At 47.7% G+C, this 64870-nt stretch overlaps 1 protein-coding gene across 3 annotated transcripts; it reads left to right on the plus strand.

Moving 5' to 3' along the window:
* The first annotated feature begins 24147 nt into the window (after positions 1-24147).
* Positions 24148-54696, plus strand: TSKU (tsukushi, small leucine rich proteoglycan). 3 transcript variants are annotated; one of them, XM_081002286.1, is made up of 2 exons: positions 24148-24552; positions 53505-54696. In XM_081002286.1, the coding sequence occupies exon 2, from the start codon at positions 53514-53516 to the stop codon at positions 54573-54575; it is 1062 nt and encodes a 353-aa protein (XP_080858412.1). In that variant the 5' UTR covers positions 24148-24552; positions 53505-53513; the 3' UTR covers positions 54576-54696. The 3 variants fall into 3 exon arrangements, with proteins under 3 accessions (XP_080858412.1, XP_080858413.1, XP_080858411.1); XM_081002287.1 differs by lacking the exon at positions 24148-24552 and adding an exon at positions 24640-24781; XM_081002285.1 differs by lacking the exon at positions 24148-24552 and adding an exon at positions 24950-25176.
* The last annotated feature ends 10174 nt before the right edge of the window (positions 54697-64870 follow it).

A 64870-nucleotide genomic window follows, 5' to 3' on the forward strand; every position in this document is an offset into this window, starting at 1 on the left:
TAAATGTAAAAGCTTACACTTGTCCCTACTGAAATTCATTTTGTTAGCTGTAGACCAAAACAAACAGAGGGCAAACCGAAGGCTGTTGTGTACTTTTATTTGGTTGCTCAGAGTATAAACGGGACAGAATAGAGTGGCTGGGAACTGGAACCAAAGCAATCCATTCTGCAACTGTTTGTTTCAGATGCCCTGCTTGTAGATAACAATTCATGAAGCATTTAATGTGCATGCTAGGTGCCGTTAACAGAATATTTTTTTCAATATGCACAGGATCACAATCTTTTTTTTTTTAAAAAAAAAAAAGCACAAGACCAAAAAAAGGAGAAAGAGAGACCTTCACAAACAGTGGGGAAAGGTAACAGAAAAGGACCGACAATGAACTAGGAAAGGCATTTTTGAAAGCCATCAAGAATGGCAGCGCAAAAAGAGAAAAGGTGTCATTTTCATTTCTGCTGTTGTCCTCCTTCCTTTCAGCGTTTTCCCAAAGTGTTTGCAATTAGGAAAGTGCGTTGCGACAGAAGAGGAAGCTACCCACTGCGGAGAGCTCTCTATACCCCTTCCTGGGTTTTTATTGTCTGAGTCAGCTTCTTCATTCCAGCTGCAAGCTTTTATTATTCCAAGAATTATTGTCCTTTGGCTCAGGCTCCTTGCGGGCTCGGGGGGAACAGAGACTCTGAAGTCTGCCGTGCAGATGGAGTCCAGCCCAGGGGCTTAAGAGCACCGTTTGAACCAGATCTTTATGAATTTAGCTCCGAAGGGTGGGGCGGAAAACAAAAGAGGAGCTGCGCTTCTATTCCGTTTGCAACTCATTGCGTTAAAAGCATGTAAGAGGAAGGCGACTTATGCTGAGTCAGCGGGGGCTGGCAAAGCAGGTCTGACTCAGCATAAGACGCCATCCTCTACATGTTTTTTAGTCAGACTTAAAAAGCAGAGACATCACCTTGCCAGCAAAGGTCCGTATAGTTAAAGCTATGGTTTTCCCAGTAGTGATGTACGGAAGTGAGAGCTGGACCATAAAGAAGGCTGATTGCCGAAGAATTGATGCTTTTGAATTATGGTGCTGGAGGAGACTCTTGAGAGTCCCATGGACTGCAAGAAGATCAAACGCATCCATTCTTAAGGAAATCAGCCCTGAGTGCTCACTGGAAGGACAGATCCTGAAGCTGAGGCTCCAATACTTTGGCCACCTCATGAGAAGAGAAGACTCCCTGGAAAAGACCCTGATGATGAGAAAGACTGAGGGCACAAGGAGAAGGGGATGACAGAGGACGAGATGGTGGGACAGTGTTCTCGAAGCTACCAGCATGAGTTTGACTAAACTGCAGGAGGCAGTGGAAGACGTGAGGGCCTGCTCTGGTCCATGGGGCGTGCTCTCGTCCATGGGGTCACGAAAAGACTAAACACGACTAAACAACAACAACAACTTCGCCAGCCTCTGCCAACCTGCTAGGCCTCTCGGATGTTTGCACAACAACCCTCCATCCATCCCAAGCAGAAGGCATAAATGTGCTGGGCCCGAGGGTAACCCATGAAATGCGGTCCAGGTCTGGTCCAGAATCCAAAGGTTCCGCTGGGAGTCAGTCCGACAGAGCCAAGGCAGGAGACAAGGCAGGAAACCAGGCAAGGACAGGTACAGGATCTCAGGCAGGATCTACCATACAGCAATGTCGCTCCCACAACCTGGGGCAGGGTCTGACAGCCTTTTATCTTTGTCAGGGTAGCAGCCGGTCCTGATCCCCCAGCGACTCACCTCCCTGTTTCGCCCGAAGGCGAGCACTCCTCCTGCGAGTACTCAGGTCTTTCCTTCTCTCAGACCTCAGTCTCTGCAGCTCGGGAGACGTTGGTGGGTTACTAGACCCAGGGGCCGCTTCAGCCTCCCCTGACCCAACCAGTAGTGGAGCAGCTGTAAGTGATGGCCCAGCTGGAGGCAACGAGGTAATCCCCGCATCTGGAGCCAGGGCAGGCTCAGGCCCCAGCTGGTGTTTGTTGCAGGGGAACCTGTGCAGACTGGGACTCTTCAGGATCAGGCCCCAGACTTGGTTCAGGTGGTGCCTGAGGCAAAGGATCCGGTGCGTACTGAGACTTCTCTGGTTCCAAGTGTGAGCCCAAGTCCCAGACCATCACAATAGAGAACTGTTTTCCAAAACATCTGGAGGGCGTCAGGTTGGTGTCAAGTCTGGTCTACATGTCCTGGCAGCAGTTTTCTGGGGCTTCAGGTAAGGAACATCCCCAGTCCTTACCTGGAGATGCCTGGGACTGGACCTGAGATCTTCTGCTTGCAAGAAAGATGCTCGGTCTCTGAGCTACAGCCCTTTGCCAGCATCAGGAGTAAGCCGATTTGTTAGGGGATGCAAAGGGGAAGGAGAGGTGGAAACTCCCATTGTGCTAGCAGGACTCCTTTTGCACCTACTCATTTGGATTGGAGGGGGTTGGACCAGATGATGCTTTGGGTCCTTCCCATGTCTACATATGTGGAAGGAGAGAGAGGGGGGGATTTGCGTCCAAAATCCCCCATTTCTCTGCTACTTAGTGTGGGAATTGTCAGGAGTCCAGGTTCCCAGCTTGATAACACAGTAAGCGTAGGTAATTAAAAAGGAGGATTTATTGCAAAAACAAACAGATAGCTCCGGACAGCTCTAACATAGCCTCCGGCACCATACTCAAGATGACCCTTCTGAAGACTCCTTCCAACGTTGGCAGAAGATATTGAACTTACGACCCTTACGTCTCGTTTTGCTTCCTGTCTAACAGCCGTCCTATTGCTCCAACTCTTAGGACTTAGTGAATCAGCTCCAACCTCTTCTTGTTCAGAGGAGCTGTCTCTGAGTTTGTTCGCGCCATTTTGTGCTTCCTGTGAGCTTTGGCTGTGTTCCAGCCTGCTCTCAGCCACTGCCTTATCAACCCACCCATCAAGGTCAGGAAGAGCCGAAGTCTGCAGCTGCCGGCTCTCCCCTGCCTGACTAACATCTAAGCCTCTCTGTTCCTGGCTGCTTTCTGCCATTGGCTGCAAACCTTTGCTTGGAGCTGGCTCATTCCTGACAGGAATGTTGTAGATATTAGGAGAGGATATATTGATTTAATAGTATCCTTCCTAACTTACGCTTGTGAGTCAGCAGCCGAGCAACACTTTCCAATATATAGCAGGGAGCTAGTTGGTAGATTCGTTTGCATCTCTTTACTTAAGCAATCCAATCTGGCTTTGTTCAGATTGGAGTATATTCCTGGTAAGACCCTTTTTATCCCACCTAAAAAGAATAAAGACGCAAGAAACCTCTTTTAAAAGTAACTAGAAGTTTACTCACATTCAGTTCACAGTTGGATCCCTGAAGGCAGGCTTTAGCTTGTAGTTACAGATACAGTGTGGCTTACATCCTTGCAAGGATGGGCCCACGTGCTGCTGGCAGAGAATAAAAGACATCAAAAGAGGAAGGTGGTTGAGTGACTGGACCTTTTGTGGGGTCTCCCAAGGTCATGCCCACCTACGTTTCCGAGCACAATTCAAAGTGTTGGTGCTGACCTTTAAAGCCCTAAACGGCCTTGGCCCAGTAGACCTGAAGGAGCTTCTCCACCCCCATCGTTCAGCCCGGACGCTGAGGTCCAGCGCCGAGGGCCTTCTGGCAGTTCCCTCAGTGTGAGAAGCCAAGTTACAGGGAACCAGACAGAGGGCCTTCTCGGTGGTGGCGCCCGCCCTGTGGAACGCCCTCCCATCAGATGTCAAGGAGATAAACAACTACCTGACTTTTAGAAGACATCTGAAGGCAGCCCTGTTCAGGGAAGTTTTTAATGTGTGACATTTTAATGTATTTTTAATCTTTGTTGGAAGCCGCCCAGAGTGGCTGGGGAAACCCAGCCAGATGGGTGGGGTACAAATAATAAATTATTATTATTATTACTATTACTACTACTACTATTAATATTATATACCTGGTCACATGCAGGGGGAGGATGCTCCAGACCAGGTGTAACAGGAAGTTCAACTGGCTGGATCAACATGCCCCTGTCTGTGTCCACTCTAGGCAAACGAGGAATGTTGTATTTGACTGCTCCACTGGATTACAACCCATACTTAGTAATCCTGAAATATCTCTGAGGTGCCTGAATGGAATCCACCCTTCCCACCACATGAACACAGTTGGCTGACTTACACAGACGAATACATGAATCTGAGAAGGAGGGAAAAAACTTCCGCACTTGCCGGCTCCACTGTGGCACAGCATGTGTTAAGCACATCCCAAATATTGATTCAGCAGTTGTTGACAAAGGTAAATGTTGAACTTTGCCCTGACGGATGCCTAATATTTACACAGAAGTACTGTTACACAAAATGCATGGTTTTGATAACAATTCGTTACTGTATAATAATGAAGAAGAAGAATGCCCAATTTCTGTGGGTGAAATTTTAGGAATACCCTCTTCTTTCTCTCTAGTGTGGATTTTGCACAGTTCAGATAAATCAGAACCAGCGGCAGTTTCCCATAGGGGAACTGCAGGATACAACAGAAGTAAGCAATATCACAACACGGATTTATCTCAGAAGTATCTTCTCAAAGGAGGAAGGTCTCTGAGCGCCTAAAGCAGGGGTCGGCAACCTAAGGCCCATGGGCCGGAAGCAGCCCACGGACGCCGTTTAACTGGCCCACAAGCTGCCCCCAAACCAAGCCGCCCGCTCAACGAGTCCCCATGCGCTGCGCTAAACCAGCACAGCGCAGCTCGGGGACTCTCTTCCATGGCTCTGGAACTCACTTCTGCGTATGCCCAGACACTGAAAATCGCTTCTGCGCAGGCACAATTTTCGGTATCTGGGCACACGCGGAAGCGAGTTCCGGCACCGCAGACATGCGCAGACGCAATTTCTGTCGTCACGCTGCGCTGGTCCATCCCACGGAGGATCTCCGCAGGAGTGATCCGGCCCATGCCCGGTAAGCCTTGCCGACCCCTGGCTTAAAGGAAACTGAGCTCAGTTCACCTCAGGGGGCTTGGTAATCATAGAATCATAGAGTCACAGAATCATAGAGTTGGAAGGAACCACGAGGGTCATCTAGTCCAACCCCCTGCAATGCAGAAATCTTTTGTCCACCGTAGGGCTCAAACCCACAACACTGAGACTCATGCTCCTTTTATCTTTTTTTTTATTAAAAAAAAATTAAGTTTTCAGTTTTACGTTTTTGAGTATTCATTTAAACAACCTTAAAATATCAACCCCTTCTTTTTTCCCATGGTTCATTTCACATTCCATAAATTCCTGCATCTTTTGCATAAATTAAACCATTCATTATTCCATTATTCCATCCATCAAAACTTATTTTCACCCTTGAATTTATCTTAACTCTGACGTTTTCAAATGTACACTATTTCCCCCATATATTTAAAAAAAACATTTTCCAGTCTTCTTTAAACATATGTTCTTCTTGTTCTCTTATTCTACATGTTAAGTTTGCAAGTTGTGCATATTCCATCAGTTTGAGTTGCCATTCTTCTTTAGTTGGGACTTTGCTCGTTTTCCATTTTTGGGCTAACAAAACATGGGCCGCAGTAGTAGCATACATAAATAATCTTTTTTGACCTCTGGGAATTTCTTTCCCCAGCAAGAAGGACTCTGGGTTTTTTTGAAAAGTACTTTTAAACATTTTCCCCCCTTGTAAATTATCTCCCAATACTGTTTTAGCTTTTTACAGATCCACCACATATGACAGAATGTACCCTCAACCTCAGTACATCTCCAGCATTTATTTACACATACAGTGGTACCTTGGTTCTTAAACTTAGTCCGTTCCAGAAGTCCGTTCCAAACCAAAGCATTCCAAAACCAAGGCGCGCTTTCCCATAGAAAGCAATGCAAAATGGATTAATCCATTCCAGACTTTTAAAAACATCCTCCAAAACAGCAATTTGACATGAATTTTACTATCTAACAAGACCGTTGATAAAATGAAAGCAATAAACAATGTACTGCAGTCGCAAAATCAATCAATCAGTAGTTGGACTGGGTTCCACACAGTCACAAAAACAAAACAAAAAGAGCCGCAAAAACAAAAAGGCAAAATAAAAAGCAAAAACAGACAGACCTCAGGGTAACACTCAAAACAGAAGCGTGGCACTCAAAGTTCACAAACCAGAACACTTACTTCCGGGTTTGCAGTGTTTGGGTTCCAAGTTGTTTGAGTACCAAGGCGTTTGAGAAGGTACCACTGTAAACACAACCTGTGACTTCTCCATTAATCACAGATTTGGATCCAGCACAGGGCAAGCATGTCTCGGTCTCTCCAGTCGCCAGGCTGCTTCCAGCACTGGCTCTTGTTCTCCTACCTAGCAGCTAGGTCCTTCCCACCGGAGCGGGAGAAAACAAGCTTTCTCCATCCTCCATGTGACAGCCCTTCAGATATTTGAAGATGGCTCCCATATCTCCTCTCAGTCTCCTTTTTATCAGGGTAGTCATAGCCCTCCTCTATTAATTTGTAAAGAAGGGCTGTAGCTCAAGTGGCAGAGCACCTGCCTTGCATGCAGAGTGCCCTGGGTTCGAATCCAGACATCTCCAAGGAGGGCTGGGAACATCCCATGGCTGAAACCCTGAGGAACTGCTGCCAGTTAGTGTATACAATGCTGTGCTGGGTGGACCCACTGGTCTGGCTCAATATAAAGCACCTTCCTATGAGAGCCAGTGTGGTGTAGTGGTTCAGAGCGGTAGACTCATAATCTGGTGAACTGGGTTCGCTTCCCCGCTCCTCCACATGCAGCTGCTGGGTGACCTTGGGCCAGTCACACTTCTCTGAAGTCTCTCAGCCCCACTCACCTCACAGAGTGTTTGTTGTGGGGGAGGAAGGGAAAGGAGAATGTTAGCCGCTTTGAGACTCCTTAGGGTAGTGATAAAGCAGGATATCAACTCCAAACTCCTCCTCCTCCTCCTCCTCCTCCTCCTCCTCTTCTTCTTCTTTTAATTTATTTATTTTTATCTATGTTGCCAGTCCTGGGGTACAGTTCAAGGCTCAGAGAGACCCGGATTCTATAATCCGGTCCAGCTAAGGTCCAGCGTTGAGGACCTTCTGGTGGTTTCCTCACTGCAAGAAGCCAAATTACAGGGAAGCAGGCAGAGAGCCTTCTCAGTAGTGGCACCCGCCCTGTGGAACGCCCTCCCATCAAATGTCAAAGAGATAAACAACTACCTCACATTTAGAAGACATCTGAAGGCAGCCCTGTTTAGGGAAGCTTTTAATGTTTGATGCATCGCTGTATTTTAATATTTTGTTGGATGCCGCCCAGAGTGGCTGGGGAAACCCAGCCAGATGGGCGGGGTATAAATATTAAATTATTAATTATTATTAAACCATCTCCTTCCTTCAAGAGCCAACGTTTGTAAAGGCTGCAAAACTGCACAGCAATGGTGGCGAAGGGGGAGGGAAGCTGTCATCCACCTCTCTCACTTTGCAGATTGCGCTTGACAGCCAGAAGTGTATACACAGCAAATACTTTCCTAAAGGTTTTCCCCTTTGCCTGGTCCCTTATGTAATCTTGGTTCATCCATCCTTGGCTCCGAACGATACATAAGGGAAGTCACAGTGACTCAGCCTCGGGGTTTTGCGTTGCCAGATTCTTTTCCTGTTTGCAGCTGGAATTGGAATTGCATATGCCTTATTGTTCATCCAAACCAAACCACTAGCCTGAATGGCAGAAAACCAGCTCGTCTCCCTTTCTGGGCCGGCCGGTATATAATCCTGATCCAGACCTTCTAAATCTAGGCGCAAACAATATCGCGAAGACATGGAGCAGCTGAGATTATGGCTGCTGGCCTCGCCCATGGTGACTATGCATTTGATCAGACCTTCCTGATCCTGCATGCAACCAACCTCTCCTTGGCCTTTTCATGCCTCTTCTGGTTCTGGGAGTGTCAGGGGCTGGTCTGGATCGGAAGATTGGGGAATGCAATCTCAGGGAGATCAGCTCCTAACAGAAAAGGAGGGGAGAAATTGGGAAGGGGGGCCCTGCTTCCAGCTTTTCCAGAAGCAGAGAGACAGGCAGAGACAGAAGCTGCACAGTTGAGAGAGGAGCTGTCCAGCTATTAGATAGTAGCTAAGCAACCAGCAGGGAGGGAGCAGCTGGGCGATACATCAATCAAGAGTGGGAGAGGCACCTCCTCCCTCCTCCTGAATTTGGAGGTCCGAGTGTGTCAGAGAACAGGGAGGAAGGGACTTCCCATTGGCATTCTTCTTGCTGCAGAAGTGAGGAGGAGTCAGAGTCTTCTTCTTTAGCGATCCCTCGTAGCCGAGTAAGATTGCCTTCCATCAACACAGTTTTAACAATGAGTCCGTAAGTGACTGTGGAGGCCAATTCTGGATCCACATGTCCTTCCACAGTGGGGACATTGGTTTCCGGGCTGGAGTCGATCACGGTGTGGATTTGGCAAGCGTGCCTTCCTCCTAGCACGTTTCTCCCTTGCGTCCTGGGTTTGAGTGTCTTCAAAACCCAAACACCTTTGGTAAAGGCTGTTCTCCAACTGGAGCGCTCACAGGCCAGTGTTTCCCAGTTGTCAGTGTTTATACTACCATGTTTATGCCTATTTGTGCTTGCAATGAAGCAAGGGTTTTCTCATAAACAACAGACCAATAGAGTTCAAGGAAAATCATCTTTATTTCATAACTGCAGTTATAGTCCCCAGTCCAGACGGACTGAGGCCATGTGTGCAGCTCAGTCCAGGCTTTTATACATTTCGAAAGGGACACCCACATGATATAATAGCATTTAGAACCATCTCTCTTATGATACCAGATGAGCAACAGGTCAAGAAGGTCATTACAGCATGCAAGCATGTAGTGCCAATTTCTTACATGGCTTTCCATTCTTCCCTTAGATCAGCAGTTCTCAACCTGTGGGTCCCCAGATGTTGTTGGACTACAACTCCCATCATCCCTGAGCTCTGGCCTTGCTAGCTTTGAGGTCCTCTCCCCTAGCATGGAAGACGAAGAGCAGACTCCATTTGAGGATCTCTTCCTCATTACAGTCGATCAGGTATATGAAGACGAGCAGCAAAGTCAGTCCTCAGGGAATGTGCAGGCGACCTTGGAACGGACAGCTCACGGAAGAACCCCGACCAAACCTAAGAGGAGGCGATAGGGGATTCCCTACTGAGGGGAACAGAAGCAGTGATCTGTGGGCCTGACAAGATGTCTCGGGAAGTGTGCTGTCTCCCCGGGGCTAAGATCCAAGATGTAACTGAACGACTGCAAGGAATCATAAAACCCACTGACAAGTACCCCTTCCTCTTGGTTCATGTGGGAACCAATGACACTGCAAGCAATAGCCTCCAGAAGATCAAAAGAGACTACGAGGCTCTGGGCAGGAAATTGAAGCAATTAAATGCACAAATTGTCATCTCATCTGTCCTCCCAGTTGAGCGACGTGGCCCAGGGAGAGAGGGAAAAATAGTGGATGTGAACAGCTGGCTTCGCAAATGGTGTAAACAGGAACGGTTTGGATTCTTAGATCACGGACTGCAGTTTCTTGAAGATGGACTTCAAACCTGGGACGCGGTTGGCGCAGTGGGTTAAACCACAGAGCCTAGGACTTGCTGATCAGAAGGTTGGCTGTTCGAATCCCCATGACAGGGGGCGCTCCCATTGCTCAGTCCCTGCCCCTGCCAACCTAGCAGTTTGAAAGCACGTCAAAGTGCAAGTAGATAAATAGGTACTGCTCCGGTGGGAAGGTAAACGGTGTTTCCATGCACTGCTCTGGTTCACCAGAAGCAGCTTAGTCATGCTAGCCACATGACCCTCGGCCAATAAAGCGAGATGAGCGCCGCAACCCCAGAGTCAGCCATGACTGGACCTAACGGTCAGGGGTCCCTTTACCCTTTACCTTTAACTCTGACCTAGCTTGCATGGATTCAGTCACTCACTGTTCATTCCTTACAAGTTTCTAACCTGGGTCAGCTTTACCTGTTGGCGAACAGCAAATTACTGCAGAGGGAACGTTTCCCTTTGTTTTCAAGCTTAGGTACATCTGTAAACTTGGTTACTTTCTACTCAGTTTTGTGGTTCAAGATAAATTTGATTTGGCTCTTCTTTCAGCAACATAACGCTGTAATAAAAGGACTGCAAATCTACCAAATGCCTGTTAATTCTTATTGGTGAGCTACCAGAAGAGAGAGGGGAATCTCTGTACTTGACAGGGAGACAAGTGGGGAGGGGAGCTTGTCACAGCAGGAGGGGGAGACACCTAGGACTCTTCACCCAACCTGACTCATCTCTTGGCCTCCCTCATCCCACTCTCCTACTTCAGTTTCTGCCTCCGATTCTGGACTTTTCTGTGCCACAGACTCCTGCTGTTGCCAGGGCTGGAGTCAAACGCACATCAGCAAAAAAGGAAGCAGATCTCCATTGTCAGTGAAGTTAACTCTTTATTCAAGGAAACAGGCAGACAACTCGGCTTAGTGGTCTCAGCAATGCTTCCCAGTAAGTGTTGCCCCTGTCAAAAAGATCCCTACATCCTTCAAAACCAAACGACTTCAGATCCAGTTTTCAGGCACACCTTCACACAGGCGCAGCTTCAAACTGTGATGTAGCATAGACCTACAGAATTTCTGCAAAGGGATCTTTTAGGCTCAGATTGAAAGAAGTTAAAATTTCACCGCTCTTGCCTTCGGTATCTGGACAGAGTGCATTATGGGAAACCAATGGCTGCCACCTCTGTGACAAACTAGCCTCACAACTGAAAGTGAAAGAAGTTGTTTGGTATTCGGCAGGATCGGTGATTGAAATTCCACTGAGAAGAACGGAAGGTTTTGATGTGCAAGAAAAGGAACTCTTTCGCTGATGAAAACATCATTTTTTAACAGACAAGAGAAGTTATCGGAACACTTCTTAACAGGCTCTCAATTTTATGGCCTGGGTGGAAGAATTGCAGTGTCAGGCTTTATGGCCTGTGCTATGGATTTTATAGCTGGCAGGGACTGTTATGATAATACCACCTCCTGTACAAAACAAGCCGGAGTATATTACTCAACAGAGCTTTTATGGAGCCCGTAACTTCTGACTGCTCTGGAAACTGTGCTCAAAAGTGCCTCTCAGCTGTCACATTTAATTCCTTCCCTGTTGCCATTGTGAATCATTTCTTTTTCTTAATTTTCATTTGTGTTTGATCCAAACAGCAGAGAAAGTCTCAAGAATCATTGCAGGAAACCATTACTTTCCTCGTTCGGATACCGAGTAAACATGCATTTTTGTTGATTATTAATCTTTATATAATGGATGTTGGAAGTTCGGGGGCAACTCTGCTTGCCAAAAAGGGATTTTGTGGAGTTTAAGCAGATCGAATAAGGGACCTCCAGATTTCCAGGCTACCTCTGTACATTTAACCTCTATGCCAGGGGTCAGTAAGGTTTATCTTGCCTGGGCCGGATTGGTCCCGTGGAGATCACTCTGTGGGCTGGTTCATGCATGCGCCTGTGATTTCCAGCGCCGCAGAAGCGAGTCCCAACGCTGAGCTACACCAGTTTAGCGCAGCCCGCAGCTCAGTTCGGGGGCGGCTCATGGGCAGATCAAACTACCTCTGCAGGCTGCTTCTCGCCCATGGGCCTAGGTTGCTGACCCCTGCTCTATGCTGACCTCTCTCTGTCCTTTAAAGTTTAGACTGATACTACTTAGGTTTCATCCAGTTTACAATTTCCTCCTCCTCACACTTTTCCTGAACCTCAAGGTGCAAAATCATCTTGGATGTGAAATAAAAAAATTTAAGGATGAATCCCAAGCCGGAATTAAGATTGCTGGAAGAAATATCAACAACCTCAGATATGCAGATGACACAACCTTGATGGCAGAAAGTGAAGAGGAATTAAAGAACCTTTTAATGAGGGTGAAAGAGGAGAGCGCAAAATATGGTCTGAAGCTCAACATCAAAAAAACGAAGATCATGGCCACTGGACCCATCACCTCCTGGCAAATAGAAGAGGAAGAAATGGAGGCAGTGAGAGATTTTACTTTCTTGGGCTCCATGATCACTGCGGATGGTGACAGCAGTCACGAAATTAAAAGACGCCTGCTCCTTGGGAGAAAGGCGATGGCAAACCTAGACAACATCTTAAAAAGCAGAGACATCACCTTGCCAACAAAGGTCCGTATAGTAAAAGCCATGGTTTTCCCAGTAGTGATGTATGGAAGTGAGAGCTGGACCATAAAGAAGGCTGATCGCTGAAGAATTGATGCTTTTGAATTATGGTGCTGGAGGAGACTCTTGAGAGTCCCATGGACTGCAAGAAGATCAAACCTCTCCATTCTGAAGGAAATCAGCCCTGAGTGCTCACTGGAAGGACAGATCCTGAAGCTGAGGCTCCAATACTTTGGCCACCTCATGAGAAGAGAAGACTCCCTGGAAAAGACCCTGATGTTGGGAAAGATGGAGGGCACAAGGAGAAGGGGACGACAGAGAATGAGATGGTTGGATGGTGTTCTTGAAGCTACCGGCATGAGTTTGATCAAACTGCGGGAGGCAGTGGAGGACAGAAGTGCCTGGCGTGCTCTGGTCCATGGGGTCACGAAGAGTCGGACACGACTAAACGACTAAACAACAACAACAACAACAAAAATATATTGTGGTACCTCAGGTTAAGTACTTAATTCATTCCAGAGGTCCGTACTTAACCTGAAACTGTTCTTAACATGAAGCAACACTTTAGCTAATGGGGCCTCCTGCTGCCGCCACGCCACCAGAGCATGATTTTTGTTCTCATCCTGAAGCAAAGTTCTTAACCTGAAGCACTATTTCTGGGTTAGCGGAGTCTGTAACCTGAAGCGTATGCAACCTGAGGTACCAGTGTGTGTGTGTGTGTGTGTGTGTGTGTGTGTGTGTATGTCCATAAATGTACCAAGCAAACATGTACATAAATATATAAAGCACATGTCTGAAGCAGCACAGGAAAACAGCCCTGGAACCATTTTGACTCCCAAACTGACCAAATGATTTCTCTGCAAAGCCAAGGAAAATGGAAAAGCCTCCCCATTGTCTTTTCCTTCACAGATCCTGTCTGAAGGGTATGTCTATGTATGAATAGGGTGAGCCTGTGACCTGGCTCAGGAACTAAGTATTTATCATTACAAAAGACTGGCCAGGCTCCCCAGGGTATCCAATCGAGTAAGCATTAACAGGTAACCTGCCAGACAGGAGGTAAACAATGCACTCAGATTTCTGTTGTAGACCGCCCTTTCTGTGATATATGTATGGTGTTTCTGGGGGTGGTCTTGGACTCCAGGGTTGGCAATTTAAAATGTCTCTATAAGGGTGGACACACCTTGGTTCTGGGTCCTCCTCCTTCTCCTGCGTGTGAGGGGAGCACCCTGTTGCAACAGTTCAATAAAGATCAGGCTTACTAGCTGCTTTGCTTCTCAATATTCTCTGGTTGGCCTCTGTTATTTTCTCCTACCGATGGAGAACATGCAAAGGACTCTATAAGGGCTCTTGTGTCCCCCATAAGGGAATAAGGGCAGATTTACGTTTAGTACAGATGTGTCTTCTGAGAACAAAGGGACATTATGGCTTCTCTGTTTCTCCTGCAAATTAGCTCGTTAGGACTTTAGAACTCTTTCCTATGCAGAATGTATTTCTCTAAATAAACACACTAAGTCTCGTTCTGAATTTGTTTCGACTGAAGTTGGGCTCTGTGCAAAGATTCGTTTCCCTAACTTAACTTCTGCTGTTGCATACAAACTCTGCACGCTAACAATGGGAGACAGGGCTCAAGGCAGGCAGATCATGGCTTGTTGGTAGGCTATTGGCCAATCCCTGGGGAACCACAAAGCTACTGACTGTGACTGCTGGATGCTGGGATTCTTGCTGAGTCAGACAAAAGGATAGAGGTCTTCACATAGCATATCGTTTAACTATGGCATTTGCTTCCTCAAGATGAGCTGATGGCTACTTGGATGGCTTTAAAATGGGGCAAACCCATGGAGGATAAAACGCCATCAGTGGTTGCAAGTTGATATTTAGGATGGGGAGGAAATGCAATCCACTTGAACCTACGCAATTCACACTTTGTGCGGCAATTTGCAGCCGTCCTTCAAAAGCTGCAGTTTTCTGAATTTTGCAAGGACAGTTCCTCCGGCCAAGCAATGTGTACAGAAACTGCGCACATCGCTAGGCGGGCACAAAAATGTTCATGTTTGTGAAATGGCATTATAAATGCACGATGCTCAGGGAAATAGCTTTGCAAAAACACATACAAATCTGTATATGGGGAGAAATTTGTTGACGGGTTTTCATGTGTCCTGTTTTAACAAAATTGCTGATTGGTGCGAAAATGCTGAGAATGGGAGATGGGGGTAAATCAGAAACTGATAGGAACCAAAATTGACCAGTTTGTCCATCCCTAGTTATCATAACTATGTTCTGACTTCTAGTTTTTCTTCATCATTGTCATAATTTATTATTGACATGCCGTCCATCTGACTGGGTTGCTCCCACCAACTCTGGATGGCTTCCAACAATAAAACAGTAAAAGCACAAAACAACATCACACCCTTAAAGCTTCCCTGAACAGGGCTGCCTTCAGATGCCTTCTAAAAGTTAGTTGTTTTTCTCTTTGACATCTGGCGGGAGGGCATTCCATAGGGCGGGTGCCACCACCGAGAAGGCCCTCTGCCTGGTTCCCTGTAACCTCACTTCTCGCAGTGAGGGAACTGCCAGAAGACCCTCGGAGCTGGACCTCAGTGTCTGGGCTGAACGATGGGGGTGGAGACGCTCCTTCAAACTACAGCACATGAGCTTCCCTCCTCCCAGCCCGCCCTCCTTCCTGTTTGCCATTCCTGCCAATCACTGAGAAGATCTTTGTCTGGATGAGTGGCAATGATCCCCCGGTCTCATTCCTCCTCCAAGCTCAGCAGAGGGCTCAAAGGAGGACCAAGTGAGAGAACTGAGGTTTCAGTTCATTTTGCAGATTTCCTTGCAGAGGCGGCTGAGCTCAGGGACACAGAAACTGCAGAGTGGGTCTTGACGCGCCTTGCAATGAGGCTGCGCTACCCCAGCCGACAGGCCGCCTTTACGCAGAGCTAGGGACTTGGCGCACAAGTCTCCTTGCTTCCGACAGCTGTGCTTTTCTTCCAGAGATGTTGTGATATGCTAATCGGTCCCTGTCATATCTCATAAAGGCGTTTTGCAGATGGAGAGGGCCCTTTGCTTGAACGTAATATGTCTGAGCAGCGCTCTTTTTTTTTTTACCAAATCGTTTTTATCAATTTTCCAAATTTTACCAAATCAGCCACAATTTAAGACAAATCTAATACAATTTCCCCCAAAACCGGTTTCCTGCAATCCATTCTTGGTGTGTCCAAAGTTTCCTCTTGTTGCTGCTTTATTTTCCTAATTGTTCGCATTCTGTTAACCTTATAGCACAATGGTTCTTTGTTGTTTTTATTTATCCTTAGCCATCAGCAATCCACTTGCCAATTCCGGCACGTACAATATTTTAACATTTGCGGTACCTGCAAGTGAGTTACTCCGCAAATTATCAATCCACAATAAACCGGTACTTATCATTTCTAAAATAAATTCCTTTCCTTCCTTCTGCATGCATAAAAGCCGATTCGTTCGCTTTTACTAGATGTTTTCCCTTCTTATCTGTGCAGTCCCCTCTATCCAAGATCCTGTCCACACCGTTTGCTTGAATGTAATCTAAGAGGCACTCTTTCTCCCTCTCTTGAAGATGAAAGGATTTGGCGGGCGGTAGTCGCAACTGTGAAATGGTTGGCATGTGTCATAGGCTGGCTGGATGCAGAGGAAAGGTGGGAGGAAGCAGCTGGGGAAACCCCAAGGGAAACCCCAGAGGAGGAAGGCTCAGAGTTGGGGGATTGGTGGTGGGACACTGAGGAGAGGGGAGAGGGAGAAGGAGGGCCTGGATGCAGCAGGGGAAACAGGGTTTAGTGAGCAGGAAGAGCCTGTGATAGGGAGCAGTTCAGACTCTGGAACTGAAGCAGAGAGGGGACTTCTGAAGAATCCAGGGAGTCCCTTCTCCTGCTGTGACAATCTCCCCTCTGCTCCGATCTCCAAGATCTCGCAGAGTAATGAGAAGAGCAGAACAGGGGTCAGAGGTGTGCAGGCACTGTTTGAGACTGCTTGGGAAACATCCAGGAGAGGAGGAGCCTTAGAAAGAGTGGAAGGCCGGGACCTTCTAGAAGTTTTTTATTACTATTATTCATTTTCACTTTTAACATTTACCATCAGACACAAATCTTAATCATTTTACAAGTAGGATTCTCGAAATCCCTGGACATCCCTCCACCCATCCCTGGTTTCCCCAAATATTCTTTCCAAACTGCATCTTCTCATATTTTCTTAAATCTCAATTTTTATCACAATTCTCGCTTCATTGCAAGTGTTTTTAAAATGCTGCCCATGTTTCCAATTGTTTACAATGTTCTTTCAAGTAACTTATAAAATTTCCCCGTTCTTTATTAAATTTATTGTCCTCCTGATCTCTGATTTTCCCGGTAATTTTCAACAGTTCGGAGTAGTCCATCATCTTTATCAACCGTTCTTATAGGTAAATTGTCCTCCTTCCATCTCTGGGCAAGTAGCATCCGCACAGCTGTAGTGTAGACCACCTCCTTCTGTGATGTATGTATGATGCTTTTGGGGGTGGACTTCTTGAGCTACAGGGTGGGCAATTTCAAAAGTCTATATAAGGGCTTGCAGTTGCACACCATTGTTCTGGGTTCCTCCTCCCTCCTGTGTAAGTACCCTGTTGCAACAGCAGTAATAAAGATCAGGCTTAATAGCCGCTTTGCTCCGACTTGACAGTGGTTGATCTCTGTTTCCTTCTTCCGACTGATAGGTAACCTTTTAGGTTCTTATATGGGTTTCCCAGCAAGCCTCCTACAGGCAGGGAAACAGGTGTGCTGAATTCCATTTTCAGAAGGGACCTCAAAGGACATCTAGTCCAACCCCCTGAAATGCAGGAGACACAGCTGAAGCATTCATGACAGATGGCCATCCATCATCTGTTTGAAAATCTCCAACAAAGGAGAGCCCAACATTTCTTGTGCCACTCTGTTCCACTGTCATACAGCTCTTGCCGTCAGAAAGTTCTTCCTGATGTTGAGTCAGAATCTCCTTTCTTGTAACTTGAAGCCATTGCTTCAGGTCCTAGCCTCTGAGCCAAGAGAAAACAAGCTTGCTCCATCTTCCATGTGGCAGCCCTTGAGATATTTGAAGATGGCTATCTCCTCTCAGTCTCCTCTTTTCCAGGCTAAACATACCCAGCTCCTTCAACCATTCCTCAAAAGGCTTGGTTTCCAGACCCTTGATTATCTTGGTCACGCTGCTCTGCAGACGTTCCAGCTTGTCAACATCCTTCTTAAATTGTGCTACCCAGAACTGGACACAGGACTCTAGGTGTGTTCTGACCAAGGCTGAATAGAGTTGTACAATTATGTACAGTGGTACCTCAGGTTACATACGCTTCAGGTTACAGACTCCGCTAACCCAGAAATAGTGCTTCAGGTTAAGAACTTTGCTTCAGGATGAGAACCGAAATCGTGCTTTGGTGGCGTGGCGGCAGCAGGAGGCCCCATTAGCTAAAGAGGTGCTTCAGGTTAAAAACAGTTTCAGGTTAAGAACGGACCTCCAGAACGAATTAAGTACTTAACCTGAGGTACCACTGTACATCTAAGATGTCTTGCCAACAAAGGTCCGTATAGTTGAAGCTATGGTTTTCCCAGTAGTGATGTATGGAAGTGAGAGCTGGACCATAAAGAAGGCTGATCGCCGAAGAATGGATGCTTTTGAATTCTGGTGCTGGAGGAGACTCTTGAGAGTCCCATGGACTGCAAGAAGACCAAACCTATCCATTCTGAAGGAAATCAGCCCTGAGTGCTCACTGGAAGGACAGATCCTGAAGCTGAGGCTCCAATACTTTGGCCACCTCATGAGAAGAGAAGACTCCCTGGAAAAGACCCTGATGTTGGGAAAGATGGAGGGCACAAGGAGAAGGGGACGACAGAGGACGAGATGGTGGGACAGTGTTCTCGAAGCTACAAACATGAGTTTGACCAAACTGCAGGAGGCAGTGGAAGACGTGAGGGCCTGCTCTGGTCCATGGGGCGTGCTCTCGTCTTATATGTGATGTATGGAAGTGAGAGCTGGACCATAAAGAAGGCTGATTGCTGAAGAATTGATGCTTTTGAATTCTGGTGCTGGAGGAGACTCTTGAGAGTCCCATGGACTGCAAGAAGACCAAACCTATCCATTCTGAAGGAAATCAGCCCTGAGTGCTCACTGGAAGGACAGATCCTGAAGCTGAGGCTCCAATACTTTGGCCACCTCATGAGAAGAGAAGACTCCCTGGAAAAGACCCTGATGTTGGGAAAGATGGAGGGCACAAGGAGAAGGGGACGACAGAGGACGAGATGGTGGGACAGTGTTCTCGAAGCTACAAACATGAGTTTGACCAAACTGCAGGAGGCAGTGGAAGACGTGAGGGCCTGCTCTGGTCCATGGGGCGTGCTCTCGTCTTTTATGTGATGTATGGAAGTGAGAGCTGGACCATAAAGAAGGCTGATTGCCGAAGAATTGATGCTTTTGAATTATGGTGCTGGAGGAGACTCTTGAGAGTCCCATGGACTGCAAGAAGACCAAACCTATCCATTCTGAAGGAAATCAGCCCTGAGTGCTCACTGGAAGGACAGATCCTGAAGCTGAGGCTCCAATGCTTTGGCCACCTCATGAGAAGAGAAGACTCCCTGGAAAAGACCCTGATGTTGGGAAAGATGGAGGGCAGAAGGAGAAGAGGACGACAGAGGACGAGATGGTTGGATGGTGTTCTCAAAGCTACAAACATGAGTTTGACCAAACTGCAGGAGGCAGTGGAAGACAGGAGTGCCTGGTGTGCTCTGGTCCATGAAGAGTCGGATACGATTAAACGACTTAACAACAAAAAGATGATGTCTTCTGTCAGGAGTGCGCGCAGGAGCCAGGCCCTGTGACTAGTAGGGCTTCGCAGGACTGGAGCCTTCCTAAGTTTGTTCTGAAGAGCCAAGGTGCGGTTGCACAGGTGAGGCCGCTTGGTAACTCACAGCACCTGGTGGCAAGAGCAGGGAAGGGATATAAGGTCAGCATTTCCCTTCGGCTCTTTGCCACAGCAACACATTTCCTGCCTTGCTGCATTTGGCTTCTTGCTTCCTGATCCTCAGACCCTTGACTTTGTGACTTCCTGCTTCTTGACCCTCGGACCCCTGGCTTCTGGACTCTTGTTCCTGCTCCCACCCCGCCATCTTCCCCCCGGTCCCGATGTCCTCAGCCAGGACTTTGATACCTGTAGACCGGACCGTGACATCTTCCTTTAAAAAAACAAAAAATGAAACAAAACTGGTTTATAGGTTAATAAATAGTGCCACCATTTCCTTTCTTCTTCAGTCTTTGAAACTGAAATTGCTATTTACACTAATGAAGGTCTGCAAGGATTGAACAACCTTTTCTCCATCTCCCAAGTGCTCGCCTGTATTTCCCTTCATTTAATCAGAGTTTACTCTTTCAGTGGAAAACCCAGTAAAACAACTTGTCACCAACATACTGTTTAGGATATCGAACAGCATTTTTGCAGCCCCCACCTGGAAACCTCCCATTTGTCTTGAATAAAGCGACAAGATTCACATGCTTACACCTAATACAGAAGAAGCCTCTTGCCACCCTACTCATTTTGCCCCGGAGACACGGCAAACAGCTTGACAGTCCATAATAATCCAGGCTGAAAGATGCCAACCTTCTATCTCACAAGTCACAGGCCCCCCAGATGTTTAAAGTGCATCTTGGGAACAGGGCCTTCTCGGTAGTGGCACCTGTCCTGTGGGATGCCCTCCCATCAGATGTCATGGAAATAAGCAGCTATCCTATTTTTAAAAGACACCTGAAGGCAGCCCTGTTTAGGGAAGTTTTAAATATTTAATGCTGTATTGTTTTTAACACTCGATTGGGAGCCGCCCAGAGTGGCTGGGGAAACTCTTTTTTTTTTTTTTTTAAATGATATTTATTCCAAGTTTAGGATTACAAAAAAGAAAAGAAAAACCTGGGGAAACTCAGCCAGATGGGCAGGGTATACATAATTTATTATTATTATTATCATTTGTTGTTATTACAGGGCTACAGTTCCTAGCGCTCTTAATAAACTACAGATCCCAAGATTTTTTGCGGGAAGCACTGTGTTTAAACGAATAATGTGATGGTGACCACAGACTCTGGATTGTCAACAGTTCAGCTGAAAATAAAACCAAACCCAATGTGTTTTTGTTATTGTTCTTAATCTACCAGAAACTCCAATTGTTGATGGTGAGCTTCCTATGAACCTCGGGGAAATCTCAGAAGTTACTCCTTGTTTTTTGAGATACCAAAAAGCAGCTAGCCCTCATGAGGAACCAGGATGCAAATGCCTTCAGGCTTCACCATTCAGGTCAATTTTGCCATGGCTGAATGTGTTGTTATAATTCATGTTAGTCCAACGCAGCAAGGAGGAGGAATGTAAGCTTACATCGTTGGGTGTGCCTCAGATTACAAAATGTCTCAGTGAAGTCACCAGGGTGGGTTCATCTGCGATAGTCTGGGCTGACTAATGTAATTTTCTGTAATGACCTTTCTTGAGGCATCAGCTAACCCACACCAGCTTAAGCAAGGGTGCAGAGCAGATGTGTTTGTAACAATGGCAACAGCAGTGTTAATATTTGCTGCTGCAAACTTTATTACAGGGATGCCCGGGGAGACTGAAACAAACAAACTTTAGTAAATCTGGTGCAACTGTTAGCACGACTCCAGATGGCTGCTGCCCGAGGCTTCGATACTCTTGCTGGTGTGACCCTTGCATGCTACCTATTCACAGAACACTTTAGTCCCTGCCAATAACACAAACACACTGACAATGGGATATTGAAGGTGTGCAGAGGAGGGTGACCAAGATGATCAAAGGTCTGGAAACCAAGCCTGATGAGGAACGGTTGAAGGAGCTGGGTATGTTTAGCCTGGAAGAAGAGGAGATGGCCATCTTCAAATATTTCAAGGGCAGTTTCATGGAGGATGGAGCAAGCTTGTTTTCTCCTGCTCTGGATGGTAGGACTCGAACCCAGGGTCGTGTCTCCGTTGGGAATTCAGGCACGTTGGAGACTGCTTATTTTACACATGGGTCTCGGTGGAGGAAGAGAGTTTGCAGTATTACACCTTGATCCCCACAGCACTGGAGTCCAAGTCATCCTGCACACCATTTTCATGTCTCTGTCCCAGCCTGGCAAGATGGTTCTGCCCCCAAAAAGCCTATGCAATCTGTTCTGGCCCTGTCACGGTCTGGTCTATGGGCGATCGAAGTCCCGGCTGAGGATGTTGGGACCGGGGGCAAGATGGCGGGGTGGGAGCAGGAATGAGAGTCCAGAAGCCAGGGGTCCGAGGGTCAGGAAGCAGGGAGTCACGAAGTCAAGGGTCTGAGGGTCAGGAAGCAGGGAGTCACAAAGTCAAGGGTCCGAGGGTCGAGAAGCAAGAAGTCAAGGTCCGAGGATCAGGAAGCAAGAAGCCAAACGCAGCAAGGCAGGGAATGTGTTGCTGTGGCAAAGAGCCAAAGGGAAATGCTGAGCTTATATCCCTTCCCGGCTCTTGCCACCAGGTGCAGTGAGTTACCAAGCGGCCTCACCTGTGCGACCGCGCCTTGCCTCTCCAGAACAAACTTAGGAAGGCCCCAGTCCTGCAAAGCCCTACTGGTCACAGGGCCTGGCTCCTGCACGCACTCCTGACAGTCTCCTCCTTTCTCCTTCCCAAGAACTTTGGCTAAATGTCCCCTCTCCTTCTCCAAACCTCACTGTTTTAAAAGGGACACATCTTTCCTGTGTGACGTCTTCTCCACTCTTTGCAGCAGGGGAAAGATAGCTTTTGGCATTGCCAGTTGCCCTGAATGGCCAATTCCTGGCTCTCTATTGCTTCTCAGTGGCTCGGCTCTTATCTCACCTGGCTGGGCTGGTTTGCATGAACTAACCCAGAAAATTCTTTCCTGGCACCATCCTGCAGCCCCTAACCCCAGCTGTTACTGGGCACCAACAGGATGCACTTTGCACGTGGTCAGAGTCTAGTCTACCCACATCCGTGTAGTGGAAGCCTGATCTTTTGCTACACAGTGGTACCTTGGGTTAAGTACTTAATTCGTTCTGGAGGTCCGTTCTTAACCTGAAACTGTTCTTAACCTGAAGCACCACTTTAGCTAACGGGGCCTCCCGCTGCTGCCGCTGGAGGACAATTTCTGTTCTCATCCTGAAGCAAAGTTCTTAATCTGAAGCACTATTTCTGGGTTAGCCGAGTCTGTAACCTGAAGCGTATGTAATCCCAGGTACCACTGTACAGATGCAGGCTGAAAACTCCATTGAATAAATTATGCTCGGGCAGAGGTTAGCCGGTTTAGGAATATTTAGTATAAATCCACCACTTCCAGGATAAAAAGAAAAGGTAATGGACCCCTGATTAGCCACAGTGGGTGGATTCAAACTGCCAACCTTCTGATCAGCAAGCCCAGTGGTTTACACCACAGTACCTCCCACTTTGTGGCTGACTCAACCTAGGTCCTTAGCAAGCAGCTCCAAATTTATCACCAAAATGAAAGAAAGCTGGAATAATTGTTCCGCCTCATCCCAACCCATCTCCCAGGACCTCTCTCTGCCCTCCACCAAGCTGTTACTCTGGGGGGGGGGCTGGAAAAGAGCCCAGACCCTCCCCTCCCCCCCTCCCACAGATGTTCCCTTCTCTGCATCCATCTGCTGAAACTTTCTACCCCCCCCCCGCTCGCCACCTCCTCCTCCTGTCCCTAACATACAAACCCACCCCCTCCGGAGTTGGGTGGGTGGAAAAGGAGTGGGAGCGAGCGAGATCCAGCCACCCCCTGTACAGTGGTACCTCGGGTTACAGAGGCTTCAGGTTACAGATGCTTGAGGTTACAGACTTCGCTAATCCAGAAATAGTACCTCGGGTTAAGAACGTTGCTTCAGGATGAGAACAGAAATCGCACAGCAGCGGTACGGCAGCAGCGGGAGGCCCCATTAGCTAAAGTGGTGATTCAGGTTAAGAACAGTTTCAGGTTAATAACGGACCTCCGGAACGAGTTAAGTTCTTAACCCGAGGTACCACTGTACCTCTGCTTTGAAAGACTGCCCCCCCCCTTATCCTTGCCTGCAGTACACACACACACACACACACACACTTATCTCTCCTTGCAAAGTTGCACCCTCATTTCACGGGCATAGCCAGGATTTTTGTTAGGAGGGGGCCCAACAAGTTGATGAGCTGTTTTGGGGAAATCTCCCCCAAAAGCTTTTGGGGGGGGGGAGATGGGTGACAGGCTTCTGCGGGGGGGGGAGCAGAACATCCGTTAATTGCCGTATTTTTCGCTCTATAAGACGCACCAGACCACAAGACGCACCTAGAGCTGGACCATAAAGAAGGCTGATCGCCAAAGAATTGATGCTTTTGAATTCTGGTGCTGGAGGAGACTCTTGAGAGTCCCATGGACTGCAAGAAGATCAAACCTCTCCATTCTGAAGGAAATCAGCCCTGAGTGCTCACTGGAAGGACAGATCCTGAAGCTGAGGCTCCAATACTTTGGCCACCTCATGAGAAGAGAAGACTCCCTGGAAAAGACCCTGATGTTGGGAAAGATGGAGGGCACAAGGAGAAGGGGACGGCAGAGGACGAGATGGTTGGACAGTGTTCTCCAAGCTACCAACATGACTTTGACCAAACTGTGGGAGGCAGTGGAAGACAGGAGTGCCTGGCGTGCTCTGATCCATGGGGTCACGAAGAGTCGGACACGACTAAACGACTAAACAACAACAGCCACCCGCCCAACTCAGAGAGACGATGCCTGTGCGCCTCCCCGCGCGCGCAGCAGCAGCCTTTTGCGCGCCCTCTCCAAACCAGCTGGCGGCCGCCTTGGTTGGGCGCGCGGGGCGGAGCTGTGCACTTTGGAGACGCTCCCCGCCCGGGGAAGGCAGGGAAAGAGGAGTTGCAGCCGCCGCCGCCGTTCAGCTGGTGCCTTTGGAGAGGCAGCCGGCACATGCTAGCACAGAGCGCGCGCCCGCCCGCCCGCCTGGCCGCTGGAGAGGAGGAGATGCGGGGAAAGAAGGAGGGATTAGTGCAGTGAAGGGGGAAGAAGAGGAGGAGGAGGAGGGGATGCATCGAGCAGAGGTGAAAGGCTGATCCCAGAGGGGTGTGTTTTGTGTGTGTGCGCGGAGAAAAGAGATCCAGTTCGCCTGCTGGGGACTTCCACAAAAAGAGACAAGCCGAGCTGCCGCGATTTTGCAAAGCGCTGGCCGTGGAGGCGGCAGCTGCTTCGTCTACTTCTGAAAGCTGCTTTCCTTGTGGATTCCATTGCAAGCCTCGCTTTTTTCCCTCCCCCTTCTTGCTCCATTGCCGGTTTGGTTGTATTTTTCTTTTTGAAATTGCGTCTTCCCAGCCCCGGTCTGCTCCGCTTGGCGAGGAGCTTGGCTGCCGAGAAGGAGACGGAAGCAGAGAAACCTCTCCTCCATTGCAAGTCTCCGAAGCCAAAAATTATAAAACAGGAAGGTGAGCGGCCGTCTGTGCTCTTCTTGCAAAACTTTCTGATTTTGGCAAGCCTCTTTTGGAAGTCTTTTTGTGAGAGAAGGGGTGGGGGTCGGCGCTGGCTTGCTCTGCCGGCGACCCGAACTTGGGAAAGGGCGGGCGTGAATGCGAATTGGATTCGCATCGTTTGCGGAAAGCAGGCGCGGGGAGGGACTCTTTCCAGGTTGCAAGAGCTGGAGAAAGGCAGACAAAGGTGAGCTTTATGAAAGTTGCGCCGCGTTTTCCCCGGAGCTCGTTTCCCCTGACGGGAAGGCAGGCTCGCCACATCTCCTCCATCATGGGCGCATTCAGACGTGCTGATGTCCTGCATCTTTCCCCCTTTCATTCATTCATTTTTTTATTTTTTTTACTCGATGCTAAACTACCACGTTGGATACCTGGTCTGTTTCCTATCCATCCATCCATACTTGGGGTGGATTTTTAAAGCACCCATTTCTGTCCCCGGGGGTGGAACAAGCGTACACACACACACACACACACACACGTACACGTGCTTTGAAACTTAAAGGGTCGGTTTCCAGAGAAACTGCGATGGAGCGAGCTGATCAAAACCGAGGGACGCCCTTGAAGCCGATCTGTTCAAGAGAGGTGTGTGTGTTTGTTTGTGTTTGTTCCCTTCCTGAAATCAAAGGCATTCATTATTTTCCAGGACTTTTGCAAAGTTCTGGCTTAAGAAAGGATGCTTTCAAATGGAACTGCTTTCTTGCCCGCTGAGTGAGGAGCTTAAAACATTTCATTGCGAAGAAGCTATTATTATTATTATTATTATTATTATTATTATTATTATTTTGCCTTGTCGGTGTGTTTATTAGCCTTGGATGCAGCTAACACGTGTTAGTGTGTGGAATGAATTCATTGGATTCCTTAGGGCTGATTCCTTAGGTGTTTAGGTAGTTACATACTTAAGACATTTAAAGTGTAGAAGTCAAACATTGTAAGGTGGTGAATGGGTCATTAAAACGAAGGGGCAAATGTGTGTTTGCATGTACACACACTGGCCTGTTGGTCTACTCTGCACGCACCCAGCGATGCCTTGCACATGTGAACGGACCAGGAACGGAACTTCGAAACCCACTATGTAGCTGCGAGGGATCGAGACATGTGGGTAGTAGAATAAGGTGGTGTGGTTCTGAAATGGGGAATGGACTGTACCGCTGGAGGTCGGAGTTCATGTTTTTGGATGCTCCCCGCTTGCAAGTTTCTGCGCAAGGTGCAGGCTCACCTGGAACATTAACCCCCACGTGTTTCTGTTTCCTTTTTTAAAAAGCAAATAAGTGGGGCGGTGGGGGAATAATGATTTAAGCGAGCATTTGAAAATGCCCCCTCCTTATTCCAGTTGTACAATCCACTTCCCCACTCCATCATTAGTAGAATTGAGTTTCATGTTGTCCATCTTTCACTAGCCTGGTTCCCTTCAGATGTTTTGGACTAACAGCCTGGAGAGCTCAGTTTGTGAGAGCGTGGTGCTGATAATGGCAACCTTGCAGGTTTGATTCCCATACTGGACAACTGCATATCATTCTACCTGGACACTGAGGTCCAGCACCAAGGGACTTCTGCAAGAAGCCAAGTTACAGGGAACCAGGCAGAGGGCCTTCTCGGTGGTGGCGCCCTCCCTGTGGAATGCCCTCCCACCAGATGTCAAAGAGAACAACAACCACCAGACTTTTAGAAGACATCTGAAGGCAGCCCTGTTTAGGGAAGCTTTTAATGTTGGATGTATTACAGTATTCTAATATTTTTTTGGAAGCCGCCCAGAGTGGCTGGTGATGCCCAGCCAGATGGGCGGGGTATAAATAATAACTTATTATTATTATTATTATTCCTGCATTGCAAGGGGTTGGGCTGGATGACCCTCGAGATCCCTTCCGACTCTAGGATTCTTTCATTCTGCAAACCATCTGAAAGCGGGTCTGGAAGGAGCTCCCTTCAGTGTTTCAGATGGGGCAGTTCCCATCCCTACCTGTAAGTGCCAGGGATTGAACCTGGTGCCTTCTGCATGCTAAGCAGGTACTCCAGAACCATAAGCTCATAAGAATCCGCCTTCGACTGAGTCAGACATAAGTGGGTCTCCTGAGCTTCAGACAGCTGCCCTTCCCAGCCCTACCTTAAGACGCTGGGTTTCGAAAATGAGTCCTTCTGCACTCCAAGCATGTGCACTGCCTCTGAGTTGCTGGGTCCCTTCCGTTGCCTCACTGAGCTGTGCGTGTGGAGAAATCCGGTGGTACCAATGTGAACCAATTTCTTTCTTCTTTGGCGCTCCCTCGTAGCTGAGTAAGATCATCTTCCATAACAGGGTTTTAGCAGTGAGTCCGTAAGTGACTGTGGAGGCCAATTCTGGATCCACACGTCCTTCCACAGTGGGGGCATTGGTTTCCGGGCAGGAGTTGATCACGGTGTGGATTTGCCAAGCGTGCCTTCCTCTTAGCGCATTTCTACCTTGCGTCCTGAGTTTGAGTGTCTTCAAAGCCCACGACACTTTTGGTAAAGGCTGTTCTCCATTAGGGAGGAGGTTTCGCCTCCTGTCAAGTCTGAAAGGGAATTCAGCTGGGTGAGGAAACCTGCCTTCCCACTGCAAATGATATTGGTTAGACAGTGGTACCTTGGTTCTCAAACGCCTTGGTACTCAAGCAACTTGGAACCCAAACACTGCAAACCCGGAAGTAAGTGTCCCGGTTTGTGAACTTTTTCCGGAATCCGAACTTACTCCATTTTGAGTGTTACGCTTCCAGTTTGAATTCCACACTTCCAATTTGAGTGTTACTCTGACGTCTGTCTGTTTTTGCTATTTATTTTACGCTTTTGTTTTTGCGGCTCTTTTTATTTTGTTTTTGTGACTGTGTGGAACAACTCGGTCCTGCTATCGATTGATTGATTGATTGATTGTGTGACTGCAGCACATTGTTTATCGCTTTCATTTTACAGATCAGTGGTCTCGTTAGATAGTAAAATTCATGTCAAATTGCTGTTTTAGGGGTTGTTTTAAAAAGTCTGGAATGGATCGATCCGTTTTGCATTGCTTTCTATGGGATAGCGCACCTTGGTTTTGGAACGCTTTTGGTTTTGGAATGGATTAAGTCTGAGAATCAAGGTACCACTTGAACTGCTCCTTTCCTTTTGCTCTCTCTCTCCACTTTATAATCTAGGTTTCTCCTCTTCCTGGAAGTGTGCTAGCAATTGCCACGGTGGCTGCAAGTAATATGATCGGCGGCTGGCGTTCTGGTGCCTGCCTCCAGTGCCCAGTCTTTGCTTTCAAACATTGCCCCCTTCTCTGTTTTCATGACCACCCACCCACCCACAGCAACCCTCCACCTTGCAGTTTACCCTCCTCTCTCTCCCTTCTCCTTCCTCCCCCCCACCCCATCCCCCAAACAGGCCAAATTATCGGGAAAAGAGTTGTGTAATTGAGTAGGAGCCTGTTTCTGGGACCTTTGCTGTAAAAACTTCCCTAGTAAGTTATGACAGGATTAAAGGGATTCCTGAATTGAGGAAGTTGAAACCCCTTTCTCTGAACACAAAGCTTGAGAGAGGTTAAAAAGTTTGCTCTTGGGAGATAAGCCCAGACATGTCATTGCCCTGTCTGGATTGAAATTCCAGGACATAAAAATAGAGATCTTCGCTGGGTTTGGGTGTAATGCTTAAATGTCTGCGCCAAAGAAGAAAGCAGGAATCGCTCCGACTTTTAGAATGTTGATGTAAGAAGAGATCATTGTTTCATGTGTTTTTTACATGGCACATTCCTTGGAGGTTTTTAGGCAGAGGCTGGATGGCCATCTGTCAGGGATGCTTCAGCTGAGATTCCTGCATTGCAGAGGGTTGGACTAGATGATCCCTGAAGGTCCCTTCCAACTCTACAATTCTCTGATTCACTGCCTGTGGTGCCTTGCTGTATTGTGCACAGACTAGGAGAGGTGGGTCCCTGCTCTCTAGGAATAATAATAATAATAATAATAATAATAATAATAAAATTTATTTATATCCCGCCCTCCCCAGCTGAAGCCGGGCTCAGGGCGGCTAACAACACTAAAATAGTGCAACATTATAAAAACATTATAAAAATTAATTAAAATCAAAATTGATGGCAACCATAAACTAAAGTTCTGTGAAGATTGCCAAAGGAGGGAGTCAGGCTGTGCCCTGGCCAAAGGCCTGGTGGAACAGCTCTGTCTTGCAGGCCCTGCGGAAAGATGTCAAGTCCTGCAGGGCCCTTGTCTCTTGTGACAGAGCGTTCCACCAGATTGGAGCCGCTGCCGAGAAAGCCCTGGCTCTAGTTGAGGCCAGCCTAACCTCTCTGTGGCCTGGGACCTTCAAGATGTTTTTATTTGAAGACCGTAAGTTCCTCTGTGGGGCATACCAGGAGAGGCAGTCCCGTAGGTACAAGGGTCCTAGAATCTGAATCTACAATCTGAAATTGTCATTGGAGAATGAGGAATAATAATAATAATACAGAGGTACCTCTGGATGCGAACAGGATCCATTCCGGAGCCCCGTTCGCATCCTGAAGCGAACGCAACCCACATCTGTGCGTCTGCACATGTGCAGGTCACAATTTGCCACTTCCGCGCATGAGTGTGACGTCATTTTGAGAGTCTGCGCATGCGCAAGCGGCGAAACCCGGAAGTAACGCACTCCGTTACTTCTGGGTCGCCGCAGCACACAGCCTGAAAATGCTCATCCCTAAACTACTTCAACCTGAGGTATCATACCTCATGTTACGTCAGCTTCATGTTACGTTTTTTCAGGTTACTTTCCTGCGGCGACCCAGAAGTACCGGAAAGGGTTACTTCCGGGTTTCGCCGCATGCGCAGAAGCGCAAAATGATGTCACACGCAGAAACGGCAAATTGCAACCCGCGCGTTCGCAGGTACGCCGCTGCTAGTTGCGCTCCTTTCATGTTGCGAACGGGCCTCCAGAACAGATCCCATTCGCAACCAGAGGTACCACTGTAATAATAATAATAATAATAATATTTTATTTGTACCCCACCCTCCCCAGCCGGAGCCAGGCTCAAGGCGGCTAACATAATAAAACTAACACAGTATACAAACAACATAAGGACATAAAAACAGGCAAAGGAAGATGAACAGGCGTGGGTGTCAAGTGAGAAAATAGCATGGCATGTCCTTCAAGGTGGGTGGCTCTGCTAGGTTGGACCAGCTGGGCCTTCTCAGTGGTGGCTCCCTGTTTGTGAAATATCCTCCCCAAGGAGGCCCACTTGGCAGAGTCATTGCCTATGTTCAGGCACCAGGCAAAGCTGTTTTTATTTACCCAGGACTTTTTTGCCCTCAACTTGGAGGGTTATTGGATAAGTGTATGGCCTCTCATGTGTGGGACACGGGTGGCGCTGTGGGTTAAACCACAGAGCCTAGGACTTGCCAATCAGAAGGTCGGCGGTTCGAATCCCTGTGATGGGGTGAGCTCCTGCTCCTGCCAACCTCGCAGTTCGAAAGCACATCAAAGTGCAAGTAGATAAATAGGTACTGCTCTGGCGGGAAGGTAAACAGCGTTTCCGTGCGCTGCTCTGGTTTGCCAGAAGCGGCTTAGTCATGCTGGCCACATGACCCGGAAGCTGTCTGCGGACAAACGCTGGCTCCCTTGGCCCATAGAGCGAGATGAGCGCCGCAACCCCAGAGTCGGTCACAACTGGACCTAATGGTCAGGGGCCCCTTTACCTTTTTTATGGCCTCTCATGCTTTCGGTGGCGTGAGTTGGATATGTCTTTTTGTGACTATTTACGCTTGCACTTTTTAGGTTCTGGTTTTATCCTTCTTCCTGCGCACGGTGAGATTTGTTGCTATTTCTTGTTTTGCAATGCAAGTCGCTTCGAGACACTTTGAGGTAGCAGATGATGGGAGCTGGTCAAGTGTCTGGCTGGGTAGGTAGCAGCGAGGGACGAGGACGCCGCTCCAGACAGAGGAAGAAGGCGACCTGGAAAAGTTGTGCCCACGGGTACTAATATGGGTGCCCCCTGCAATCCCATTGCAAGGGTTTGGACTAGTTCTGCCCCTCAGTGGTACCCAGCAACTCTACAGTTCTGTGATCCTATACATGTAGGCGAGTCAAGGCCTAGATTTCCAGCATGGACAGAATTCATGCCTCTGCAAGAAAAAAAAAAATTGTCATATTTAAATAAAACCTCCGGTGAACTTTGCAACCGGGCAAGAAAATGAGGAAAGGTTTATTAGTCATGCCTTAGTCAAAAGGAAGTCCGAGACAGATGAATCGACTCTGAACCATTGTGCGTTTGGGTTGGGGGGGATATTTTAAAAAAATAAACAGACGGAAGCCTTATTCTGCTGATTCAGAAACCGAAAACAGGCTGTGCATACCTTTAATGCACATTCTTTCCCTCGAAGAGTTCTGGGCAATGTCAATTAGTTCTCTCAGGGTTAAGAGGTCCCAGCAGCCCTTAAAGAATTCTTTGAGGGGAAAACATATGGTTTAAAGATATATAAAGGTGTACACAGCTTTGGTCTGCGTTAGCCTTAATAGAAGAAGCAAGACAAATTCTTCATAGAGGTGCAAAACCACCACACATTTAGGGCTCCCTTCCATCCAATCTATGCATCGCTTCTGCATGGTCTGAAGGAGTCCAGAAAAGACTAACAGGAACAAGAAAAGGCAGAATAAAATATATAAATCAAAAATGCATTAAAGCAATTATACTGAAACAGCAATGGGGGCCAGGTTCGTGTTACTATTAGCAGGTAAAGCCCGCCCGCTAAAAGCATTTTTGCTTAAGACAAGCCTACCCAGATATTTAGAAAGTTGGTGCGAGTTTTAATCTGTTTGTTGTTTATTCTTGTTTCAAATTTCCTAAAGTCTTACTGACAATTTTATTGTTTGGTGTTTATTCCTGCAAACCGCTTCAAGGTTTCTATGAAATTGATGAAATGACTGAAAACAAACAAACAGCAGCCTAAAATAACCCCCGCACCCATCCAAACAATAAAAAAGGTAAAGGGACCCCTGACCATTAGGTCCAGTCGTGACCGACTCTGGGGTTGCGGCGCTCATCTCGCTTTATTGGCCATGGTCATGTGGCCAGCATGACTAAGCCGCTTCTGGCGAACCAGAGCAGCGCACGGAAACGCTGTTTACCTTCCCACTGGAGCAGTACCTATTTATCTACTTGCACTTTGACGTGCTTTCGAACTGCTAGGTTGGCAGGAGCAGGGACCGAGCAACGGGAGCTCACCCCATCCCGGGGATTCGAACTGCCAACCTTCTGATCAGCAAGTCCTAGGCTCTGTGGTTTAACCCACAGTGCCACCCGCATCCCTTATCCAAACAATAAACCACCCCAAAACGGACTGTTACTTATTTTCCCAGGCATTTGGAGAGAAGCATGTATTGTCTGTCATCATTGAGGCTGTAATGCCGCTTGCCAGGGAGGCTTTCCTGGGAAGAACATTCCACATCGGGGCCACCCCGGAAGAGACCTCTCATCTCACTACCCTTTGAGCATCTCTTGGGAGGCGGCGCCCTTGGTGAATGTCCCTCTTCCCCGTTCTCCTTGCAGCAACTGAGGATACGCATCAGACAAAGTTGGAGTCTGTCTTCCTTGATCTAGTAGACCCTTCTCCTTCCAGACTTAGGGAGAGGCAGGTTCCCTGTTCATGAATGTTGTCGTCTTCTTTGGTGATCCCTCGTAAGATTGTCTTCCATGAACACGAACTTAACAATGAGTCCGTACTCCTTCTGCACTCCAAGCATGTGCACTGCCTCTGAGTTGCTGGGTCCCTTCCGTTGCCTCACTGAGCTGTGCGTGTGGAGAAATCCGGTGGTACCAATGTGAACCAATTTCTTTCTACTTTGGCGCTGCCTCGTAGCTGAGTAAGAGCATCTTCCATAACAGGGTTTTAGCAGTGAGTCCGTAAGTGACTGTGGAGGCCAATTCTGGATCCACACGTCCTTCCACAGTGGGGACATTGGTTTCTGGCAGGAGTTGATCACGGTGAGGGTTTGCCAAGTGTGCCTTCCTCTTTCTCCCTTTCGTCCTGAATTCGAGCGTCTTCAAAGCCCATGACACCTTTGGTAAAGGCTGTTCTCCAAGTGGAGCGCTCGCAGGCCAGTGTTTCCCGGTTGTCAGTGTTTATACTACATTTTTAAAGATTTGCCTTGAGAGAGTCTTTGAACCTCTTTTGTTGACCACCAGGATTACACTTTCCATTTTTAAGTTTGTTTGAGTACAGTGGTACCTCGGGTTACAGACGCTTCAGGTTACATACGCTTCAGGTTACAGACTCCGCTAACCCAGAAATAGTACCTCGGGTTAAGAACTTTGCTTCAGGATGAGAACAGAAATCGTGCGGCGGCAGCAGTGGTGCTTCAGGTTAAACACAGTTTCAGGTTAAGAACGGACCTTCGGAACGAATTAAGTACGTAACCAGAGGTACCACTGTAGTTAATCAGGCATCCGCACAACATTGAACTGAACGAAATTGATGTCGAAAAATCATTGCTTCGACATGGGTGATATTTGCTTCTTCCAACACACTGGCATTAGTTAGCCTATGAATGTAGTGTTGGCTCACTATGGGATTGTTCATAGCAGAGGATTCCAAGCCATGTTCCTTGGAAAATTCTCCAGGGGGCAATGAGATGATGAACGATGATGGATGAACGTCCTTGAAAGACCAGCTGCCCCACCCTGCTGAACTTCCTTTGCAAATGCGCAGCTACAGAGGAGAGATGGATGTGTCCTAAGATGCACTTTTGGTCGAAAGAGGATGATGTTCTGCAAGCCTGGCTGGTAATTATTGCAAGTGGGACTTGCAACAAAATTTTTCGCCAGTAGCGGCTTAGTCATGCTGGCCAAATGACCTGGAAGCTGAACGCCGGCTCCCTCGATCAATAAAGCAAGATGAGCGCCACAACCCCAGAGTCGGCCATGATTGGACCTAATGGTCAGGAGGCCCTTTACCTTTACCTAAGTAGCCATGGCCTACTGTAAGCTATAAGGGTGCTGCAATCTCTACTCTCCCAGAACTGAAGGGTCGTCGTAGGCTTCTGTCTCAGCCCAGTTTGCAATGGAATACAGGCAATGGATAACAATGCCCAATTGTACCTTCTCAGGGTGAGTCTAGTCCAGGCCTCCCCAAACTCAGCCCTCCAGATGTTTTGGGACTACAACTCCCATCACCCCTAGCTAACAGAACCAGTGGCCAGGGATGATGGGAACTGTAGTCGCAAAAACATCTGGAGGGCTGAATTTGGGGGTGCCTGGTCTAGTCTCTAGTGCTTCTGCACAGCACAGCAGCATTCTTGAAAACCACTCAGAGCCCGGCCTGCAGTTTTCCGTGTGAACTACACTGCAGGGGTCCTGTTAAGTCACCTCTTCCTGTGACTGTTCCAATCTTCAGCCTGGAGCTGCATTTGCCTTGGCATGGATTTTAGAAAAATTGCACCACAGTGTTACCTTGGTTCTCAAACTTAATCCATTCCGGAAGTCCGTTCCAAAACCAAAAGCGTTCCAAAACCAAGGCGCACTTTCCCATAGAGAGTAATTCAAAACGGATTAATCCGTTCCAGACTTTTAAAAACAACCCCCAAAGCAGCAATTTGACATGAATTTTGTTATCTAAGGAGTGTACTGCAGTCACACAACCTATCAGTCAGTAGCTGAACTGGGTTCCACACAGTCATGAAAAAATGCCGCAAAAACGGACAGACCTCAGCATTGCACTCAAATCGGAAGTGTGGCACTCAAAACGGAGCATATTCAGCTTACAAAAAAAGTTCGCAAACCGGAATACTTACTTCTGGGTTTGCAGCGTTCGGGTTCTAAGTTGTTTGAGTACCAAGGCATTTGAGAACCAAGGTACCACTGTAAATAATAACTGTGTTGCAGAAGGAGCTCTTCTTCCTGCCGCTACATTTAGGGATTTTTGTGTTCGCAACAAAAAAAACACGTTACCGGTTCCAGCTTCATTAAAGTCTTTACTTTTTCTAACTAACCCTCGTTGGTGCCTATAGACAGCTCTCTTTTCCATCCCTGGGAACATTTAAAAATAGCCTCTCACTGTGAGCCAGGAAGTGAGACCTATCCAGACAATGAGATTGTTCTTTTCCGTATATCTCTGTGTCTCTGTCCTCCTGTTCCAGCCACCGCAGGGAAGGCTTTGACTTCCACCAGTCTGTCTCATCCTCTTTTCAAACCACCTAAGTCGGTGGCTATCCGTGAAGCACATTCTGCAGATTAACAATGGTCTGTGCCCTCCTTCCTTCTGTCTAGCCTGAATCATCCAACGTTCATTTTTATTATTATTGTATGTTCCTGAGTTCCATTGTTATGTGCAAGGGGGGAAAAAATCTCTGCTTTCTCTGCACCATAATTTTATACGCTCCCGGTCATGGTTCCCCCATCTTACCTTCTTTTTCCCCAACTTAAAAAGGGAGAATCACACCTTGATCATTTTTGGATGGCCATTTCTGAACTTTTTCCAGCTCTGCCGTTTCCAACTGACACCATCTGAACTTTTTAGCGTCTTCCAAGTGTGGTTGCACAAGGTGATTTCTGTTAGCGGTTTTTTGCTATTGCAATCAAAGTGGCTTGCAAAGGAGAAAAGGAAAGGAAAGGAAAACCAAATTTAAAGGTCAAATAGCACTTTAAAATGATAGAAAGCACGACAGTGGCAGTCTTTTCTCTTTGGCGATCACTCATAGCCGAGTAAGATTGTCTTCCATAAACACAATTTTAACAATGAGTCCATAAGTGGCTGTGGAGGCCAATTCTGGCTCCACACGTCCTTCCACAGTGGGGACATAGGTTTCCGGCAGGAGTTGATCACGTTGAGGGTTTAACCAAGCATACCTTCCTCTTAGCTCATTTCTCCCTTTTGTCCTCAGTTCGAGCATCTTCAAAGCCCATGACACCTTTGGTAAAGGCTGTTCTGCAATTGGAGCACTTGCAGGCCAGGGTTTCCCAGTTGCCTTGAGAGAGTCTTTGAACCTCTTTTGTTGACCACCAGCATTACGCTTTCCATTTTTAAGTTCGGAATAGAGCAGTTGTTTTGGAAGACGATAGTCAGGCATCCACACAACATGACCAGTCCAACGAAGTTGATTTTGAAGAATCATTGCTTCAACACTGGTGATCTTTGCTTCTTCCAGTACACTGGCATTAGTTCGGCTGTCTTCCCAGGTGATGTGTAAAAATTTTTGGAGACTCACCCCATCGCGGGGATTCGAACCGCCGACCTTCTGATCGGCAAGTCCTAGGCTCTGTGGTTTAACCCACCGCGCCACCCGCGTCCCTTCAAAATTAGAGTATTCAAGTATTAAAGCCTGTTGCCTTCTTCCCAAAGCCCGGGAAGCTTCCCAGCTTAGGGGAGGAGACGTGATGCTCATGCTTGTGATGTCAGGATGTCCCAGCGTTGGCCCCGCCCCACCCCCGCCAATCACCCTCGCAAGCTGGCACCTCTGCCCTTACAAAAAAATTCACCGCATGCCACTGATCACAACCTCATTTGTGCAAGACCCGTGCAGGTGCTGGGGAACATTTGCAAGGGGTGATGTTCAAGGCAGCCATGCAATTGTCCTGTCATACGTTGTTTCCAATGTTTCCACAGAGACACACTCCCTTGTGTGCATCAGCTCCCCCAAGCCCCTCGTGGCACCACAATAGTCCTTTTGTCTTTTTGAGACGGTGGACCAATGCTTCTGGAATCCTGCCCAGACACCGGCTGGCTTGTTCCACTTCCTTGCCTTGGCAGGTGGTAGCTGTAGGAATCTTTCCCGCAGGTTGGCACCTAGCCTGTGGTCAGCCAGCCATGCTCAGGGCAGGCAGTTCAGCTTTGGGCACGGACAGGCTCTGGAACGATGTCTGTGGGCTGAAGGCATCAGTGTCAGATTGGTTTGCAAAGCGGCACAGCAGATCCCCAATGGGGACTCCTTGCAGCTGCAGGAATTTCACCCGTAGATCTTGCAGCATCTCAAACGGCCGTTTGGAAACCCTGCCCTCAGAACCGTTGAGGCTTCTCAACGGTTCCTCCTCATTAAGATCGCTTGCGGTGAGCAAGCATCCCTGCAAGCTTGCCTGTTGTTAGCAATGCCCTGTGGTGCAACAGCCACAGGCCAGGGCTTGAGCACATCTCAAGGCGTTCTAGCCCAGTGTTGCGGGCTGGTTGGAAGCAGTGGTGTAGCGTGGGTTGCCAGAGCCCATGGCTGCACAGAAGGGGTGGGTGGAAGGTAAATGGTTGGAATACACACATAATGCAGGCATGGCCAAACTTGGCCCTCCAGCTGTTTTGGGACTACAATTCCCATCATCCCATACCCACTGGTCCTGTTAGCTAGGGATGATGGGAGTTGTAGTCCCAAAACATCTGGAGAGCCAAGTTTGGCCATGCCTGGCCTAATGGCATCCATGTCACCCAGGAGATCTCAGTCACAGAGATAAGAAAAGTTGTTCCATTGTCTGGAGAGGTCATTTTCTGGTTTGCATGGAGAAGCCGTTTTGTGTGGAAGCCTGCAGCTATATTGAGGCAGCACCAGGTGTTGAAATTTTGCATCCCTTTCAATTTTCTGCCCAGAGCAACCACCCCCTTGGACCCCATGCTACACCACTGGTTGGATGCAAAAGAATGGTGGGAGGAACCAGCTGGGGGACCCCCAAGGGAAGAAGGTTCAGAGGCCGGAGAGTGATGGTGGGACAACGATGAGAGGTCAGAGGGAGAAGACTGGGGGTGTCGGAAGCTGCGGAGGCCACAGGGTTTAGTGAGCAGGGAGAGTCTGTGGCAGAGAGAAGGCCAGAATCGGAGGCAGAAGCAGAGGCTGGAGAGGAAGGAGGCCAAGAGACGGGTCAGGCTGGTGAAGAGTCACAGGTGTCTCCCTCTCCTGCTGCAACAAGCTCCCCTCCTCGCTTGTTTCCCAGAACCAGAAGAGGCATGAAAAGGGTGGAGGAAAGGTTGGCTGCATGCAGGCGCAGTCTCCGATTGCTTGGGGAAAGAACCCTGGAGAGGTAGGGGACTTAGCTGGTTGTGAGAAGGAGGGGACTTTCAGTCTCAGAAACTGATCCCTCGGGCAAGACCCACCTGCGATGAGATTCTTGTGCTCATCGGCCTGACACTCCTTTGCCAATTTTGCTAATAAAGACTTAACTCTTGTTGCATGCTGTGATTTACTGCTGGGAGGAGTAAATCCCCTGTTGAACAGGTCCTCCCCTCTGAACGTTCTTCCTAATATTTAGTCAGAATCCTTGTCGCCTGAATCCATTGGTTCGGATCCTGCCCTCTGGAGAAGCAGAAAGCAAGCTTGCTCCATCTACCATGGGGAGAGCCCTTCCCATATTTCAAGATGGCTCTCGTATCAGTTTTCTTTTCTCCGGGCTAAACCTGCCCAGCAGTCCCAGCCTGCACTTCAAATAAACAAAAACCGCATCCCAAAAATAGAGACGTTTCCTCAGTTTAATTAACCTGATTAATCGGTTAGAGCCGTGCGTAAATTGCAAAGCAGACTCCTGATTGTCCCTGAGGCCAGCTTATTTTATCTTGGAACATTTTGTCTCTGCTGCGATGCTATGTCCCTCCTATCAGGAACTGGGAGGCTGCAGGAGCCGCTTGAATGATCTGGAGAAGTTGATGAAGTGCCGTCTTTCTATCCCACTCCTGTGATCTGGGAGACCTGGGTTCAAATCTCCACTCGGCCAGGAACTTAGTTGGGTAACCTTGGGCCAACCACTCACTCTCAGCCTAGCCTACCTCACAGGGTTGTTTTCAGGAGAGAATGGAGAGGGGAGAACCACATAAGAGCTCCTTGGAGGAAAGATGGGAGATAAATTCCTAATTTAAGCACATAGGAAAAGCCTTGCTGGTTCTGGCCAATGGGAGCCCATCTAGTTCAACATCCTGTTTTCTCCATGGCCAGCCAGATCACCACAGCAGACCCTCTTCCCTCCTGCGGTTTCCAGCAACCTGATCAAAGGATCAGGTGATGGGGAATGACCTTCTGTGGCTCTGACCCTGAAGGGCAGCTGCCAGCCAGAGTACAGCGTGCTGAGCTAGACGGACCAAACTTGAGGAAGGCATTGCGCAAATTCATGGGAGATAAGGGCTATCGATGGCTACTATCCACGGGGGAGATGCTCTGCTTCCACCACCAGAGGTGGGATACTAGCCTGATTCAGCTACCTATTCTTTCATTGTTAAGTGTATATTCTCTCTCTCTTAATTCATTCATTTACAACAAGTAAACAAATTGCATGATTTAAATCACATCATTATTATTGACTTCCCTTCTCCCTCCTTCCATGGCTCATTATAATTTTCCCCTTTCTGCTGCATATTCAAAGTACAGTGGTACCTCGGGTTACATACGCTTCAGGTTACAGACTCCGCTAACCCAGAAATAGTGCTTCAGGTTAAGAACTTTGCTTCAGGATGAGAACAGAAATCATGCCCCGACGGCACGGCGGCAGCAGGAGGCCCCATTAGCTGAAGTGGTGCTTCAGGTTAAGAACGGACCTCCGGAACGAATTAAGTACTTAACCTGAGGTACCACTGTACTCCTTTTTCTTTCTGTTTCACCATCTTACCTTATTTTATCCCCCCGCCACCCCCGCTCCAATTACAGTGGTACCTCAGGTTACATACGCTTCAGGTTACAGACTCCGCTAACCCAGAAATATTACTTTGAGTTAAGAACTTTGCTTCAGGATGAGAACAGAAATCATGCGGCGGCAGCGGGAGGCCCCATTAGCTAAAGTGGTACCTCAGGTTAAGAACAGTTTCAGGTTAAGAACGGACCTCCAGAACGAATTAAGTTCTTAACCCGAGGAACCATTGTAGTCTGATCCTGCTAATGTTTCTAGTCCTTTACAATGATTTTTCAAATATTCCCCCAATTTCCCCCATTCTTTCTTAAAAACTTCCTTCTCCTGGTCTTAAATTCTACTCGTTAATTCAGCCATTTCGGCATACAGTGGTACCTCAGGTTACGTACCGTATTTTTCGCTCTATTGGACGCAGTTTTTCCCCTCCAAAAATTGAGGGGAAATGTGTGTGCATCCTATGGAGCGAATGCAGGCTTGTGCCATAGCCGCACGCAACCCCTCCGGCAGGGAGAGGCTGCACGGGGCTATGGCTTCTTTAGCCCTGCGCAGCGTCTCCCGGCAAGGAGAGGCTGCACGGGGCTAAAGGGGAAACCAAAACAGCGAGCAGGATCCATCCCGCTCGCTGCCTTGGCTTGTTCCATAGCTGCGCGCAACCCCTCTGGCAGGGAGAGGTTGTGTGCAGCCTGTACGCTGCTCTTTGGGGCTGGAGGGGGGAAATATTTTTTTTCTTGATTTCCCCCCCTAAAAACTGGGTGTGCCCTATGGTCCGGTGCGCCCTATGGTGCGAAAAATACGGTACTTAATTCGTTCTGGAGGTCTGTTCTTAACCTGAAACTGTTCATAACCTGAAACACCACTTTAGCTAATGGGGCCTCCAGCTGCTGCCGGAGCATGATTTCTGTTCTCAACCTGAAGCAAAGTTCTTAACCCGAGGTACTATTTCTGGGTTAGCGGAGTCTGTAACCTGAAGTGTCAGTAACCTGAAGCGTCTGTAACCCGAGGTACCACTGTATTCTGTCCATTTCATCTGCCAATCCTCCTTCGCTGGAACTGCTCCTTCCTTCCACTTCTAACTGGAGATTCCCCGGCCCTTTCTGGGTGCAAATAAAACCCCTCAAACCCACATCTTAGCTGTGATCCCTCTCCCAGTTGAGGTCAGAGTACCGTTGGCTTGTGCAATAGCGAGTTGGCTGCGGTTGAAGCTGCCCTTCCCCTTTTCTGTGCCTGCTGAGGGCTTCTGACAGACCCATCGCCTCTTCCCACTCCTTTGTGTGTTGCAACATAACGTTCACAAGTCTGCCAAGGGCTGTGGGGAGATGAGGCACTTTGGCTAAGGACTTGTGGCATTGTGGTGTTCAGCCCAAGCTGTTCATCCTCCTCCTGTCTGGCGGCAAGGCTGCCTCAAACTGGCGGCTTTCTAAGATTTTCCTTCCCCTTCTAGGGTTTATTTTCTTGGAACTTGACAGCAAAAGGTCCTGCCTGGCGCAATCTGGGAGATAGGAGTTTAGAGGAGTGGCAGGTATGTCGTACAACCTACTGTTTATAGCAGGGGTAGGCAACCTAAGGCCCGTGGGCCGGATGCGGCCCAATCGCCTTCTCACTCCAGCCCGCGGATGTTCCAGGAATCAGCGTGTTTTTACATGAGTAGAATGTGTGCTTTTATTTAAAATGCATCTCTGGGTTATTAGTGGGGCATAGGAATTCGTTCATTTTTTTCCCCTTCAAAATATAGTCCGGCCCACCACATGGTCTGAGGGACGGTGGACCGGCCCCTAGCTGAAAAAGTTTGCTGACCCCTGGTTTAAAGTCTCGTATGCACTGTACACTTAAAGTAGCATTGTAGCGTTTTGAACGGGATGCGGGTGGCGCTGTGGTCTAAACCACTGAGGCTAGGGCTTGCTGATCAGAAGGTTGGCGGTTCGAATCCCTGCGATGGGGTGAGCTCCCGTTGCTCTGTCCCTGCTCCTGCCAACCTAGCAGTTCGAAAGCACACCAGTGCAAGTAGATAAACAGGTACTGCTGTGGCGGGAAGGTAAATAGCGTTTCCGTGCGCTCTGGTTTCCGTCATGGTGTCCCGTTGTGCCAGAAGCGGTTTAGTCCTGCTGGCCACATGACCCGGAAAGCTGTCTGTGGACAAACGCCGGCTCCCTTGGCCTGAAAGCGAGATGAACGGCACAACCCCATAGTCGCCTTTGACTGGACTTAACCGTCCAGGGGTCCTTTACCTTTACCTTTACCTAGCACTTTGAACAGTCTGGGAACTGTAGTTTGTTACGGGTGCCAGGAGTTGTCAGGAGACTCCCTGCCCTCCTCAGAGTTCCCTGGGAAGAGGAATTGATTGTCAAACCGCAAAATCTTAAACTGGATGGAGCAATGGTCTGACTCGGTATAAGGCTGCAGCTCAGGTAGCAGAGTACAGGCAACACCCCGAAGGAGCATCTCCATCCCCATTGTTCTGCCCATACACTGAGGTCCAGCGCCAATGGCCTTCTGGCGGTTCCCTTGCTGTGAGAAGCCAAGTTACAGGGAACCAGGCAGAGGGCCTTCTCGGTAGTGGCAACCCCCTGTGGAACACCCTCCCACCAGATGGCAAAGAGAACAACAACTACCAGACTTTTAGAAGACATCTGAAGGCAGCCCTGTTTAGGGAAGCTTTTAATGTTTAATAGATTATTGTATTTTAATATTCTGTTGGAAGCCACCCAGAGTAGCTGGGGAAGCCCAGCCAGATGGGCGGGGTACAAATAAATTATTATTATTATTATTATTATTATTATTATTATTTAATTTACCTGGGCATTACATTCCAAGGAGTTTAAGCAAAATTGCGTAATTGGGGGCACCATTGAAAAAGCCCACAAACATGACAGCTGCTCCCTCCAAACCTTTTTGCTCACATTCCCAACTCTCCCCGAGCCGCAAGGGCAGTGTTAGAAAGGGCACCTTAAACCCTAGGTTATGGTTGCGGCAACAGAATTCCTAGGCGCCTTTTTAAAAATCGGTGAGGTTTATTTTTTATTAATTTCATTTTGATTCCACTTTATATTTTAAAGAAAAAAGAATCTCTGCTTTAAAAATATTTTTATTAGGAATTTCAACAAAACATTTAATCAAAAAAATATCATCCTTATAATTCCCCCCCATTTCCCCCCTCCCCATAAAGTAACCCCTCTCCCCTCCCCCCCCCCCCAGACTTCCCTCAGCTCCTCTCTCTGGTTTATCAACAAATGTTATTCTCTGCATGTTACAAAGTTGTATAGATCCTTAATTTGTCTGACTAGCTGTTGTCAATAAAAAGTTTGTGGTTGTTGATTCAAAACCTGCCAAGGAGTCCAGTTCATTGTGTTGTTTCTTTAAGTACTTTGTAAAGGGTTCCCATTCATCTCTGAAGTCACAGTTATCCTTGTCCCATAGTTTATGTGTCAGTTTTTTCAATTCTGCATAGTCCATCAGTTTCTCTTGCCACAGTTCTTTAGTCGGGATTTCCTTGTTCTTCCATCCTTGCGCTATTAAGACTCTTGCTGCCGTTGTCGCATACATGAAGATATTTTTCACTTTCCTTGGCAGGTCTTTTCCTACAATCCCTAACAGAATCTCTTAAGTGTTTTGCAAAACATTAAAACAGAAAAGGACGGGGGCAGGGGGGAATGCAGTGAATAAGATGTACCTGCTTCAGAAAACTGGAGGGGCCAGGCAAATCGAGAGGTCCATCATCCACCTGGCACCCGGAGATCTCCGTGTGGTCACAATTTGAACCCGTGCCAGTAGCAAAACGTGCCTGGCTAATTTCTACCACTATGCAAGGGCTCCTGGGATTGAACTCACAAAGACTCGCAGGATCTCTAGATAATAATAATATAATAATAATAATTTATTATTTATACCCCACCCATCTGGCTGAGTTTCCCCAGCCACTCTGGGCAGCTCCCAATCAAGTATTAAAAACAATACAGCATTAAATATTAAAAACTTCCCTGAAGTGGGCTGCCTTCAGATGTCTTTTAAAAATAGGATAGCTACTTATTTCCTTCACATCTGAAGGGAGGGTGTTCCACAGGGTGGGCGCCACTACTGAGAAGGCCCTCCGTCTGGTTCCCTGTAACTCACTTCTCGCAGGGAGGGAACCACCAGAAGGCCCTCGGAGCTGGACCTCAGTGTCCGGGCAGAACGATGGACGTGGAGACGCTCCTTCAGGTATACTGGGCCGAGGCCGTTTAGGGCTTTAAAGGTCAGCACCAACACTTTGAATTGTGCTCGGAAACGTACTGGGAGCAAATGCAGATCTCTCAGAACCGGTGTTATGTGGTCCCGACGACCACTCCCAGTCACCAGTCTAGCTGCCGCATTCTGGATTAATTGCAGTTTCCGGGTCACCTTCAAAGGTAGCCCCACGTAGAGCGCGTTGCAGTAGTCCAAGCGGGAGATAACCTGAGCATGCACCACTCTGGCGAGACAGTCTGTGGGCAGATAGGGTCTCAGCCTGCGTACCAGATGGAGCTGGTAGACAGCTGCCCTGGACACAGAATTAACCTGCACCTCCATGGACAGCTGTGAGTCCAAAATGACTCCCAGGCATTGGTGTTTTTGTGCTAGCTTTGCCATTTTTGTGGCGATGCGTGCAAAAGCCGGGCAAGGTCTTCCCGCGGAGACTTGAGTCAAACCAACAGCCCCACCCGCCTGGTGGGATATCGAGAGTCAGTGTGGTGCAGTGGTTAGAGTGTTGGAATAGGAGCTTGGGAGATCAGGGTTCGAATCCCACATGGCCATGAAGTTCACTGCGTGACCCTGGACCAATCACTTTATCTCTTAGCCTCACAGGGTGGTTGTGAGCATAAAATGGGGAGAATAGTGTACGCCACGTGGGAGAGGTGGGATACGAATGCTGTTAATAATCGTACTAATAATATTGTTTGGACCTGAGAGCCTACTCTCCATTTTAAGGTTCTTGTAAAAATATTTCGGCTCCTAAAAAACCTGAATTTCAGCTCCCAACAGACCTGAATTTCAGCTCCTAACAAACTGAAGTCTCAAGCAGTCGGTGGTCTTTTTTTGTTCTTTACCTCCTGTTTATAAGACCTGTCATGAAGAGGTGCCAGGCCTGCAGGTTTAATCCCTTTCCGCTGTCTTCGGGACATTTTCACCCTGCTGCGACCTAAGTGCTTTCTCTAGACCTGCAAGTGTGTTAGAGAGAAGCTGGGTTGTGTGTGTGTGTGTGTGTGTGTGTCCCACCCCTTTTCCTGCCACTGAGTTCTTCTCAATGCGCTCAGAGCCAAAACTTGCAATCTGCTTTTTTTTTTCCTTTTCATTTGGGGAGTTTAAATAAAAGGCACTGCGTACTGTGATTTTGAGGTCTTAGATATATGGTAATGTTCATAAGTGTACCAACCAAGCACATACATAGATCAGCACAGGAAGGCCAACCTGGAACCATTTTGATTCCCAAACTGTCCCAAACTGACCAAATGTTTTCTCTGCAAGGTCAAAGTGGGAAACCTCCCCATTGTCTTTTCCTTCACAAATCCTGCCTTAAGGGCACATTTCAGATATGAATGGGGTGTGAGCCTGTGAACTGGCCCAGGAACTAAGTATTTATCACTACAAAAGAATGGCCAGGCTACCCAGGCGATCCAATCAAGTAACCTGCCAGATAGGAGATAAACAATGACAGGAGAAAAACAACATTCAAATTTGCCGTTTAGACCGCCTTATCTGTGATGTAGGTATGATGTATCTGAGGGGTGGTCTTAGGTTACACCCCTTCTGTGATGTATATATGATGTTTCTGGGGGTGGTCTTGATCTACAGGGTGGGAATTTCAAAAGTCTTTATAAGGACTTGCATGCCATTTTTCTGGGTCCCTCCTCCTGCGTGTGAGGGGAGCACCCTGTTGCAACAGATCAATAAAGATCAGGCTTACTAGCTGCTTTGCTTCTCAATATTCTCTGGTTGGCCTCTGTTATTCTCTCCTACCGATAGGGAACCTATGTAAGGACTCTATATGGGCTCTGGGATACCCCATAAGGGAAAAGGGCAGATTTTTGTTTACAACAGTGCGATGGGGCAAGGTTCACTTAGGAAAAATGATTTTTTTGGGTGCGTGGGAGGGCCAATCAGACACAAGCACAGGCAATGCCTGTTTCCCGTTATGGGTCATAGTCGGATGGAGGAGGGAATGTTTTTGTGTCTTCCACAGTGGGGGAAAAAGATGAAAACCATGTGCTAGCTTTTGCAAGATATGTCCAAAAGCCCCTTTATAACTGATTTTTCGGTCGGTGGAGCCGGAACCAAGAGAGCTAGGTTGCCAACACGGTGCCCTCCAAAAGGTTATATAAATCTGGAGGTGGTGGAAATAAATCGGAGGCATTGAGGTCCAGCGCCGAGGGCCTTCTGGCTGTTCCCTCGCTGCGAGAAGCCAAGTTACAGGAACCAGGCAAAGGGCCTTCTCAGTGGTGGCGCCCGCCCTGTGGAACGCCCTCCCACCAGATGTCAAAGAGAAAAACAGTGGTACCTTGGGTTAAGAACGTAATTTGTTCCAGAGGTCCGTTCTTAACCTGAAACTGCTCTTAACCTGAGGTACAACTTTAGCTAATGGGGCTAACAGAATGGGATTTCTGTTCTCATCCTGAAGCAAAGTTCTTAACCCGAGGTACTATTTCTGGGTTAGCGGAGTCTGTAACCTGAAGCGTCTGTAACCCCAGGTACCACTGTACCAGACTTTTGAAAACATCTGAAGGCAGCCCTCTTTAGGGAAGCTTTTAATGTTGAATAGATTATTGTATTTTAATACAGCGGTACTGCGGGTGACAGACGCTTCAGGTTACAGACACTTCAGGTTACGGACTCCGCTAACCCAGAAATAGTACCTTGAGTTAAGAACTTTGCTTCAGGATGAGAACAGAAATTGCGCAGATGGCGGCAGCGGGAGGCCCCGTTAGCTAAAGTGGTACCTCAGGTTAAGAACAGTTTCAGGTTAAGAACGGACCTCCGGAAAGAATTAAGTTCTTAACCTGAGGTACCACTGTATTCTGTTCAAAGCCGTCCAGAGTGGCTGGGGAAACCAAGCCAGATGGGTGGGGTATAAATAATAAATTATTAGTAGTAGTATTATCTGAAGAGATATCCTGGCCCTTGATGGGGCGGGGGGAGTTTGGGAAGACAGGTGGGGAAGACAGGTCTCTTTCCTCTCCAGAGATCCTCTTGCAGTATATCCCCCTCCGTTCGGCCGCAGTTGTTGAGTTATGGCTCTGCTAAGAGGGAAGCCGTAAGCCAAGGCGCATCGGAGTATTATCCTTGCTCCAAGGACAGGCTTAAAAAATATAGGTGGGCAGGATTTTTTTCGGGGGGTGTATGCCAGGCAGGACAAGGACACTGGTGGCGCTGTGGGCTAAACCACAGAGCCTAGGACTTGCGGATCAGAAGGTCGGCAGTTTGAATCCCCGTGACGGGGTGAGCTTCCGTTGCTCGGTCCCTGCTCCTGCCAACCTAGCAGTTCGAAAGCACCTCAAAGTGCAAGTAGATAAATAGGTACCACTCCAGCGGGAAGGTAAACGTCGTTTCCGTGCACTGCTCTGTTTCGCCAGAAGCGGCTTAGTCCTGCTGGCCACATGACCCAGAAGCTGTACCCTGGCTCCCTTGGCCAATAAAGCGAGATGAGCGCCGCAACCCCAGAGTCGATCACGACTGAACCTAATGGTCAGGGGTCCCTTTACCTTTACCTTATGGCAGGCAGGGGGACAGGGGAAGCAGGAAGAGCCTCAGACGTCCTCTCTTCTCTCCCACCACCTGGGAGCAACCATTGCACCACACTGCCTCAGTGGGAGAGATTGGGGAAGCAGGGCTTGCTCCTGCTGCTTAGCCAAAACCCCAGTTCAATCAGACACTTCCTCGACCATCCTTGTCCCTTTTTCCTTGCATGCCAAGTTTATTTTAATTATTATTTAATTGTATGCTGCCCTTCAGCCGTAGCTCTCAGGGCGGTTCACAATATAAAAATACAATATATATATATATATTAAAAACACACAAAATACACGATTAAGATAGGAACGAAAACACATAATAATTCTCCTCTCCCACAAAAACATCATGGGTTGAGCACAAAAAATCCTGCATCGTGGGGGATTGGACGAGATGACGCCTATGGTCTGTTCCAACTCTATAATTCTATGATTCTGGGATTTAAAAGGGTATTGGAAGTTATCAGCCAAAGGCCTAGTGGAAAGGGAACTTTAATTTGTAAGCTTGCAGACAGGGATGTCTTGTTCTAGTTGATTGACTGCAAGCTGCTCTAGCAACCTTTTGAAAAAATGTGTTTATTCTTTAAATTCTTTTAAAAAATGTATTCTTTAAATTTCCCCTGAACACTCCCCCCCCCCCCAATACATTATGAAGAGTTACCTTTCCATACAGGCACCATGACTCCTACAACATGTTCTATTCAGTGATTCAGAAGTTAATATAAACCTTCAGGACTCGTCTTGGGATGGGGTTTTGTTTTTGTGTGTGGAGAATTTGTCTGAGATTTCTTTGTTTTTCCTCTTCCCTCCCTAACCCTTTCCCCTTGTGTGTCGTGCGTTTCAGATTGCAAGCCTGCAGGCGGGGGGGCCGTCTGGTCTGAATTGATTCTACTCGAGCCGCAATGGGGGGCCTTTTTGAAGCGCAGGGTAGAAACTCTCTAAATAAGTGAAGTTTTGTAGTTGCAGGGACTTGTTCAAGAGGAAGCAGGGATGCTGCCCGTTTTGGGGGCTAAAAAGCAGGCATCTGGGGTTAATTAAGGGCTGAGCATGAATTTTTTCTTCCTCTCTTGGCGGCTGAGTCTGTGTTTGCTTTTGGTCGGCTTATTTGTCTTCATAGCTTTCTATTTGTTTTCTTGGAGGGATAAAACCACTCCTGTCTCTCCCCCCCCCAAAAAAAAAGAAGAGCAGGCAAACTCAGGAGAACCGTAAATCGCCCTGAATAATGATCAGACAGTGAAGGAGCTCATTTAGGGCCCGTTTGCCTGGAAAGGGTCGAAAATCTATTCTGAACACAGGACTGCCTGATTTGTGGCTCAGATGCTGAGCTCAGGGGTGTCAGCAGGCAGGTCAGGATGAGATTCACTGAGCGGAGCTTGGATCCTGACAAGACAAGTACTGTTTTGGGGGGACAGGGGGCAGGCAGGTGTTTCCAAGCACAGTTCGAAATGTTGGTGCTGACCTTGAAAGCCCTAAGCGGCCTTGACCCAGTTTACCTGAAGGAGCATCTCCACCCCCATCGTTCTGCCGGGACACTGAGGTCCAGCTCCGAGGGTCTTCTGGCGGCTCCCTCACTGCGAGAAGTGAGGTTACAGGGAACCAGGCAGAGGGCCTTCTCGGTGGTGGCACCCGCCCTGTGGAACGTCCTCCCACCAGATGTCAAAGAGAACAACAACTACCAGATTTTTAGAAGACATCTGAAGGCAGCCGTGTTTGGGGAAGCTTTTAATATCTGAAGGACTATTGTATTTTAATATTTTGTTAGAAGCCGCCCAGAGTGGCTAGGGAAACACAGCCAGATGGGCGGGGTATCAATAATAAATTAGTAGTAGTAGTAGTACCTATGTAAGAGGCTTGTTTATCATTATATTTTGGGAATGTTTTTATGTAGCTGTCTTGTTTCATTCTTTCTGCATGCCCCGTGATCATATTATAAAGTAGCTGTGATCTGTGTTATAAATCAAGCCCTGCTAGCGGCTGCCTCTTTTTGATTCAGAAGAGTGACTAGTGGGGTGCCACAGGGTTCTGTCTTGGGCCCGGTCTTATTCAACATCTTTATCAACGACTTGGATGATGGACTCAAGGGCATCCTGATCAAATTTGCAGATGACACCAAACTGGGAGGGGTGGCTAACACCCCAGAGGACAGGATCACACTTCAAAACGACCTTGACAGATTAGAGAACTGGGCCAAAACAAACAAGATGAATTTTAACAGGGAGAAATGTAAAGTATTGCACTTGGGCAAAAAAAATGAGAGGCACAAATACAAGATGGGTGACACCTGGCTTGAGAGCAGTACATGTGAAAAGGATCTAGGAGTCTTGGTTGACCACAAACTTGACATGAGCCAACAGTGTGACGCGGCAGCTAAAAAAGCCAATGCAATTCTGGGCTGCATCAATAGGAGTATAGCATCTAGATCAAGGGAAGTAATAGTGCCACTGTATTCTGCTCTGGTCAGACCTCACCTGGAGTACTGTGTCCAGTTCTGGGCACCACAGTTCAAGAAGGACACTGACAAACTGGAACGTGTCCAGAGGAGGGCAACCAAAATGGTCAAAGGCCTGGAAACGATGCCTTATGAGGAACGGCTAAGGGAGCTGGGCATGTTTAGCCTGGAGAAGAGGAGGTTAAGGGGTGATATGATAGCCATGTTCAAATATATAAAAGGATGTCATATAGAGGAGGGAGAAAGGTTGTTTTCTGCTGCTCCAGAGAAGCGGACACGGAGCAATGGATCCAAACTACAAGAAAGAAGATTCCACCTAAACATTAGGAAGAACTTCCTGACAGTAAGAGCTGTTTGACAGTGGAATTTGCTGCCAAGGAGTGTGGTGGAGTCTCCTTCTTTGGAGGTCTTTAAGCAGAGGCTTGACAACCATATGTCAGGAGTGCTCTGATGGTGTTTCCTGCTTGGCAGGGGGTTGGACTCGATGGCCCTTGTGGTCTCTTCCAACTCTATGATTCTATGATTCTATTTCCAGTGTATTTCTTATCAATAAGAAATTCAGTGCTGTGTGAACGAAGTGTGGTCTGGTGTATGTGTGTGTGGAGTTTGAAAACCACTGCCCAGGCATCTCACCGCTTTGAACGCTCACAGCTTCCCCCAAGGACTATGATGTATGGGCCAAACTCTGGAATGAGAGTATAAAATTCACCGCTTGTTCTGCCTTAAAAGAGAACGTTATGAAGATGGTCTATCGTTGGTATCTTACTCCCACCAAATTGGCAAAAATGTACAGAACTAGTAGTAAAACTTGCTGGAAATGCAAGGAAAAGGATGGCGACTTCTTTCATATGTGGTGGTCATGTAATAAATTAAAAGAGTTCTGGGAATCGATTTATAACGAGTTAAAAAAGATGTTTAAGTATAGCTTTCCCAAAAAGCCGGAAGAATTCTTGCTAGTTTGGTGGGAGAAGATATTAAGAAGACTGATCAAAGATTCTATTTGTACGCAACAACAGCAGCTAGAGTTCTGATAGCTCAAAAGTGGAAGCAACAGGAGATGCCGACAATAGGAGAATGGCAGATAAAGCTGGTTGAATACGCTGAGATGGCTAAATTGACACACAGAATTCGCAATCAGGAGGAGACAAAGTACCAAAAAGAATGGTGTAAATTTTTGATCACCTCAAGGTCCATAAATAGCAACACCCTAGAGGTCCTGGGCCCTAAGGAAGTCAGATTAGCCTCAACCAGAGCCAGGGCCTTTTCAACACTGGCCCCGGCCTGGTGGAAGGCACTGTCTCATGAGACCAGGGCCCTGCAGGATCTGATTTCTTTCCTCAGGGCCTGTAAGACAGAGTTGGCCTTTGGCTCGGAGCCAATTTGATTCCCTCCCCCTCTTTCTTTTTCCTTTCTCCTCCTGTGATGAGGCTGCATTTTAATATTTTAATGTTTCAATATTTTAATGTTGTCTTTTAATCTTGTTTTTAAGTTGTATTCATTCAACTTGTCTTTATTATTGCTTGTTAGCTGCCCTGAGTCCCGCCTTGGCTGGGGAGGGCGGGGTATAAATAAAAATTATTATTATTATTATTATTATTATTATTATTCATGTAAAAACACACTGATACCCGGACCGTCAGCAGGCCGGATTTAGAAGGAGATTGGGCCAGATCCGGCCCCCAGGCCGTAGTTTGCCTACCCATGGACTAGATCATCCTCTGGTCCCTTCCGACTCTACAATTCTGATTCTCCACCCTCATCACTTATTAGCTTTTATGGTTGAGCATGATATTTGGCAAGCAGTTAGGAGAACCAGCTTCTTGCTACTCTCCTTGAGGCTTCAGCTTAAAACAGCTAAACGTCTGCGTCCGTCCGCCCCCCCCCCTTTTTTTAACATGACCTGCGTCGGAAAAACAAGAGCGGCAGCAAATCTGTGTGTAACTAGCTGTGGAGTCTTGACTTAAATGCAGGTGGACAGATTAATCAGTGCTTTTGGCGGGGGAGAGAGAAACCCAACACCCCAGGAGTCTATTAAAACTTGACAAACAGCAGGTACGGTTTTGGGGGGGGGGGTTGAGAAGGGGGATGCTTTAAAGGGCTGGCAAAGCGAGGCTATTAAAACAACATCACTCGAGGTTTGATTTATTTCCTACAGCTTTATTCACTGCTGGGCTGCTGTCTCTCTCTCTTTCCTGTTTAAAAATAGAAGGCCCTAATGATCGTTCTTTTCCTCCCGAGGCTGTGGAATTTATCTCTATTGTCTGCCGTCATTTTCAAATAGCTCTTTTTTTCTCTCTCTCTCTCTCTCCCCCTGCCTTCCCTCAATCTCTTTTTTCCTTCCGCTAAACTTTTCCACCTCTGTAAATTCACACTGGGGTCCGACTGCTTCGGTTTTTAAGATCAATCAGGCCAGTTCCAAAGTTTATGGCTGTTAATGGCGCTTGCCAGGGATATAAACTGCCTTTCCTCACCTCTCCCAGAGAAAAGAAGAGAGCGCCGTGTGGCTATTAGGAAGTATTGACCCCGTTGGGTTCAATTTTTTGAAACGGGGATTGCCATTTGTTTAAGAAAAAAGGGAGAGGAGCCTGATTTTATTGTCAAGCATGCAGAAATGGCATATTTCAAAGTTCAATAGGCTTTAAAAATCCATCCGCTCTCATCAGGGAGCCCACGGGGGAAATGTGCCCATTATGGTTGCCGCTTTCAGAGAAACAAAAACTTTGGCATAGAACCGTAGATTTGGAAGGGGTTCCGAGGGTCATCTAGTCCAACCCCCTACTGTTAAGTTGTGGGTGAACATATCAGACGACACAGCGATTCTTCAAACAGCTCTTCTTTATTCAGAGGCCAGAACAGAACTGAACTGAAGGGTTCAGCCAGCCTGCTTATATAGAGCTCCAGTACAACGTTACTGTAACAACTTTCTAAAACTATCCAATCACTGAACGTCACTTTCAATCCCTTATTTGCATAACTATCTACAGTATCCCCCTGCTGGCCCAGGGTGAGAACTTCAGTACATAACACCTACAATGCAGGAATGTTTGGCCCACAACCCTGAGATTAAGAGTGAGTCTCGTGCTTTGCTGACTGAGCTATCCCAGCTGAATCACCGTGGTAAGAGCACGAGACTCTTAATTTCAGGGTTGTGGGGTGGAAAACCACGGCAAACGGCACTTAAGCCAATTCTGAGATTTGTTTCAGAAACTTGGAGGAAGTTGAATCCAGATGGCAGCTTGAGATGAACTCAGGAGAGAGGCACCTGACCAAACAATAGCAGAACCAGGGCAGAGATGCACCCAGCCCTGTTTACAAAGCTTGTTTAAATAAAGGAGGGTAGCACGGCGCGAGCACACGTATATTTCAGTGCGTGACACCAGCGCATAGGAGCGTGCTAGACTTTGGCAAGAAGGGCGCACGCCAAATTAATATTCCACCTTTCCCCCAGAACTGGGACTCAAGGTGGCTCACGGAAATTAAAACCAACCCCGATAAAATGCAGAAAGCTAAAAACGTATAAAAGATAATAGTTGAAAAAAGTTTGATCAACAGAGCTGGCACTACTATTGCGCCACATAATTCCCGTTCCGCGTTTGTAGGAACTCGTTAACTTTGGAGCTACCTGCCTATTGAGATCAATCACGTGCTTTCACTGTACTCTTTTCGGTGCCTACCAGAAATTTTTTTTTGCTTTGACAAGCCTACCCAGATGCATAGGAAGTTGAAGGTAATATTAGTCGGTTTTAGTATTTTAACTTTTGTATGTTTTAAGTCGGGTTGTGAATTTTTCTCGTTTTTATTCTATCTTTGAGGGTGGTGGTTGTTTTCAATCAATCAAGCGGTGTATAGATCTCATGAAATAAATAAAAAACTACTTAAACAATTGGAACAAAAAGCAGATTTTGCCAGAAAATGCAGGTGGTGGTTGCCTGGACACTCAGGTGAAAATTATGGCAAGCAGTGGATATGTGGGAGTCCGGACAAAGTCTGGAAACCAAACGCCATCTAGAAACCAGATCACTTCATTTTCAACTTCCAAATCAGGGTAATTTTGTAAGGACCACCCCTGCTTTTGAATATTCTTCTCGGAACTATCCATCTCGCTAATTGTATCTTCTTCACGCTGCCGCTATTTGGTGACTCCTCCTGACGTTCCGCTTGTGTTTCCTCTTTGCAGATTCCAGCAATGCCTTTCTTAATCTGGTTCAACCTGCTGCTGCTCTACCTGAATGTTGGCGCTTCGAAGACTTGCTTCCCAGGGTGCCACTGTGAAGTGGAGAGCTTCGGTCTCTTCGACAGCTTCAGCCTAACCAAGGTGGACTGCAGTGGGATTGGGCCCCATATCGTGCCTGTCCCCATTCCTCTGGACACGACCTACTTGGATTTATCGTCAAACAACCTGGACTCCATCAACGAGTCCATGTTGACCGGCCCCGGATATACCACGCTGGTTAGTTTGGACTTGAGCTACAATAAGATCTCCAGGATCTTTCCCACCACTTTCTCCAGACTCCGCTATCTGGAATCTTTGGATCTGAGTCACAACTCTTTGGTGGCCCTTCCAGACGAATGCTTCTCAGGGTCGCCTTTGGGGGATGTCGACCTCAGCAACAACTTCATCCTGGACATCACCACCAACATCTTTGCATCCAAAGGTCACGGGAAGCCCATCAACGTGGACCTCTCCAACAACTTGATCAGCCGCGTTTCGAGACACCAGGGCAAAGCCATTCCCAACATCCAGAGCTTAAACCTGTCCGGAAACAGGTTGAAGAGGATCCCCGACCTTCAAGGAATCCCTCTCCGGTTCCTCAACCTTGATGGGAACCCAGTGGTGGCCATTGAAAAAGGGGCATTTCAGGGGCTGAAAGATTTGATCCACTTGTCTCTCAGTGGGATTCCCGACCTGGCGGAGATTTCACCGTACGCCTTCCAAGACCTGCCAGCTCTCCAAGCGCTCGATTTGTCCAACAACCCCAACGTCAAATCCTTGAACGCGGAGGTTTTCTACAGCCTCAACTTTTTGCAGGAGCTCAACCTGTCTGGCACAGGGGTGGCGAACTCCGTATCGAAAACGATGCTGAAATTTCTGCCTTCCATCAAAAGCATCACCCTCGGGAAGGATGTAAAGTGCATTAAGACGATCCGGGAAGGCCAGTACCACAGACAAACCGGGCTGACCAAGAAAGAGATTCTAAGTTGTCACGACAGCCATGGGTCAGTAGCAGCAGCGCCCTATGCTTTGTGACAAGGGTCAAGGAGATTGTGTGGATGCCTGGACTTCAATAAGCCTCAAATGTGCCTTCTGTAAAAACTGTTAATTTATATATTTTGTATAATTCAATACTTGATTACAATGATTGATTGGAGACACAGGTTGTGGTGCGTGAGTTAATTTGATTTATTCTTCCAGCTCCCAAATATCTCCCCTTATTAAGCCTGGCAATATTCCTAACTAGGAACGATGGGAAAGACACACGTCCTCCAATGGTTGCCTAGATCTACAGGTCTTAGAGGACCACATGCAGAACATGAGTCAACAGAGTGACACAGCAGCCAAAAAAGCTAATGGTATTCTAGGCTGCATCCACAGACGTCTAGTGTCCAGGTCAGGGGAAGTAATAACACTGCTCTATCCTGCCTTAGGGACGCGGGTGGCGCTGTGGGTTAAACCACAGAGCCTAGGACTTGCCGATCAGAAGGTCGGCGGTTCGAATCCCCGCAATGGGGTGAGCTCCTGTTGCTCAGTCCCTGCTCCTGCCAACCTAGCAGTTCGAAAGCACGTCAAAGTGCAAGTAGATAAATAAGTACCGCTCTGGCGGGAAGGTAAACGGTGTTTCCATGCGCTGCTCTTGTTTGCCAGATGCGGCTTAGTCCTGCTGGCCACATGACCCGGAAGCTGTACACCGGCTCCCTCGGCCAATAAGGCGAGATGAGCGCCGCAACCCCAGAGTCGGTCACAACTGGACCTAATGGTCAGGCGTCCCTTGGTGAGACCACAACTGGAATACTGTGTCCAGTTCTGGGCACCACATTTTAATAAGTTTTCCATTTTAACAATCCAATGCAATCACATTAAATATTCCAAATTATACATATCAAATAATCCAAATATTCTGCCAAATTATAAAAATTGTAATGGTACTTCCCATGCTTCAAGTTCGGAGGTTTCTGATCATCTCATATCTCTATTGCTTTTCATTGTCGTTTCCAACGGTTCGTCTAATTCTTCCTGTTGTTAACATTATTTGACGGCCTCTGAGTTGTTCCCACAAGCGAGTCAAAACAATCAATGATGTGTTTCTGTGCGGATTTTATGTCTGTGATTCCATTCTATAAGTTTGCAGCATCTCCTCACACGCTGATGTTTCTGCCGAATCAATCCAAAGGTCTTTTTGCTGCTGGCAGCTGCCATTTTCCCTCATTTCCGATGAAATCAAGTCTAGGCGTCCGCTCATTAATTTTCCCAGACCGTTTGCATCAAACATTAAACTTTCCAGTTCTCCTTATGCTCTTTAAAGGTAAAGGTAAAGGGACCCCTGACCATTAGGTCCAGTGATGGCCGACTCTGGGGTTGCGGCGCTCATCTCACTTTACTGGCCAAGGGAGCCAGCGTACAGCTTCCGGGTCACGTGGCCAGCATGACTAAGCCACTTCTGGCGAACCAGATTAGCGCACGGAAACGCCGTTTACCTTCCCGCTGCAGCGGTACCTATTTATCTACTTGCACTTTGACGTGCTTTCGAACTGCTAGGTTGGCAGGAGCAGGGACCGAGCAATGGGAGCTCACCCTGTCGTGGGGATTCGAACTGCCGACCTTCTGATAGGCAAGTCCTAGGCTCTGTGGTTTAACTCACAGCGCCACCCGCGTCCCAAAAGTTCATAGCCTTACCCTTCATGAATTTATTGAATCCTTCTTTTAAGCCCATCCACATTGGTGGGTGTCTGTACCTCCTGTGGCAGTGAGTTCCAGAGTTTAGATATGAACTGCAAGCACTTCCTTTTGTCTCTCCTGAATCTTCCCATGTGCCAGCTTTCAATTTTGGATAAACCAGGCCAGGGATTTTCATGCTTCCCCCTTTTGGATGAACTGTTTTTACATGAACTCATGTAACAAGGGTCCCTTGCAGGGCCACATTTAGGTTAGGTTTGATGAGGCCCTAAGCTACTCAAGGTAATGGGGCCCTTTATATGTCCAGTTGTCCTTTGTCAACAACAAATTGTAGCTGTTTTTTGTGTTGAATATATATTAGATGGTAATTTACGGACCTAATAGGTATCTCAAGCCATTTGCACATGTCATGCAAGCAGTCCATGCAGAATGTAGGCACCCTATATATAGAAAGGAGCAAACCAGTGATATTTGAGGGAGCAGGCTAGCAGGCGGTGTCCATGACTCACATCATAGGAGCCTACACAACACAAAACACTGTTGCTGTATGTAGGTTTTATTTTATTTTTATCTTATATTTTGCAAATGTACACCCAGTTGTTTTTACTTTAAATTTTGGGGGGGGGGGGCAAGAGAGTGGGGCCCTAAGCTATAGCTTGTTTAAAAAGGGTAAGGGGACCCCTGACCATTAGGTCCAGTCGTGGCTGACTCTGGGGTTGCGGCGCTCATCTCGCTTTACTGGCCGAGGGAGCTGGCGTACAGCTTCCGGGTCATGTGGCCAGCATGACTAAGCCGCTTCTGGCGAACCAGAGCAGCGCATGGAAACACCGTTTACCTTCCCACCGGGGCGGTAGCTATTAATCTACTTGCACTTTGATGTGCTTTCAAACTGCTAGGTTGGCAGGAGCAGGGACCGAGCAACGGGAGCTCCCCCTGTTGCGGGGATTCGAACCGCCGACCTTCTGATCGGCAAGTCCTAGGCTCTGTGATTTAACCCACAGCGCCACCCACGTCCCACAGCTTGTTTAGCTTATACATAAATCTGGCACTGGTTCCCTGCATGGCTACCACAGAACCAAAGAAGAATGCAGAAGAATAAAGGACGTGTTCTAGGCACAAGCTCACTTTATGCAGGGGACTGTGGGTGTCACTTAAGAAGATAGCAGCTGGATCAGGCCAAACCCCTAACTAGCCTGCCATCCGATAGGGTCACCATCATTTTGGGAGCGAGTTCCATGGATCAACTATGCACTGTGTAAAGGAGTCCTTCCTTTTTGTCTGCCCTGAATTTCCCAGCAGCCAACTTCATTGCGTGTCCACAAGTTCCTAGTGTTTTGAGGTTGTGGAGAGATGCAAACCTGCATCTTAAGACCAGTGTCGGGTTAGCTTTTGATGCCGCTCGCATCATGGTGTGGTCATGCCGCTGGAACTCTAAAACAGCCATGCTAGCTGAGGCTGATGGGAGTTGTAGTCCAAAAGATCTGGAAGGCACCAGGTTAGTCTGGGGAACCACAGAACCAGTGGTTTCAAATGATATTCCAGCCCACGCCAGAGTTACTCTTCAGGGATTCCTCCGTGAGAACATCGTTGTTGTTATTTAGTCGTTTAGTTGTGTCCGACTCTTCGTGACCCCATGGACCAGAGCACGCCAGGCCTCCTGCAGTTTGGTCAAACTCATGCTGGTAGCTTCGAGAACACTGTCCAACCATCTCATCCTCTGTCGTCCCCTTCTCCTTGTGCCCTCCATCTTTCCCAACATCAGGGTCTTTTCCAGGGAGTCTTCTCTTCTCATGAGGTGGCCAAAGTCTTGGAGCCTCAGCTTCAGGATCTGTCCTTCCAGTGAGCACTCAGGGCTGATTTCCTTCAGAATGGATCGGTTTGATCTTCTTGCAGTCCATGGGACTCTCAAGAGTCTCCTCCAGCACCAGAATTCAAAAGCATAGGTTTGTAAGATTACTGAATAATGTGAATAATGGGGAGTGGAAAGGTTGTTTGAGGGAAAGAGAGAACAGAATACTATAACATACCTGGTGCACTGGAAGTGCTGCAAAAGCAACAATCGTTAATGATCTTACAGGGTGTTAATTGAAAAGTTAAGTGTTGAGCTCAGATTATTTCCTATCGCTTGTAGAGCATCCCCTGAGACAGAGCTATGGGTGGAATAAGCTCCTGGGTCGTGTTTATACGAGTTTTTACAATGACTTATAAAGTAGCTAATGGTTTGTTTGTTTTTATTTTTTTGTACTTCCTTTTTCCTGAGAATCCAAAGTTCCACTTATCTGGATAACCTTGTCAAACCTCTCCCAGGCCCATAGGATTGAACGGGCTGTTTTCCACTCCTGTGACTCGCAGGAACTCTTTGATGCTGTTGGGGAGGAAGAAAAAACACTGATCAGCTGATGTGGAAAGGCAAAGAGTCCTGTGAACCACAGCCTGCTTATCTGGCAGCACAAAGCGGCTCAAGAATTCTGGGGAAAGCCTTTTTTAAAAAACACATGAGATGCTTGCTTTGTGTTTCGTCTTCCATAAAATCCTCTTTGATCTCGACATGACACGCCAGCACAGCTCCTTTTCATGGTATCTGATGACTGCAGCTGCTGAATGTGGCCAACAAGGAGTCAAACTAGAATAATCCAGATTTCTGTGATTGATAAAGGGACGTATTTCAGGGCAAGATGCTGAACTGAGATGGGGAACCAGTAGTTCTCCAGATGTTGCGGTAAAGTTTCCATCATCCGTGACCATTGGCTATGCTGGCTGGGTCTGAAAAGGAATATGTTTCAGGGAGAAAAGTTGGACCACTCAACATCTTCACACAGAACATGGTTAAAATTTGGAACTCACTCCCATAGGAGGCAACTGGGATGGGCGTTTAAAAAGGGATTGTACAAATTCATGGGACGAGAGGGCTATCGATGGATACTAGCCACAATGACTATGCTCTGCCTCCAGTGTTGAAGGCAGCAATGCTTCTGAATACCAGAAATGCTCTTGCGCTGGAATCCTGCTTGTGGGTTTACCCCAAGCATCTGGTTGGCCACTGTGAGAAGAGTGTGCTGGACCAGATGGGCCATTGGCCTGATCCTGCAAGCTCTTCTCATGTTAATTATGTTAGAGACGGGGAACCTCTGACCCTCCGTGAGATGTTGTGCCACAACTCACATCCCTGGCCATTGGCCATGCTGGCTTTGGCTAGTGGGAGCTGCAGTCCCAACAACATTTGTAGGTTTCCCATTCATGGGCTACTCTCAGCTTTAGGGTTCTTTGACACTACAAAATGGGGATTCTCCTTGGGGGCGAGTTTTATCCCCCATCTCTCCTCTGCCTTTGAACCAAGATCTGCTCCCAAAGTGTCTTCCGACTAAAGACAATGCAGATCTTCTTGGTCCCTGGCAGTCGGAGACACTATCCAGCTTCCAGACTCGACTGCAGAGGGAAGAAGAAGAAGAGTTTAGATTTTATATCCCCCTTTATCACTATCCTAAGGAGTCGCGAGTGGCGCTGAGAAGTGTCGGTTAAAGTATGGATTTTCTACGAATTTATAAATCTAGGGATCTTCCCTGAGCTGTCAAGTCGAAAGGATACATTCAGGCATAATATTTGTAACATTGTAACAACTTTACAATACGCAGGTGGCGCTGTGGTCTAAACCACAGAGCCTAGGGCTTGCCGGTCAGAAGGTCGGCAGTTCGAATCCCCGCGAAGGGGTGAGCTCCCGTTGCTCGGTCCCTGCTCCTGCCAACCTAGCAGTTTGAAAGCACGTCAAAGTGCAAGTAGATAAATAGGTACCACAGTGGTGGGAAGGTAAAGGGCGTTTCTGTGCGCTGCTCTGGTTCGCCAGAAGCGGCTTAGTCCTGCTGGCCACATGACCCGGAAGCTGTACACCGGCTCCCTCAGCCAGTAAAGCGAGATGAGAAACCACAACCCCAGAGTCGTTCGTGACTGGACCTAACGGTCAGGGGTCCCTTTTTAAGGAGTCTCACAGCGGCCAACAATCTCCTTTCCCTTCCTCCCCCACAACAAACACTCTGTGAGGTGAGTGAGGCCAAGAGACTTCAGAGAAGTGTGACAAGCCCAAGGTCATCCAGCAGCTGTATGTGGAGGGGTGGGGAAGCGAACCCAATTCACCAGATTACAAGTCCACCGCTCTTAACCACTACACCACACTGGCGCTGTGGATGCAGCAATGACCTGCAAATGAAAAACAAAACAAAACAAAACTCTGCTTCTGTGGATGCCAGGAAGAGACCATCCGTTCCCAGCAAGTAGAGCTGAGTTTACATGACACAAACGGGAAATGGCCGTGCAGTTATTCGCTTGTGGGGAATGGCCTCCTCTTCCTTCTCTATCATGAAGCAGCGAACATCAAAATAGATTAGAAATGAGGCTATGGAACAAAAATGGAGGGAAGCCTTAACACACAGGGCTTTTGTCATGCACCTCTTTACTGTACCCTTTGACACCATACAGAGCCGGCCCTGGGATTTTCCTGAACCCTCCTTTTAATAAAAAGGTAAAGGGACCCCTGACCATTAGGTCCAGTCGTGGCCAACTCTGGGGTTGCGGTGCTCACCTCGCTTTATTGGCCGAGGGAGCTGGCATACAGCTTCCGGGTCATGTGGCCAGCATGACTAAGCCGCTTCTGGCGAAACCAGAGCAACGCACGGAAACGCCGTTTACCTTCCCACCGGAGCGGTACCTATTTATCTACTTGCACTTTGACGTGCTTTCGAACTGCTAGGTTGGCAGGAGCAGGGACCGAGCAACAGGAGCTCACCCTGTCGCTGGGATTCGAACCACCGACCTTCTGATCGGCAAGTCCTAGGCTCTGTGGTTTACCCCACAGCGCCACCCGCATCCCTTTTAATACTCCATCCCTAATCCTAACGTCCTTCCCTACCAGAACATCAGGACAGGCCTTAAACGGGTAGGATAAATAAAAGATGACGTCCATTGCATCCTTTTTAGCAAGGGAAGCTATTGGCACGTTCCCGTTAATTGCCGTTTTGCCGCGCTGGGAGTTCCGGCGTGCATTTTGAAAGGACCATTAACCTTTCCTGTTCCTCTTTTGCATCGCATCTCGGGGCTTGGCCAGCTTCAAGGCAAACATTATGAGCCTCTCCGTTACTCCTCAAAGGCCTTTACGATGCCCTGTTCGTTTTCAACTGAGCTGATGTTTACGCCCAAGCGCTTCCTGCCTCGCTGGTAATTGGCGTCTGGTTGCTACATTCTCCGCAGGCACACTTAAAACTCCAGCCACGAATTCAAACTCGCTGTGATGGCAGAAGTTCTGTGTGTGTCCAAACTGCCCCAATAACACAGAAAGATGGGGGTGGGGGCGAGTAGAGCATGAGATTCTTAATCTCAGGGTCGTGCGTTCAAGCCCCACGTTGGGCAAAAGATTCCTGCATTTTTTAGGGACCATGAGGGTCTTGAAGATAAGATGGTGTGATGACCTGGGACTCGGGCTCAAACTCTGAACCAGAGGAGTCTCAGTCTGCAAAGGATCCTTTGCCTCAGGCATCACCTGAACCAAGTCTGGGGCCTGATCTGGAAGAGTCCCAGTCTGCACAGGTTGCCCTGCAACAAACACCAGCTGGGCCGAGTCAGGGGCCTGAGCCTGCCCTGGCTCCAGATGCGGGGATGACCTCGTTGCCTCCAGCTGGGCCATCACTTACAGCTGCTCCACTACCAGTTGGGTCAGGGGAGGCTGAGGCGGCCCCTGGGTCTAGTAACCCACCGATGTCTCCCGAGCTGCAGAGACTAAGGTCTGAGAGAAGGAGAGACCTGAGTACAGTGGTACCTTGGGTTACATATGCTTCAGGTTACAGACTCCTCTATCCCAGAAATAGTACCTCGGGTTAAGAACTTTGCTTCAGGATGAGAACAGAAATCATGCTCCGGCGGCACGGCAGCAGTGGGAGGCCCCATTAGCTAAAGTGGTGCTTCAGGTTAAGAACAGTTTCAGGTTAAGAACGGACCTCCGGAACGAATTAAGTACTTAACCAGAGGTACCATTGTACTTGCAGGAGGAGTGCTCACCTTCGGGCAAAACAGGGAGGTGAGTCGCAGGGGGATCATGACCGGCCGCTACCCCGACAAAGATAAAAGGCTGTCAGACCCAGTCTGTATGCTAGAACCTGCCTGAGATCCTGTACCTGTCCTTGCCTGGATTCATGCCTCGTGTCCTGCCTTGGCCCTTTCGGACTGACTCCCAGCAGAACCTCCGGATTCTGGACCGGTCCTGGACCGCGTTTCATGGGTTACCCCTGCCCCCAGCATACCACCACTCCCTGGGCTCTGAGCCTTCTTCCCTTGGGGGTTTCCCAGCTGGTTCCCCCCACCCTTCTTCTGTGTCCAGCCAGTCCATGGCAATTCCACTCGCAGGACCTGTATGTGTTTTAGCAAGTGCCATCTTACATGAGGTGTTCCCTCCTGCATGAGAAGGAAATGTGCAGAATAGTGTAATTATATCGTTTTGTCACTAAAGTAGTGCTGGATTTAATGAACTTGGGAGACTCCCATTTCTGCAATAATGCAATAGCACTGGGGAAGCATTGCAGAACCACTCATAATGTGGAAGGTCCACCACTTAATAAGAATTAATAAATACACCACTAATGCACTAATGGGTCACGGGTGGCGCTGTGGTCTAAACCACAGAGCCAAGGACTTGCCGATCAGACGGTTGGCGGTTCGAATCCCCACAACGGGGTGAGCTCCTGCTGCTCAGTCCCAGCTCCTGCCAACCTAGCAGTTTGAAAGCACGTCAAAGTGCAAGTACAGTGGTGCCTCGCAAGATGAAATTAATCCGTTCCGCGAGTCTCGTCTTGCGGTTTTTTCGTCTTGCGAAGCACGGCTATTAGCGGCTTAGCGGCTTTAAGAAAAAGGAAACAAACTCGCAAGAACTCGCAAGACGTTTCGTCTTGCGAAGCAAGCCCATAGGGAAATTCGTCTTGCGGAACGACTCAAAAAACGGAAAACTCTTTCGTCTAGCGAGTTTTTCGTCTTGCGGGGCACCACTGTAGATAAATAGGTACCACTCCTGCGGGAAGGTAAACGGCATTTCCGTGCGCTGCTCTGGTTCGCCAGAAGCGGCTTTGTCATGCTGGCCACATGACCCAGAAGCTGTACGCCGGCTCCCTCAGCCAATAAAGCGAGATGAGCGCCGCAACCCCAGAGTCGGCCATGACTGGACCTAATGGTCAGGGGTCCCTTTACCTTAATACACTATTGCCACATCAATTACCAATTGCAGAACACACCCACAAAAACAGGGGAAAACCCACTATCAGTCTGGAAGGGACCAATAATGTTCTTCCTTAACCTCCGAACAAGGCTGGTGCAAGACACCCGCACCATTTGCATAGGTACTTATTAAAAACAATTAACATTTTTTTAAAAAATGTGTTTCCCACTTAATCAGGGTTGCCGTTTTAGTCAACTGACGGCGCTTTTAATCATGAAACAATTACTGTATTTTTCGCTCTATAACACGCACCCGACCATAACACGCACGTAGTTTTTAGAGGAGGAAAATCCGTAGGCATGCCACCCGTAGGCATTCCCTCCATAACACGCACAGACATTTCCCCTTACTTTTTAGGAGGAAAAAAGTGAGTGTTATGGTGCAAAAAATACGGTAAGTAATTTAGGTTTCTTAACCGACACAGAATTTTTCGCTGAATAGTTTTGAGAAAACTATTCAGTGCTACTAAAAAAATCTTTTGTTCTCCTCGTACTTTCCACAGAAAGCCTCTCGCTTTTAGGATATTTGAGACTCTCCTTCAACTTAAATAGAGCTCACCACGTGTGACACCTTTCCCTTCATTTCACAAGTGTTTCCTTTGAATGCTGTTTCTGTTCCAAAACAAATACAGGAAAGCCAATTTACTAGCTATAACCGTTCTCTTCTTTATAGCAATGTAAATACTCTCTGGGGAATTCTGTTTCTTGGAAGGAAAAGTAAACGGCTTCCTTGGGTTTCTCTTTTGTTGTATTTGCACAGGAGGGGTGGGGTGGGGTATGGATTTTTTTGTAATAAAAAAATACCCTTTGTTATAAGAATTTTAAGGTCTTATATATTTAAAGTAAATGTTCATAAATGTACCTAGCAAGCACATACATAAATGTACAGACCACATGTCTGAGACCCACAGAAAAAGTCCTGAAACCATTTGTCACTTCCAAATTGACCTCAAATATTTCTCTGCAAGGTTGAAGGAAATGGGGAGCCTCCCCATCGTCTCTTTGCTCACAAATCCTGTCTCAAGGGCACATTTAAGATATGAATAGGGTGAGCCTGTGACCTGGATTCAGGGACTGAGCAGTTATCATAACAAAAGAGTGGCCAGGATGCCCAGGTAATCCAATCAGGTAACCTGGCAGACAGGGTAAAAACAACGCACTCAGATTTCTGTTGTAGACCGCCTTTACTGTGATGTATGTATGATGTTTCTGGGGGTGGTATTGGACTCCAGGGTGGGCAATTTAAAATGTCTATGTCTATGCAGTTTTTGTTTACACCACCTTGCTGTGGTCTAGAATTTCCACTAGTTTAAACAAACTACCGTATTTTTCACTCCATAAGATGCACTCTTTTCCTCCTAAAATGTAAGGGGAAATGTCTCTGTGTGTTATGGAGCGAATGT

The sequence above is a fragment of the Podarcis pityusensis genome, assembly GCF_964106645.2.
Source record: "Podarcis pityusensis genome assembly, chromosome: 4".
Taxonomy (NCBI): Eukaryota; Metazoa; Chordata; class Lepidosauria; order Squamata; family Lacertidae; genus Podarcis; species Podarcis pityusensis.

Coding starts and splice junctions, on each gene's coding strand:
- TSKU (XM_081002285.1), top strand. CDS start 25,120: ATGGAGCGAGCTGATCAAAACCGAGGGACGCCCTTGAAGCCGATCTGT. Junction 25,177..53,504: donor AGCCGATCTGTTCAAGAGAG/GTGTGTGTGTTT, acceptor TCCTCTTTGCAG/ATTCCAGCAATGCCTTTCTT.